The 72,089-nt window shown below is 44.0% G+C and overlaps 1 long non-coding RNA gene and 1 other non-coding gene across 2 annotated transcripts; one reads left to right on the forward strand and one right to left on the reverse strand.

Annotated features, from left to right (window-relative positions):
- Positions 1 to 6,192: 6,192 nt before the first annotated feature.
- Positions 6,193 to 6,311, forward strand: LOC114110878 (5S ribosomal RNA). The gene has a single exon (XR_003587051.1). It is a non-coding gene; the product is annotated as a 5S ribosomal RNA (ribosomal RNA).
- A 17,776-nt stretch (positions 6,312 to 24,087) lies between these two features.
- Positions 24,088 to 28,867, reverse strand: LOC121817978 (uncharacterized). Its single transcript, XR_006058075.2, has 3 exons — positions 28,638 to 28,867; positions 27,818 to 28,072; positions 24,088 to 27,045 (listed from the first exon to the last, which is right to left on the reverse strand). It is a non-coding gene; the product is annotated as an uncharacterized LOC121817978 (long non-coding RNA).
- Between the last annotated feature and the right edge of the window lie 43,222 nt (positions 28,868 to 72,089).

The raw sequence follows: 72,089 nt of genomic DNA on the forward strand, positions 1-72,089 counted from the left end.
GTACATATTCTAATTTTTTTTGCCACACCACATAGTAGCAGTGGGATCTGTTTCCCAACCAGGGATCGAACATATGCCCCTTGCAATGGAAGCATGAGTCTTAACCACTGGAACACAACATAACGCCCAACACATCCCTTTTAAAGATGCACAACACAGATGGCATTGGGAAGGTAGACATGTATACCTCTTTTATCCTCAACTGTGGCCCTCATAGCGTAGCCAAAGCTGATACCACAATTTTTCTTCAACAGACGATAAGGTCTCCTCTCAACTTCTCAATGGATGTTTCACCACCATTTTCCTTATAATGTGACAGTTGTCGAAGGGGCAGTGACCATAGTCACAAAAATCAGGGCCTGGTTTTATTACCCCATCATTATGACAACTATCCTTCCAGTTTTCCCGTTGCCCATGTACACACATTTTCAAAGCACATATTTTCATTACTGGACAGAGAAAGGCCAATAGGTCAGTCACACACACTCCAAGCTGATAAAGCAATGTCATTAACTTAGGATAAAAAGAAGCCAATTATAGCCCTTTATGCTTAGGCTGTGTTTTTCCTTTTAAGAACTCAAAGCTAAACCCAAGATGACCAATGCATTTGCGTGGGTGTGTATATATCTGTGTATGTATGTATGTAATATATATGCATACATTAGTAGTATAATACTGTATTATTATATATAATTATTATATAGTATTAGTATATTATTAAAATATATATTAAAAATAATGTTAGGTAGTATGTCACTAGTTTCAAATGAACTTTCCATCCAGCCTTTCCATCTGGGTCTGGGGAAAGGCTTTGAAGCCCCAGCATTTTCTAAATATCCAAAGAGTGAGAACAAAGTAATTTCTTCTCAAATATTGCTTTCCTTTTGGGGGGTCATTAGGAATGCAGGGGTGGGTATGGACTGGAGACTCGCTAAATGATTGTTGTTGATTTTTTTTTTTTTTGGACCATGCTGCATGGCATGTGGGATCTTAGTTCCTCAACCAGAGATCGAACCCTCACACCCTGCAGTAGAAGCAGAGTCTTAACCACTAGATCACCACCTGCTAAGTCGCTTCAGTCGTGTCTGACTCTGTGCAACCCCATAGATGGCAGCCCACCAGGCTCCAATGCATGAAAGTGAAAAGTGAAAGTGAAGACGCTCAGTTGTGTCTGACTCCTAGCGACCCCATGGACTGCAGCCTACCAGGCTCCTCCATCCATGGGATCACCAGGGAAGTCCATAAAAGTTTGTTCTTTCTAATGGATGCAGAGTCCCTGGATCATCTTGGCTATCTAGCTGTGTTTCACACAGTGCTAAAAGCTGGAAATCCCTGTATCCAGCCACTTTAAGTCCTGTGAGAGTAACTCATTCACTGATGGGTGCCTCTCCTGCCATCTTTCTATGTGAACACAGGCAAATTGCTCTCCTGTACCTCACTTGCTTCTGTAAGTGGACATGAAAACAACAGCAAGACCAAGTGACAAATGAATTGAGATTTACTGATATGTCCAGAGATATATCAGTATGGGTACATATCACCCAGCACCTAAGAGTACGGGACCTGGAGGAAGAGAACCAGGGCTCTCATTCCTGCTCTGAACTTTACCAGCTGTGTGATAGGCGAGTCACTTAAACTTTCTGTGCCTCAATTTCCTTACCCGTGAAATGGGTATAAAAACAGTACTTACTGCAGAGGTTGATGGAGGGATTCGATGACATGAAAAGTGTAAGACATACAGCCTGTCTCCATTAACACTGGCTTTTGTCATCTAAGCTATTTCCAGACTAGGCTGAAGCAGGTGCTTGCTCTAAAACCAACCAGTTCTTGTACCTCCTGTAGCCAGACTTCAAGATCTTACTTGAGGAACCACCCCTGCTACTTAGCACCCCTCCACACCCACCACTCCAGGAAGTAGTTATCACTCAAGCTGCCAATGACCTCATTCTGACCATCTCTATGAAACTCTTATCTTGAATCCTTTCTGAGTCATCCACCACTATCACTCCTTGAATTTTTTTTTCTCACTTTGGCTCATAAAGTAATATCCTGGACTTGCTGAACTTGAAGAACTTAAGAACTTAAGAAGTCCCTATGCATGTGTCTTATCTGTTCTCCACCCACACCACACTTTTCTCCAGGCTGGAGGTTTTAGTACTCAGCACACAGAAGATGCTCAGCAAACATAAGACTGCCTTGAACTGTGACGTTCAAGGACTTCCTCATCGCTGTCCTTTCATGTTGCTTTCCAGATATGGGAGCTGGTGCTGCTCTTCCTGGAATCTCTGCTACAGGGACATAAACTCTTTAAGATTGCCTGACTTGTCACCCATCCTTTTCTTCATCTGAGGCTTGAAATTTGAACTGTGGTGCTGGAGAAGACTCTTGAGAGTCCCTGGGACAGCAAGATCAAACCAGTCGGTCCTAAAGGAAATCAACCCTAAATATTCATTGGAAGGACTGATGTTGAAGCTGAAGCTCCAATACAGTCTGATGCGAAGAGCAGACTCATTGAAAAAGCCCCTGATGCTGGGCAAGATTGAAGGCAGGAGGAGAAGCGGGTAACAGAGGATGAAATGATTGGATGACATCATTGATTCAACGGACATGAGTTTGAGCAAACTCCGGGAGATAGTGAAAGACAGGGAAGCTACTGGTGTGCTGCAGTTCATGGGGTCGCAAAGAGTCAGATATGACTGAGTGACTGAACAATAACAATCGGTAAACCGAATCTCCCAAATCAATAAATAAATAGAACCTGTTTCAGGTTTCCAGCTTGTGGGTGTGTGGGCGGGGGGGCATTTTTAAAGTCTGAATTTCACTTTATTCGGAAGATAGACTTAAGATTAAGTCCTTTTTCTTATCCATTCGTCTGCTGATGGACATGCAGGTTGCTTCCATGTCCTGGCTATTATAAACAGTGCTACAGTGAACATTGGGGTACATGTGTCTCTTTCAATTCTGGTTTCCTCGGTGTGTATGCCCAGCAGTGGGATTGCTGGGTCATAAGGCAGTTCTATTTCCAGTTTTTTAAGGCATCTCCACACTCTTCTCCATAGTGGCTGTACTAGTTTGCATTCCCACCAACAGTGTAAGAGGGTTCCCTTTTCTTCACACCCTCTCCAGCATTTATTGCTTGTAGACACAATGGAGTATTACTAAGCCATTAAAAAGAATACATTTGAATCAGTTCTAATGAGGCGGATGAAACTGGAGCCAATTAAACAGAGTGAAGTAAGCCAGAAAGAAAAACACCAATACAGTATACTAATGCATATATATGGAATTTAGAAAGATGGTAATGATAACCCTGTATGCGAGACAGCAAAAGAGACACAGATGTATAGAACAGACTTTTGGACTTTGTGGGAGAGGGAGAGGGTGGGATGATTTGGGAGAATGGTATTGAAACATGTATACTATCATGTAAGAAACGAATTGCCAGCCTAGGTTCAATAAAGGATACAGTATGCTTGGGGCTGGTGCACTGGGATGACCCAGAGAGATGATATGGGGAGGGTGGTGGGAGGGGGGTTCAGGATTGGGAACTCATGTACACCCGTGGCGGATTCATGTCAATGTATGGCAAAACCAATACAGTATTGTAAAGTTAAAAAAAATAAAAGAAAATAAAAAATAAAGAGAGAAAAAATGAAAAGAGAAAAAAAATTAAACAGAATTAGGACATAAAAAAATAAAAATAAAATGTTTAAAGGCAAAATTAAAAAAAAAAGAATTAAGTCCCCCAAATATCAAAACCACACACAATTCATCTGAAAACAATTGCTTTTGGGATGCATAAGATGCCTTTTCACAAGTGAATCACATTATCTGAGAGGTAGAACCCCAGAAGATGTATTTAAAAAATAAATTTTCTCTCTCAAACACAGCAAAGTATGATAACTATTGGTTCAACCTCACTCTGAGTCTCCACAGCTGTGCAGGGCTACCTCAGTGGGGGAGATTAAAAAAAAAAAGGCTCTATACCTAGGAGTGCGTGTGTGCTAAGTCACCAGTTGTGTCCGACTCCTTGTGACGCAATGGACTGTAGCCTGCCAAGCTCCTCTATGCATGGGACTCTCCCGGCAAGAATACTGGAGTGGGTTGCCATGCCCTCCTCCAGGAGATCTTCCCGACCCAGGCATCTAACCTGTATCTCTTATGTCTCCTGCACTGGCAGGCGGGTTCTTACCACTAGCACCACCTGGGAAACCCGCATCTAGGAGAATCAAGGTTAGTTGAAATAATAGCTGATAACTTAAAAAGAGAGGTCAACTTCCCCTTAAATACACACATCCACACATTTTCTGAAGTCAACTGTGCATGATATTTTTTTAAAAATTACCCATTACTTTGGATTATTCACACCATGACGTATGGTTGTGAACATACCATTTTTGATAACATCATACCTTAGACTTAAATTCAAGTTTAGCTACTTAGCAACTATGGAAATTTCACCAAGTCACTCAATTTCTCTGAGTTTCAGTTTCCCCACCTGTAAAAAAAGGATGATAATATCAACCTCACAGAGGTAAGAGTGTACAAGTCCCTACTTATCACAGTAAGTGTCTGGGTCAGAGAACAGAAAGCACTGAAATATAGTGATTGCCCTGGAGGAGGGCGTGGCAACCCACTCCAGTATTCTTGCCTGGAGAATCCCATGGACAGAGGAGCCTGGCAGGCTACAGTCCATGGGGTTGCAGAGAGTCAGACTGGACTGAGGTGACTTAGCACAGCACAGTAATTGATAATTAGTGGGTCGGCACCCAAGCCCAGCCTTGCATTTGATGTCAGGTGTAGGTTGAGTTTTGCTTTCACAAAACTCAAGACAAATAGCACACGCAACTTAATCAGGAAATCCCCTGCCACATACATAACGAAGAGCTAAATTATGGGACTTGTCTACAGGCTCCCTGGGGCTTCAGACGAAAGAGACCAGTGATCATGTGTGGACCGGGGGCAAAGTGGATGGGAACTTCGCCTGAGCTTTAAGAGCTGTATAGAGCTGGGACAGGAGGTGAGGGACATCTAAGGTGGCCGTGCCTGGGACAGGATTGTCATCCCCCCGGCCCCCAAAGTACTGAATGAATGGAAGTGTGTGAACAAAAGGCAAAGACTGCAAACCTGGGGCTTCCCTGAAGGTCCAGTGGTTAAAACTCTGTGCTTCGAATGCAGGGGGTGAACTAAGAGTCCACATGCTGTGATGTCAAATCAACCAACCAACAGAAACAACAACAACAAAAAGCAAAGACCGCAGACCAGTTTGTGGGAGGTTGGGAGGAGTCCTTCATTGTTGCCTTTGATGGGTGTTGATGTCAGAATGGAGAAGTCCCCCTGAGCAGGAGCTTAAAACATAGGGAAGGACTTTGGGCTGAAGTGGTAGCTTACAAAGCAGGGCAGCAGACGGTGAAAGCAGTGGTAAGATCAATTCAGGTAGATTAGGAATCATTTAGTAGGAGGAAGCTGGGCTGCAGAGAAGTTGGCCAAGTGTCTGTGCCAGGAACTCTGATGAGAGGCCAAGAAAGCTGGGTTGGAGGCGTGGGCAGCCAGGCTCAAGCAGAGACAGCAGTGGGCATGGGACTTATGGCTCCACAAGATCTTTGGATAATGGTGTGAAAGAAGAGACGATCCCAAGCCTGGCTCTTAAATGTCTGCAAACTGGTAGTAACTCTACTACACAGGAAAACAGAGAGAGACCTGATGAGCAGGGAGGATGAGCTCAGGGGAAAATGTGTTGGTTAGTTTCCAGTCAGTGATGATACCGCAAGCAGAAAGGCCCAATGAGTATTTGGACATTCAAAGGTTCTGAAGTCATTTACAGTGAACAAAAGCAATGAAATGGATGAGGCCTGTGAGGGATCAGTGCAAATAGAAAAAACTGGAAAACTGAAGACTGTCTTGGGTAATGTATAAATTTAAAATATGAAAACACTCCAGGAATACATGAACCTAAACAAAATCAGTTGTCATTGCCAGGGCTGCATTATGACTTTCGTGGCTCCAGAAGTGCTGCGGGCATTTTTGCCTCTGTGGTCTCCTTCCTCCAATTAAAAAAAAAAAAAAATTAAATTCTGCAACTGTAATGGTCTAAAGACAAGTATAATCTAGACTGAATTATTTTACAGCTACTGTTGTATTATTTTTTTCTTTCTTCTGATTTTATTTTATTTTTTTTCTCTTCTGATTTTAGTCTACGGCCATACTACCCTGAATGTGCCCGATCTCATCTGATCTCGGAAGCTAAGCAGGGTCGGGTCTGGTTAGTACTTGGATGGGAGACCGCCTGGGAATACCAGGTGCTGTAGGCTTGGGCTTCCCTGGTGGCTCAGAGGTTTAAGTGTCTGCCTGGAATGCGGGAGACCCGGGTTTAATCCCTGGGTCAGGAAGGTCCCCTGTAGCACAGGGAACTCTGTTCAGTATTCTGTAATAAACTGTATGGGAAAAGAATCTGAAAAAGAATGGATTTATGTATATGCAAAACTGAATCACTTTGCTGTACACGTGAAACTAACACAACACTGTAAATCAACTAGTCTCTGACTTAAAATTAAAAAAAGAAATCAAGATTAAAATATATTCATGGGTCCCTAAAAGTGTCATGAACATAAGGTGAAATTAACACTACTTTTGGTTGATTTGTAAAGATCAAAATCTACTCAATCTTTTCCTAGTGTAAATTACATTTTTCTTTCTCCCTTTACATTTTTTAAAGATCCTTTCAGCTCTCTACATCTGTGTCAGAACCACTAAACCAGTCTAGACTCTCATTGTAAATGTCCACCAGGGATTGGTTATTTGGTGACATATGTATAATACGTATAAGCCTTGAGCTCACATGGGCATTCACTCATCTTTTCCTCTCTTGCAAAGCAGTATATTCTATAAATGGAATAAAACTCAATATTAAAAACGAAGAAATCAATAAATGTATAAGGAAAACAGAAATTTGGAACACAAGACTAGTATCTCAAAATGAACACATTGTATGTTCACAACCAGGAATTCTTCAGTTGGGTTTACAGTAATATTTAGTCATTGATAATATTTTTCTCTGTTGTTGTCTATATACCCCAACCTGGTTGAGTTTCTGAAAAGCCTTAACATCAGATTATGGAGCATGTGTAGATCATTAAAAAAAAAAGCCTTCTATAATATTAAGAAGATAAAGTAATAAAATTAAAACGCTTAATTCCAAAATAGTAAGTTTATTTATTTATTTATTTATTAATATTTATTTTTTATTTGGCTGCACTGGGTCTTAGTTGCAGTGTGTGGGATCTAGTTCCCTGACCAGGGATTGAACCTGGCCCCCTTGCATTGGGAGCACAGAATCTTAGCCACCGGACCACCAGAAAAGTCCCCCAAAATAGTAAGTTAATTTGAAGAACATTTTGGGGGCTGAAAACTTCTTGAGATGTTTGTGGTGAGGCATCCTGAAACCACATCTGTGGTAGGACTGTGTCAGCTTGGGGTTCTAGAGTATGCATCTCATTGCTGGAAGATGATTGGTATTTGCTTACTAGCCCTTCAATGCAACTGGTGTCCTGGGCCCTACTCTTGCGTGCAATGACAGAAACTGCTCCCTGCTTCCCAATGACCATCCTCCTATCTTTCTTGGTAATAGAGGCCTCATTTTCAGCTGGGCTCCTTGCCTTCGTCATTGATCACCAACCCATACCTTCTTCTCAGGCACCATGTTCCAGTCTCCCTGCCTGTTATTCATAAAGCCATGTGCTCGAGTTCTGGTCATTGGCGAGTAGAGATGGTACGTGTCACTTACGGCTCTGACCATCGGAAGCTTCCCTTGCCAGTTCTCCATGCTCTTCCCTGCTCCTAGAGCTTGATGAAAACAAGTAAGAAGAATGCGGAAGGTAAGTGTTAAAGATGGCAGAGGCACAAGCCAGAAGAGACTTGGGTCCCTCAATCACTGCCTGGGGGAGAACCACCTGCTAACAAGAGTGTCGTTTTGGACTTTCTTCTTTCTGAATGTTTGAGCCATTCATCATTTTGGAGTTGCAATAATATGTACAAGCACCTTACTGAAACAGACATCAGAAGCAGGAGACCCTATTTCCCAGCTCCACATGCTGAGTGTAGCCAGGTAACTAAGTTCTGACCAATGAAATATAAGCTGAATGACTTCTGTATGACTTTGCAGGAGGCTGCTTAAAGGAAGCTGATTTTAACAGGAAGGGGAACATTTTGTCTTCCTTCTGTTGCTGTCTAGAACTCAGACGTAATGGCAGGAATTCCATTGGCCATCTTGTCACCTTGCAAACAGAAATCATTCACCAAGAAAATGGAGCAGAGCGATTAGATTTCTGATGGACTTGGAGCTGCTCAGCCAGCTGTGGACCCCAACCCCTCTCACAACACTTTCATGTTAGAGAAATCTCTTTCTTGTTTAAACTACTCGTTTATTTGAGGTTCGATGTATTAAGTGTTTTTTTTTTTAATGGACCATGCTTTTGGTGTCAAATCTTTGCCTAACTTTAGCCCTCAAAATATTTTTCTATAAGTTTTAAGATTTATGTTTTATATTTGTTCACGATCCTTTTTGAGTCCATTTTTGCCTAAGGTGTTGAGGTTCAGGTTGAGGTTCTTTTTTTTTTTTTTTTTGGACAATTTTTTTTCTCAGTTGCTCCAGGACAATTTGTTGAAAAGTGTATCATCCCTTCATTGAATTGTTTTTACACCGTTGTTGAAAATCATTTGGACATTTTGTGTGGGTCCTCTCTGCTGGTTTACAGACCTAAGTGTCTATCTCTCCATTAATACCGCACTGATAAATAGTAGACGTCAGGTAAAGTGATGTTTCACCATTTATTCTTATTTTTCAAGATTGTTTTAGGTATTCAAGGTCCTGTGCCTTTCTGTAAGCATCTGAGGGTGCTTATTCTTAAGAATAAGCTTGTGTATGTCTACCAAAAAACCTTACTGCAATTTTGATAGAAACTGAATTAACCTTATAGATCAATTTAGGGAGAATTGAGGTCATTACTATGTTGAGTCTTTCAAACCATGAGCACAATATGTCTAAGTCTTCTTTGACTTATTAATCTCTTTTTGTAATCTTCAGCATATAGGTTCTGTACATATTTTGTTAAATTTATACCTAAGTATTTAATTTTCTTTGGAATGATTGTAAAGATGTATTATATTCTAATTTTAATTCCCAACTGTTTATTGTTAATATGTAGAAATGTGATTGATTTTTGTATCCTGCAAGTTTATGAAATTCTCTTATTAGTTCCAGGAGTTTTATTGAAATATTTCTTGGGATTTTCTACATCAACATTCATATCAACTTCAAATAACAGATTTATCTCTTCCTTTTCGATCTGCTCTCTATTCAAAATTAACTCAGCCGAATAGACTTTTTTCCGCTGAAACTATGATGTGAAAATAGAGAACTTTCACTATAAAACTTCCTGTCTTGTTTATTTTTAATCTACACCTGTTTCTCACCTTTCTCCCTGAAAGAAGGATTCAGGAGTTATAGGAACTGCTCCTGAACAGCTTTGTTTCATTTGTTGCTAAGTTGGTTACTAGTGGCAAAGCACTCAGAAATTCTACAAAAGAAACTGCAAGATGAACTCTTTTAAAGTTACTTTAAAAGCAGAGGTTAATTTTGTAGTTCTTGAGTCAGAATTTCACTGCAATTTACATTATTTTCACATAGTGTCATGGGCATCTGTTGCTTTTGCCTGCTCAACATCCATTTCTTCCTGCCATAGGAGAACCCAAGTATTCTTTTTGGAAACAACCTCCCTGACTCTCAGTCCTTGGTGGGGCTTATTCCCCTTCAGCCACAAGATGGGTGTGTGCTCCAAGTCTGACGGATGAGCATGTTAACCAGACTTTGTGCTTCAGGAATGAGGGTGTGTTGTAAGCTAAGCCTATGGAAGCCAAGCTTGTTGGCCCCTGGAGCTGTACTAGAAGGGTTGGGAAAGAGAAACTCTCTTCTTGGGTAGTTAAATCAAGATAAGTTTAGCCTAGAGCTTCTGGTGAGAAAGATGGGAATGTGAATGAAAGCAAGAGAGAGGGAGGCAAAGTTGAAGCCCCAAGACATATTCCTGAAGACTTTATGTGAAGGTCTAGGACTAGTTACACCTGAAAGTCTACTCCTGCATTTTTCTGTGGACATGAACTCTGCCCTTTATTTAAGTTGTATTCCAGTCGTTTGCAACTGAGAGTCTTGACCGTAGACTGAATTTCTTATTAAATTACTGGGATATAGAGTTTTTGTCCTGTCTTTGGCCACACGGTTGTGAGATCCCAGGTTTCTGATTGGGGGTTGCACCAGGGCCATGGCAGTGAAAACACCTAATCCTAACCTCTAGACCTCCAGGAAACTACCAGGATATAGAGATTTTTAAAAATTCCTTCATGAAACTTTTTCTAGTTGGTAGGAGGATGGCTATTCCTCCCCAAAGGCTCTCTTATGACCTATATTTGTTTACTTTCACCTGTATACAACCTAAAATTTTTTAAATGTACTTCTTGGGACTTCCCTGCTGGTCCAGTGGCTAAGACTTCCAAGCTTGCAATGCAGAGGGCCTGGGGTTTGATCCCTGGTCGGGGGAACTAGATTCACATGCCACAGCTAACGTTCTCATGCTGCAATTAGAGATCTTGCAGTGGCTTAACTAAGACCCAGTGTAGCCAAATAAACAAATAAAAATAAATAGAAAAAAAAAAAAAAAACAAACGTACTTCCTGAGTTGCCAGAAAGTTCTTACACACTTGTCCTTGCAACTCATCTTAAGTAGTAGGGACTGTGATGAACATGTTTTTATAACACCCAGCAAAGTGTCACTTGCTGTAAGAAACTTAGACACGATTTCCAATGGCAAGAAAAGATGGCCATTCTTCCTACAGTTTTCTGGAGAAACCTTCCTGCCTCTCCCCTCAGGGTAACCAGGAAAGCTTGTTTTGCAGAGCCATTCTTTTCCAGGAAGATTAGCTCCTTTGGGGACCAATACCTTCTGCCTGGGGGAAGAGAGGGCTTTTCTTTTCTTATCCTCTCTGAAGTACTTTTGTGCATGCAAGCTAAGTCGCTTCAGACGTTGTCTGACTCTGTGACCCTATGGACCGTAACCCACCAGGCTTCTCTGCCCATAGGATTCTCCAGCTTGCTGCTGCTGCTGCTGCTAAGTCGCTTCAGTTGTGTCCGACTCTGTGCGACCCCATAGACAGCAGCCCACCAGGCTCCGCTGTCCCTGGGATTCTCCAGGCAAGAACACTGGAGTGGGTTGCCATTTCCTTCTCCAATGTGTGAAAGTGAAGTCGCTCAGTAAGTGTCCAACTCTACGCGACCCCATGGACTGCAGCCTACCAGGCTCCTCCATCCATGGGATTTTCCAGGCAAGAGTACTGGAGTGGGGTGCCATTGCCTTCTCTGTCTCCAACTTGAGTCCGCCACAGTTTTCCATTTATGATGAATCCAGCAGAACATCACATAATATCAACAGGAAAACCGCTGTGAAAGAAAGAGCCCTGCTGGAGTGAAGGCGCTCCGTGTGTGTTACCGCCTCTGCAGAAGGGCTGCAGCGCAGATGCGAGCTACAGAGGGCTGGCTATATAGGGCTCTGCCAGCTGGGACTAGGATTTGCCAACCTGCCTACAGATGCCAGGGGGCACAGCACTACAAGCCAAGCTGGATTCTTTATGAGCGTGTGTTCATTAGGGGGAAACACTTCCTATGCCGGTGATTGAAATGAAACCTAGATGTGCAGTCTGCTGCCTAAATAAAAGCTTTCACAGGTAGGCCATTCAGACTCAATTAAGAGAAGCCAAACAGGATCCATCAGGGCCATGGCCACAACCTCATCGCCGAGGATGAGCAGTGAGTGGTCCAAATGGATGGGGGGGCGCCAAGTGACACCTAATTTACAGCAGGAGCTCAGCCCTTTTACGCTCTTTGCCGCTTCACCGGAACAAGGAGAAAAAGACATTAGGATGAAGGCTAATGCGCTGTGGACACATAAAGATGAAAGAGAGAGGGGCGCACGAAATGTCACTTACTTGAAGGTCAGCTTTAGGCTTTTCTGTCCTCTTACCCCCGAAAACACATTTCACAGTGTTTTAACCATCTGTGGTCCACTCCAGAGCTCAAGACACCTAGACTTTTCTGGTTTCTTGTCGACCCCAGACTTAGGAAACTGCAGCCGGCCATTCAAAGGGAAATGACAAGTGTCTTCTTACTGTCTCTGCTGAGAAAAGATATGGATGCAGCAAACTCCTGTGTTCTGGTAGAATGGGCCTTTTCAAAGGTGTGTTGGGGACTTCCCTGCGCTCCCATACAAGGGATCTGGGTTCCATCCCTGGCCAGGAGACTAGTTCCTGCATTCCACAACTAAGACCTGGGGCAGCCAAATAAATACATAAATATTTTAAAAATAAATAAATAAAAATAAATAAAATCCTTTAAAAAAATATGTTGAAGTCCCTAATCCCAGGACCTGTGAAAGTCCCAGGTTTCTGGAGACACAATCAGTTGAAGGTGAGATGAGATGGAAACTGGATGGGCCTGATCCGGTGTGGCTGGTGTCTGCACGAGAAGAGAAGAGACACGAGGAGAGCAACTTGTGATGTCAGAAACAGGGACTGGGGTGATGTGTCCACAAGGTAGACGAACATCAAATGTTGCCAGCAACACCAGAAGCTGAGAGAAAGGCGTGGGGCAGGTTCTCCCCTAGAGCCTTCAGAGAGAGCACAGCCCTGCTGACACCTTGATTTAGGACTTCAGGAATCCAGAACCATGAGAATAAATTTCTGCTGCTTTGAGCCACTCTGTTTGGTGGCAATCTGGTAATGGCAGCCCTAGGAACCTAATATACCTGACTAAAGAGCAAGTGCGTGAAAAGGTCACCGTAGATCTGTCCCAAGTAGTCATAATGAAAGATGCCACTTTCCCCAAAGGAGGTGCAGCTCACTAAGGACTTGAGAGGCTCCCTAGATGTGGCTGCACGTGTGAGGCCCCACCCCTGAGACTGGGGGTGCTTTAGGGCAGGAACCTTGCCTGTTCTCTTTTTCATCCCTCATTCTGTGCCTGAAACCAGAAGTGCTTGATACATGTTGAAAATATGACCAAATCAATGGGAGAATGTATGTCAGATGGGTGATTCACATTATTTCACACTACCACTTAAGTGTCATCATCTTCCATTAATACGTGGGCTTCCCTTTTGACTCAGATGGTGAAGAATCCACTGCAGTGCAGGAGCCCCGGATTCGATCTCTAGGTCAGGGAGATTCCCATCTAGAAGCAAATGGTCACCCACTCCAGTATTCTTACCTGGAGAATTCCATGGACTGAGGAGCCTGCTGGGCTCCACCATGAGGTCACAAAGAGTCATGACTGAGCGACTCACATTGACCGACTCCATTAATTGATAGGTAACTGGCAGGACTGAAGCTCCAATACTTTGGTCACCTGATGCAAAGAGCGGACTCATTAGAAAAGACCGTGATGCTAGGAAAGATTGAAAGCAGGAAGAGAAGGGATGACAGAGGATGAGATGGTTGGATGGCTTCACTCAATGGACACGAGCTTGAGCAAACTCCAGGAGGTAATGAAGGACAGGGAAGACCGGTGTGCTACAGTCCATGGGGTCTCAAAGAGTTGGACATGACTGGACAACTGAACAACAACAACAAAGTGGCTGGACTTCCCCAGTGGTTAAGACTTACCTGCTAATTCAGGGGGTGTGCATTCAGTCCTCGCTGGGGAGCTGTGATCCCGCATGCCTCAGGGTCAAAAAACCAAAACACAAAATAGATACAGTATAGTAACAGATTCAATAAAGTCTTAAAAACTGTCCGCATCAAAAAAAAATCTTTTAAAAAAATATGTAACTGGCAAAGAAATCAGGTCCAGTACTTGCACTGGGGGAATCCACTCTCTGACTCTGTAAGACATGACCTTGGGTTTCTAATTTGGTCCTTGGAGCCCCTCAGGGGCAAATGTGATCAGTCACATCTTTCTTTCAATCTGAAAATTCCCCTGATGTTGTTATTCTGCTACTCAGATGTGGCTACAGGTTTTAAATTTTCAGGGCAAAGTGTGTTATTCTCCATTTAAAATCAGCCCACTTAAAATGATAACTCTTTTGTGCATGAGTTCATCTTAAATACCTCCTGAGGCTCTAGGTAAAGGGTGCCCTCACCAGCAACAACCACTCAGTGAAATAATACCAGATGTAAAATCAGCCACATGGGTCTCTTGGCGGGAAATAGAAGCTGTGGGAGTTTTCATTTGCTGAAGCCCTGGAACTGAGGCATCTTTTAGTGCTGAGTGTGAAAATATTTTATAAACTGTATAGGGCTGTAAAGAAGTTAGTTATTATACTTACTATTTTTCCTATTCCACATTCTTGATTGAATAACAAACCCAAAGACTTAGTAACCAACTTTTTACTTCTTTGGACTGCAATTTCTTTATCCAAATGAGGGGTTTATTGTTACTATCCCAAGGCCCTAGCTAAATGCATTGTTCCCTTTGATTTTATGATTTATCAGCAGGGATATGTATATGCCTAAGTTCCTGAAATGTGTGGGAATATATTTGATGACTTGATTGGTATATAATATTAAATTGTTTTGCATATGTTTTTCAGAATAGATTTTGTGTAATATAGAAGACAAAGTTTTTATTTTATTTATTTATTTTTTCCTACCACAACCCACAGCATGTGGGATCTTAGTTCCCTGACCAAGGATTGAATTCATGCCCCCCACAGTGGAAGTGCCAAGTCTTAACCACTGGACTACCAGGGAAGTTTGACAAGGTTTTGGAAAAATGTAGAAAAGTAGGAAATAAAGAAGTATAATGAGAAGGACTTAAGAAAATATATCCATTATAATAATTAAATCTCAACTTACCTAAAAAGGAGAAGAGCATATTCATGATTAACATGGGTATATTTCATGCTATGGCAAAGATAATTTTTAGGAAAAAAGAAAAGCAAAAGCTGCCTTTAGATACAATTAGAAATCCTACATGCCTTTTAAATGGAAACAGCCAAACAATTTTTCACTGCATAAAAGAAAAAGCTGAAATAACCCTAACTTTTAAGTTACAATTGCACAAAACAAACACCATATTAAAAGATGACCATTATTGTGTTTCTTGGAATCAACAACTTTTCCTGTAACTACAATGTCCTTTGTTATTTCTGAAGACTGCTTGAAGGCTGGGATGAGCGGGTAGAAATACAGGGTCAGGAAGTAATCTACAATTTTTAATCTAATGTAATCAATGTTTCTTGCATATATTTATTTGCTTTTTTGAGACAATAGGCTTTTGATTTTAGTGTGTGTCAAGCCTTGAAATCCCCTCTCCACAGAGAAATTCCTGGTTCTACATACGGCGGATCAGAGTGCCCTTGAGCCATAGGTCACTGTTCCTCAAATGTGGGCCAGGCAACACAGACCCTAGATAACAGAAGAGTCTCTCAGATGAGGGCACCTGAGGAACAGGGGAAATATAAGCAGGATGGATTTTAGAATCCATGTCTAAAAGATAAATATGCTTTTCTACTTTTTAGGTAATTTGAGACTTAATTATTATAATGGATGTATTTTGTTAAGTCCTTCTCATTATATTTCCTTATTTCCCACTTTCCTGCCTTTCTAAATAGGCTCATCTGAGCTAAAGGAAATGAGGTAATCAGGCAAAAACAAACTAAAAACCAAAAACCTGTCATTTCTTTCCATAACTTCCTTTAGGTCTTAGTCCTATGTTTTAAAAAGAGTTTTTAAAAATATTTTAAGAAATATGTGACAAGAGCTGTAAAAGTGCTTATATCTCTTGCACTAGTAATTCTGCTTCTAGGTATTTATCTCAATAATCGTAACTGTGTAATCAGAAGTGATGGATGAATAAGCCTGTTTACTGAAGCCTTACTTATAGGAAAAGTGGGAAACAAGCTCAGTGTACAAAAATAAGAAAATGGTTAAATAAGTCATAGTCCATTCATATGATGGAATGATGCGTAGATGTTTAAAAGTCACATGTTTAGAAACGGTTGTTGAGAAAGGAAAATGCCCAGTCTGTTGAGTGAGATAGGCAGGTTCACAATCAAATTATTTCACAGTTATAATTTTAAATATATATATCTCTCTACACACACACACACACACACACACACACACACACACACATGCCTATACAGAAAAAAAAAAAAATCAGAAAAAACTACACCAAAGTGTTAACTCACTGTCTCTAAGCATCAGGATTGTAAGATTACAGGTGATTTTTTCCAGTTATTTATATTTGGCAGTATTTTAAGAATTTTCTGCAACAAGCATTAAGAATTTTAATGTCAGAAATATTAATTTTAAGGTTCTGTTATTCACGTATGTTCCTTTAAAATGACAAACGTCCTCCTGCCAAATAAAAAATGTGGACACCATGCTTGGCTTTTAAGTAGTGAGGTGCAGAGTTATGACTAAACACTCTATTTTCACACATTAATAACTCAGTCAACGAACAGATATTTACAGTAAGTCTCCTAAGTACCAACTTCCAAGTTGGGAATTTTCTAAGATGGGAACATGAGTCGTTATATCCAATCACATAAGTTAGTTCAAATTTCTGGCGTGCATTGTCACATGCATGCATCCTCCACAAGTGGTTGTGCTTGTGTGTACTCTTCTGTACAATTCTGTATAGAATACAGTAGTATCTTCATTTCAAGCCCAGGATGTGTGGTACTAAGTTGTTTCAGTTGTGTCCTACTCTTTGCAACCCTGTGGACAGTAGTTTGACAGGCTCCTCTGTCCATGGGATTCTCCAGGCAAGAACACTGGAGTGGGTAGCCTTCCCTTCTCCATTGGATCTTCCCAACCCAGGGATTGAACCCGAGTCTCCTGCATTGCAGGCAGATTCTTTACCATAGGAGCCACTAGGGAAGAACAAGATGTTCCTAAAGTTTGGGCAAATTTACCCAAGCAAACTGCAAGGAGACTAAGCCTTGCCCAAGCATCTAAGACCCAGGCTCAGCTTCTCAGCTCAGTCTCCACAAAGCGTGGAGGCAGATTTTCTGCAGTTTCCCATCCTGATCCCACAGATATCTTGCCTTCTGCTGTTCTGTCTCAGAAGGAAGTTGTGTTGGTCCATGAAGCTTGGCTTTTTATGTAGTTGTACAGCTCAGGACTTTCTTAGCATCCTGTTTCAACACTGACTGCTTGATAGGTTAATCAGTGGTTTCTGTATTTCTCCATATGTTAGCTTGACAGGCTGATAATTTCCAAAGTCAATCCCCTCTCCTTTCCCTGTCTCTCTCTCTCCTCATCTCTCTCCAATTTACACATTTCTATTTTCCAGTTGCATTTTCTAAGTACCTCAAAATAGAGGAAGCAGGGCCTCTGGGCTCCCTCAGTCCAATCCCTGCACAGTCAGCCCCTCAGGTCTTCCTCGCTCCTTACATTGTGGAGGATGGAGCTGGGGCTTGCTGCTGCATGAAGGGTGACCTGTGTTTGAGACCCACTGACAAGGGCACGTATAGTTTGTTTATAGAGTGACCCCACTGCAAAGGGTGGGCCTGACTGTAAACATTTTTTTTTTTAATTTTTGGTTGTTCCACGTTGCATGTGGGATCTTAGTTCCCTGGCCAAGGATTGAAACTATGCCCCCTTCCTTGGGAGCATAGAGTCTTAACCATTGGATTGCCAGGGAAATCCCCCGACTGTAAACCTTTTACTCCCTGCTGTAGAAAGCCTCTTGGTGAACAAAGAAGCATCTAAGCAGGTGGTTTTCTGACGCAGAAGCCTCCAGGCATGCATGTTCTTCCCACATCCTTTCCCAGGCCCTGATGTGTGGATTTCACCAGTCACTCAGGGAAAATGGGTACCAGTCAGCAAATAGCAACAGTGCGCCCTGGGATTCCACTGCACATCCCAGGTCTTGAGTCATTGACCAAGATAACCATTTAAACCTCACTGGGAGATAGCACAGCCCAGTGGTTATTAAGTGCCCTTGGTTCAAATCCCAACTCTGTTGTTTGCAAGATTCTTGCTTTTCAGAAAGTTTACTTAAATTCCTCAAGCCTCAGTTTCCTCATGGGGGTGTGGACAAGTGATAGCAAAGTGTTGCCCTTTGACCCATTGCCCTGCTTATAGAATGTGCTCAAGTAGAGGGCAGCTCTTACAGTTTTTATACATTCCATAGACGACAGTGTTCCTCATACAAGGTGTGTGCTTTTGTGAACATATCTATATTCTATGTGGAAGAAAGGAGGATGCAATTGATAAGGCTTGCTTTCAGAGTTGCTGTAGTTGAACTTTTTCCCTCAGGAAAATATGAATGTGTCAACAGTTCTTATATATCATATGAGGAGGAGACTTGGATTTTTCTTTCAGTTTTTCATCAGTTGAAAGAAAACTTTTCCTGGTCTGTCTGTGAGTGGGGTTAAAAGTAAAAATCAATGGGACAGAGAAATTTGGTTTATTTAACCCTCTTTTCTCCTCCTATTTCCCTGGCAATGTAATGTTCATTCTGATGTTTGCCCGATATCTGTATTTTTTAGTTGCTTGGGTTTGTTTCTTCTCCTTTTGAGTAGCAGTATCTTTAACAGTATTTCAACTGTCCAGAAATGGAAAAAACTATAACTCTTGAAGGATATGAACTAATACTAATCACATAATATGTAATAAAATCTGAGCTTTCTTTGAGAAAGTAGCCATTCTGGAGAATGGAGTTCTAGGCCATTTTTTTACTTTGAAGCAATGAAAAAAAAAAAAGAAAAAGAGAAGACAAAAGAAAGGGAGGGAGGGAGGAAAGAAGAAAAGACATTTTGGGTAAGAAAGTTCCTAAAGTGTAATTCAACCTCTCTTGTTTTCTGAAAAAGCCTGGGAGACTGTGTTTACCATCTTTTTTTTCTTTCTGTGGTCTTGATGTCATCAGGCACGTGAGCATGCTCAGTTGCTGTCGTGTCTGACTCTTCGAGACCCCATAGACTATAGCCCACGAGGCTCCTCTGCCCACGGGATTCTCCAGGCAAGAATACTGGAGTGGGTTGCCATACCCTCCTCCAGGGGAACTTCCTCACCCAGGGACTGAACCCCCATCTCCTGTGTTTCCTGTATTGCAGACGGATTCTTCACCCAGTGAGTCACCTGGAAAACCCCTTGATGTCATCACAATAAGAACCAATTCTAATGTTATTGTATAATAAAATCATGTGCTTAGGCAATTGAGAGAGATGGGGATATTTGTGGGCACACGACACGTCTCCATTTTCCTGGGCCTTTTTTAATTCTTCAGTCGGCTTTTTCACTTTTCTACTTCCCCCCTTTAGGGTGTCAGCAGTTTCTTCCCATTAGCACGTATGTCTATAGCAAGGCCTCTCCCTACTTCTAATTTTCTATTTCTAAAGTGAGCTGGGTATGAAAGTGAGAAGATCACAATTACAGCTGTGTGTACAATAAACTTTACTTTTTGAATCTGAGCCTAAGAATTATTTCTTCTATGAGCAAATATAAGAAAAATATTTTTCAAGTTTGTTCTAATTAAAAAAAAATTCCTTGTTTCTAAACTATTTTCTGCATAATTGAGGTGATGCAATGACTCAGTTCTATGTAAAGAAAAAACCTGTAAAGTATTATTGATCTTCCTACTTCCGCCCCTGTCAGTTGTATGAGACTGAAGTGAAGTGAAAGTTGCTCAGTTGTGTCCAAATCTCTGCAACTCTCTCTACAGTCCATGGAATTCTCCAGGCCAGAATACTGGAGTGGGTGGCCTTTCCCTTCTCCAGAGGATCTTCCCAACCCAGGGATCGAACCCAGGTCTCCCCCATTGCAGGCAGATTCTTTACCAGCTGAGCCACCAGGGAAGCCCAGGAGTATTGGAGTGGGTAGCCTATCCCTTCTCCAGCAGATCTTTCCAACCCAGGAATCCAATGAGGGTCTCCTGCATTGCAGGCTGATTCTTTACCAACTGAGCTATCAGGGAAGCCCTGTATGAGACTAGTTAGCAGTTATTCAAATGCTTCTCTTCAGATAATATATTTCTTCAATGCCCTGAAATCGTGAAAATTTTAATAGCTCTGTGGATTGAATTGACATGAGAGGAAAATATTTCAAGATTCCTTCAGTGATCTTTATGCTCATAAAACTCAACATATCAAAGGTGGTGTTTGATCACAGATAATTAATATCGTCAAAAATCTGTCTCAGGTGCCATTGCCTGATTGGAAACACTTTCTTTTTTTCTCGGTTGGTTTATAAGATGTGTGTCCATGACCAGCTGTTTCTGTTTACGTTCTATTGGTTCAAAAGTGTAATCAAGACAATTGCCAGCTCTTCAAGATTTCCTGGAAGAAGCTGGAATGAATATGAAAAGTCCCAAAAGTGGGTTGGGAGCAGTTGGTCACCAAACACTGTCACATTCAACTGTGAGATGCTTCTGATTTTCCACTTTGGCCTGTTTCCTCCAGTGCAATTTGAGACCTAGAGCAGATGGTGAATGACTGGCTTTCCAGAAAGATCCACACTGGTCCCTGGACCCTGGAAGGCCTCCGCTGCCCCCACTGTTTATATTAGCTATCACGCACAGCACAGTCTTGTGATACCCTTTGCAGTCAGCAAGTTTATCTTGAGTTAAAGTTTTACCAGTAGAAATGAAGTCATGTTTACAGCAGCATTGTGGCAAATCATGTGCAAATAGCACCTGCGAACATTTTCAGCACACATGTTCGACTCTCTCTTTCGTAGTTCCCATTGCAATGAATGTTGGTGGGAAAGCCAGACATTTTCCAATCTTTGGCAAATGTTAAAATGTTAAAATACCGGAAATGATTCACAACCACTGCTGTTAAGATGACTGGGAGTTACTCCTGTCATCCTCAGAGCATGTTCATTGATGTTAGATGTTCATCCTAACATAAACCCAACTCAGCACGCAGTTGAAAACTCAGAATGCTGCTAACAGCTATTTCCTCCCTGTATCAAGGTTCTGTAGGAACTTCCCGGGTGGTCCAGTGGCTAAGACTCTGTGCTCCCAATGCAGGGGGCCCAGGTTTGACCACTGGTCGGGGAACTAGATCCCACATGCTGTAACTAAGACCAAGTAGAGCCAAAACAAACAAATAAATATATTTTTTAAAAAAATCCTCTATAGTTAGAATTTTTTAAAATATGTTAAAATTTAAAAGGATTTAATAAACTTGATTTCATCATGCTCTCCAACCTCTTTATTTCATGTTATGTATCCGATGCAATGTGTTCAGTGCTTTTCAAAGTGCTTAAAACACAAGTTCATTTAATTTTCATAGCAATTTTGTGACGTTGCTGTTGTTTAGTCGCTAAGTCATGTCCGGCTCTTTGGGACTCCATGGACTGCAGCATGTCAGGATTCCCTGTCCTTCACTGTCTCCCTGAGTTTGCTCAAATTCATGTCCATTGAGTTGGTGATGCCATCCAACCATCTCATCCTCTGTTATCACCTTCTCCTCCTGCTCTCAATCTTTCCCAGCATCAGGATCTTTTCCTATGAGTCAGCTCTTCGCTTCAGGTAGCCAAAGTATTGGAGCTTTCAGCATCAGTCCTTCCAGTGAATATTCAGGGTTGATTTCCTTTAGAATTGACTGATTTGATCTTCCTGTCCAAGGGACTCTCAAGAGTCTTGTCCAGGACCACAATTTGAAAGCATCAATTCTTCGGTGCTCAGCCTTTTCTATGGTCTAAGTCTCACATCTGTACATGACTACTGGAAAAGCCATGGCTTTGACTATACGGATCTTTGTCAGCAAAGTGATATCTCTGCTTTTTAATATGCTGTCTAGGTTTGTCATAGGTTTTCTTCCAAGGAGCAAGCATCTTTTAATTTCATGGTTACAGTCACCATCTACAGTGATTTTGGAGCCCAAGAAAATCAAATCTGCCACTGTTTGCACTTTTTCCCCATCTATTTGTCATGAAGTGATGGGACCGCATACCATGAGATTAGCTTTTTTAATGCTGAGTTTTAAGTCACCTTTTCCGCTCTCTTCTTTCATCCTCATAAAGAGGCTCCTTAGTTCCTCTTCGTTTTCTGTCATTAGAGTGGTATCATCTGCATATCTGAGGCTGTTGATATTTCTCCCAGCAATCTTGAGTCCAGCTTGTGCTTCCTCCAGCCTGGCACTTCGTATGATGTACTCTGCATATAACTTATTAACTTGTTATTATATTAGCTTACGTGTATGTGAATGAGGCACACAAAGATTAGGTCATTTGTCCAAGGCCACACTGCTGCTAAATGATGGACGAATTGAACCCAGGCCTAGACCAGGTAAGTGTAAAATACTACACCGTGTTACCTACGTGAATGTAAATATTGCTGACTCTGTCCCTGTTTTTAGACAAACTGAACCAAAGTTTATTAAAAAAAAAATCTACTGTATTAGCTTGTTAGGGCTGTCATAAAAAAATACCACAGACTAAGCAGTTTAAACAGAAGAAATTTACTCACAATTCTAGAGGCTAGAAGTTTAAGATCAAGGTGTCAGTAGAGTTGGCTCCTCCTGAAGCCTCTCTTCCTGGTTTGTAGACAGCCATCTCCACTCTGTGTCCACACGGTTTCCTCTGTATAGGTCTGGGTCTTAATTTCTTCTTCTAGTCATATTGGATTAGGGCCCACCCAGATGAATTCTAAATTACCTCTTGTAAAACTTCATCTCCAAATACAGTCACATTCCAAGGTTAGGACTTTATAAATTTGAGGAGGGGTGGGGGGACACAATTTAGCCTATAACATCTCCTACATAGCCATAGGATGCTAGCCATTATGTAAAATGTCCAAATGAGTTCTAAGCTCTTTAAAAAGAGACAATACTCAAAACGGACATTTATTTGAATGACAAGCTTGAGATAGTTCTTGTTTTCTTCTGGATGATTGGTTTGACAAGTCTCTCCAGTTTGAAGTGAATACTATGACAATCAGACATAGTGCTGAACCACTATTTTATCCTGACTACTTCTCTTCCTCCTCTTATATCGAGTGTGAGTGTGGAGGAAGTATTCATCTGTCACTTATCTATCCATCCACCCATCATCCTTTCATCCATCCATCAATCCAGCCAGCCAGCCAGCCACCTGTCTATCATCTCAATGGACCACAGATTGAAGAGTGAATAGTCATCTTGTTAGTTAACTATATTTTGGGCAGGTATTTAGGAAGACTTCATTTTAGCTTTCTCATAATAAAACATTAATCTATGCTTACTGTAGACCATATGAAGTCTTATAAAGAGAAAGAGATATATGGCAAGAAATCTAAGGTAAGCCATCTTTTATGACTAGAAGTAAACCCCTGGTTACAGTAAAAAATCAGAGAGATGTGGAAATAATAGGTGTATACATTAAATGTGAGGTACTCATCTTACAGAGTCTGGCATGTAGCAGGGGGTTAAAAATATTAAGAGAAGGTAGGAAGAAGAGATAGAAAGAAGGGAGGAAAAAAGGAAAGAGAGGGAGGGGAAAAGGGAGGAGAGCTGGGGAAAGAAGACATCAGGTCCCAGTTTTTCTGACAAACGGCATGAATGGATACTGACAATGATGGAAGTCCATACAGTGATTAATCACATGGAACACTATGATTTTACTCCTTGTACAAGAGCAAATATTATCCAGCCTTTCCTGGTTCTAATTCAAATTCTCCAAGTACAGCATGTCTGTCTGTGCTGTGTTCATCACTTCTGCAGCTACTATTCATAGCAGCGGAAGTGCTGTCTAAACAAAGTCTGAACCTCCCACAAGTATCAACATCAGTGTTGGCCATTCCTTTCCCTTTTCTTGGTTTTGCATCCCAGAAAACTAAAACCAAACCAGTCACTAGTGTTTTATCATCTAAACTCAGAATTCAATATTGTCATTTCTGCCATACCCTGGTGGCCAAAACAAAGGCGAAGGTCTGCCCCATTTGAAGGGAACAGGGCATAGATCACACAAACCAATGGAAGGTGTTAAAGAATTTGCAGATAAATTTTAAAATTGCCAAGTGACGAACTGATGTCACTCACGTGGCATAAGTGCATACGTGTAAGGTGGAAAGGTCCTTAAAACAATTCAGCGTAGCCGAAAAAATTTTAGATCTTATGCTTTGCTTGAATTCACTTTTTTATGCTATTTTTGGATCAGTTCACATATGTATAAATCAATCAACAAATACGTTAGTGAATGTGTTCAAAAGTTTTGGCTAGTCAGGTACACAATTTGAAAACAGATATTCCTAAATACCTTGCCCAGAGCCTTGCTTTCCTTTCCTACTCATTAAAAAACCAAAGGTTCTCTATATCTAGCTCCACCAATCGCCTTTCAACCTTTTTAAAAATTGCTTCTTGCACTTCTCTGGTGGTCCAGTGGTTCAGACTCTGCCCTACTAATTCGGGGGACATGGGTTTGATCCTTGGTCAGGGAACTAAGATCCCACCTGCTGTGCAGACAAAATTGAAAAATAAACTCATATATCCTTGGTCTCATGATCTGAAGACCCTGTTAATATTTTTTTTTTTTTTAAGACACAAAAACTGCTTCTTAGAGTTCCATTTTCTAGCCAGTCTCACTGATAGACCTTTAAGTGGATTCCGGCTTTCTGCTGTTCCAAACAACATTGCCATGGGCATCCTTGTCCTATATACCTTGGCATAATTTTGCCAATGTAACTGTAGGCTAAATTCAGGCAGTGAAGTTCTTGGAGCAAAGGTTATAGATATTAAAAATCATGATTGATATTACTCAATTGCCCTTAGAAGGATCTTAATATTGGGCAAATGAACACCAGTTGACAGTTCTTACATTTATATTCGCAAATGCCTACTTGTCCACATATCTTCTTCCCAGGCACTAATTATAATAAAACTTTACAATTTCTGACAATTAGGTGAAAAATGGTATCTTGTAGTTTCCAGTGAAATTTCTTATCAGACATTTGCCTCACTTTTTAACTGTCCATTCATATCCGTTGCCTTATTTTCTATTGTGTTATTCTGCTTTTTCTTTATTGATTTGTGTGAGCTCTTTGTAATTTAAATTAATTAAATTATGTTTCTCATATACAAATATTGCAAATATTTTCTGTTTTGTCATTTTTAAGGTACTTTTTGTCACACAAAATTATGTTTTCTTTTATGGTATGAAATTTATGATTTTTTAACCTATGGCTTCCTTGCTAAAAAGGACTTCTCCAAACAGAGATGAGCAATAAATGCACCCACAGTTTTTAAATTTGTGGTTTCAAATTTTATCTTTGAAGTTTTTATCCACATATAATTTACTGGGAGTGACGAGTAAGGTAAGAATCAGTTTAAGTTTATATTTATTTATTTATTTAATTTCCTGGCTACACGAGTGGCATGTAGGATCTTAGTTCCTCGACCAGGAGTCAAACCTGTACTCCCTGCACTGGGAGCTCCAACTCTTAACCACTGGACCACCAGGGAAGTTCTAAACTTTTTTTTCCAAATGGCTAGCCAATGGTTCCAACACCATTGATGAAATAATTCCTCTTTTCACTTTCAAGCAAATCTTAAACTGATCCATACCCGTTGAGTATCTAGTGCCGACCACGCTGGTAGCTAATGACTGTGACCTGGATTTAAGGTAGAAGCTACTATTTAGCTGTGGGCAAGGAAAGATAGTTGGGAAGATTCTTCATGCAAGAACCTTCTCGATACAAGCAGCTATGTGCCCCCCCAAATCCTGGTCCCTAACCCCACTAACTGCACTTCTTGCCTCGTTGATAACATGCCTCTTCTGTCTGTTTGGCAGTTCTTAGCTACATGATCCTTCCTTCAGTGTGCGGAAGGAACTGGTCAGCCACTCTGTAAATCGCTTTTGCAGAGAGCTTTTGGAGACCATTCAGGAAAATCTATCAACGAATAGACTAGAACTTGAAATAAACCACTGGTCTCTGTGAAGGTAAATAACGGAAGGACTTTATACGGACTTGACCCTGGTCTTTAAGAAGCTGCAAGGCTTCTTTTAAGCTGAAGTGGCCTGGTTTCTGTGTCTTGCCTGTGCAGTTAGAGGTCCTGGGGGTGAGATTTAAGAGAAGCTGCCCGATGTCATTGGTCCATTTGGCTTGGTGGTGTAGGGTAGGTGGGAGGGATCCTCTGCTGGGATAGTCACATGTTAAGTCACTTTAGTTGCATTTGACTGTTTGACCCCATGAACTGTAGGTCTCCTCCATCCATAGGATTCTCCAGGCAAGAATACTGGAGTGGGTTGCCACGCCCTCCTCTATTCAGAAGACAGAAGCTAGGATTGAGCGGAAGTTCTCTTTATCTCTCTGGTTTTTCTAATTATCTCATCTAGGCTTCGAGGAAAAAGCACGCTGGTGGGTGCTGGGATTCAGCCTTCACCCAGCAGAGAGGCTGGACATCCGCGCCAGGACTGGCCAAGCCAGGATCCAAATCTGGGTGTCTCCTCCCCACACTTGATTCGAGCCCTGTAGGCAGCCTTGTGTGAGATAGCAAAGCCCTCCCACTGAGGATGGAACCCATCCCTACCATGCACAGCCAGCAGGGCAGGGGGTGTGCGGGGGGATGTGCCACCCACCCTGTGGCACCTTGCAAGTCCCAGAGAAGGGTGCTTGACATCACCCGGCACCCCCTCGCCTGTGCCAGCCTCCCAGTTCCTAAACTCTGGACCCAGGTTTCCACGGGAGGTTCTGATGCTCAGTCTCCAACCAGGGAGTGGAAGAGAGGGGTCCGGGGAGAGCCCCAGATAAAATCTCACCCCCGGGGCCTCTAACTGCACAGGTTAGACACAGAAACCAGGCCACTTCAATTTAAAAACAATCTAGGATATCATACTAATTACAGGGGTTTGCAAGCACAAGACCCGACAAGATTTAGATTCAGTGGTTAACAAAAATTGCACAGTAGAGAGCAAGAATTTCACATCAGTAAAAATATGACCCCACAATGTGCAATGGAGCTGTTGCAGTAAATTTTCTCCCAGGCTGCAGGTATTTTCCATCATAGATGCTTCATTCCTGACAGAGGAGGGTGTGGGTGAGGCTGCTTTCTGTATTCACTTAAAAATCACTTCAATCTGCTGAAAAAGGTTGAAAAAAAAAAAAATGAAGAGGCAGCTTTGAAATGAATGGCTTCATTGAATCAAATCACCCAAGAATTCATCTCAGCAAGGCCATCTAGGTCCCCAGCAGCATTTTTTCTCCTGTTCTGTTTTGAAGGCAGAGTTCAGCCTTGTCATTCTGGGATCCCTATGTTCCTTTAATGATGGTGAAGTGAAGTTGCTCAGTTGTGTCTAACTCTTTGCGAACCCACGGACTGTAGCCCACCAGGCTCCTCCATCCATGAGAATCTCCAGGCAAGAATATTGGAGTGGGTTGCCATTTCCTTCTCCAGGGGATCTTCCCGACCCAGGGATCGAACCCGGGTGTCCTGCATTGTAGGCAGACGCTTTACCATCTGAGCTACCAGGGAAGCCAGCTCTGTATTCCCAGAGTGTGCCTTCTAAGTCACTTCACTTGTGTCTGACTCTTTGCGACCCCATGGACTGTAGCCTGCCAGGCTCCTCTGTCCATGGGAGTCTCCAGGCAAGAGTACTGGAGTGGGTTGCCATTTCCTTCTCCAGGGCATCTTCCCGACCGAGGGATCAAACCCGTGTCTCTTATGTCTCCTGTATTGCAGGCAGGTTCTTTACCATTAGTGTCACCCAAGAAGCCCTGTCATCCCAGGGAAGTCACCTTTCAGGCCACACAGCAGCCCCCACCCCAAAGGCACTGAATACAAGGGCATCAGTGCCATCCCTGGGTCTCGGGAAGAGTCCATCCCTGGGCAGGTGAGGCTGGAAAGGCACTCACCTGGACTGCCAAGGCCACAATCGGTGCTACTACAAAGGACGCAAGTGTATCACAGGACAAAAGCATTTTGCCAAAAGGGAACCATAACTCTTAGATCTTGAAAAGTCAAAGTGTCCCTTCTCTCCCCTGGCCGCTCTGAGCATCTGAGGTCGGCGCCTGCGGGCAGGCGGGTCATGGCCGAATCAGGCCCCCATGGTACCACGCTGCATTTCCCAATCCAACTTTGTTTAGTTTGTGGAGAACATTTTTTCGATCCTGAAAAAAACAAAGAAAGAGATCACTGTGGTTTCTCTCCTACCCCCACCCTCTATAATGGCCACTTTTAAGAAAGAGTTTCACCATGCTTCCCATAAAACCAAAAAATAATGAGGATGCTGGCCAGACATTCTTTGTCTCTTTTCTTCCATGTCTGTTGGTAACCCCGACCCCAACCTCTTTGCCCCAGGCCTGCCTGTCTGCCCGCTGTCCCCACACACCCCTCATTCATGCTGGGCCCCAGCCAGGCCAAGTCCCGCCTTTCTCCTGGACAGACTTCCTCTTCCAGAACCTAACTCAGCACTTTCTAGCTAAGTCACCCCAGGTTAGGGCTGGAGGAGACCCAGTGACTCCCCAAGTCACCTGGCTTGTCCTGCCATCACTCCTTCTCCCTCCCCTCATCCTCCCGGGTGCTCATAACCCATCATCACCATCAACCACGGGTGCCCAGCTCCGTGTGGCCTGCAGCATCAGACAATATTATTCTGCACCCTCCCCTTTGTAACTCTTCTGAAGGCACTTCACATGTGTGGACATGCGGGCGCCCTCTTCTCAACCCACATACTTTCAGGGATTCCTTGTGTCATCTAGACATTTTCTGTCGCTGGTCTCCTCCCCACAGTGTGTTCACGACTTGGCACCTGAGTGCTGTTGACTGACCAATTCCCGTCCTTTCTACTTCCTTCAACAGGGCAGGGTCATGGCTGAGTAGCTGGTTAGTCAAACCTCCTGGATTCTCTTAAATTGTCCTGCTACTGAGTCACCAAGAGAGCGTAGACAAGCCACTTCCCTTCCTCATCCCCCACGTCTGCAATCTTGCCAGGCTCTGTGCACATCCTCAAACAACATGGCTAGAAGGAACCTAATATGCTACTCGTTGTGGTAAGTTTGTCCCTGGCTGGTTCTAGAATCCCAGGTAAACCCTGGGGCTAGCACAGGTTTTCCTTAGCTTCTCACTTCCTAGCCCACGAGAGAACCACAGCAGCTCGCTGCAGCCTCTGCCATTGATTGTGCTTAGAGAAGGAGGCGAGAAATTCAGACTCTCTTTCATACATTTCTAACTCATGTGCAAAAGTAACTGGGTCCAACTCTCAGGGAGTGATCTGAGAAATGAGGGGTGAAGCTAAGCAAAGCTATCACCATGACAAAGAAGGCTCTTGTCTGCTCATGAGAGGTTCTGGCCTCAAACCTTAAGCCATGCCTTGGCCCACTGACACTTAGACTACCGTGATGTCAAGCACTGGCCGTTTTCATTGTTCAGTTGCTAAGTGGTGTCCGACTCTTAGCGACCTCATGGACTGCAGCATGCCAGGCTTCCCCATCCATCCTTCACTATCTCCCGGAGTTTGCTCAAATTCATGTCCATCGAGTCGGTGATTCTATCTAACCATCTCATCCTCTGCTGCTCTCTTCTCCTTTTCCTTTCAGTCTTTCCCAACATCTGAGTCTTTTCCAATGTCATCTCTTTGCATCAGGTGGCCAAAGTATTGGCGCCTCAGCTTCAGCATCAGTTTCCAATGAATATTCAGGACTGATTTCCTTTAAGAGTGACTGGTTTGATCTTCCTGTCCAAGGGACTCTCAAGAGTCTTCTCCAACACCACAATTTGAAAGTATCAGTTCTTTGGCATTCAGCTTTCTTTATGGTCCAACTCACATCTGTACATGACTACTGGAAAAACCGTAGCTTTGACTATACGGACCTTTGTCAGCAAAGTGACATCTCTGCTCTATAATACACTGTCTAGGTTTGTTATAGCTTTCCTTCCAAGGAGCAAACGTCTTTTAATCTCATGGCTGCAGTCACCATCCACAGCGATCTGGGAGCTCATGAAAATAAAATCTGTCACTGCTTCCACGTTTGCCCCTTCTATTTGACATGAAGTCATGCCATGTCATGGGACTGGATACCATGATCTTAGTTTTTTTCAATGTTGAATTTCAAGCCAGCTTTTTCACTCTCTTCTTTCACCGACCTCAAGAGGTTAGCATGCCACCATCTGCATATCTGATGTTGTTGATATTTCTCCCAGCAATCTTGATTCCAGCACTTGCCCATTTGAGGCATTAAACAAGCCCTGGCCAAAACGACTAAGCTGGGTCCAGAGGAAATGCTAACAGGACTCTGGCTTGGCTCTAAAAGGCCTTACTATCTTCTGAGAGTTGGAGTATTTGCATATGAGACCTATGTCTGGGCCGGTAACTCTCAGGCCCCTTGACTGTCCTCCCTCTTCTGGGAAGGAATATACAGGTAAGCCAAGAGAAGCAGTGAGCAGCGTGCAGTCACTCTCAGAGATCAGCAGAAACAGAGCCGCCCATGTTTGGCTCAGAACCCAGATACCAGGCACTGGACAGGAATTTGCCCTTGGGAAGATGTTGCTTAACCTTCTGGTTCCTCAGGCTCCCTGCCTCCTTGACAGAGGCCAAGCCCAACCAGGAGGCTGGATGAGGCCAGGCTGGTCAGCCAAGGCCAGCTCACCTAGGGTTAGGCCAGGCTGGGAGGGGTCTAGCCTAACCTGCAGGAGGCCAGACACTGGGCAGGATCCTAGTGGACAGGCAGGTCTGTGCAGCTTCTGTTTCCCAGTGGGAAAGGACAGGTTTCCCCAAAGCTGTTTAGGGAAAGACTCAGCTTGTCTTCAGCCTGGATCTGATGGAGCTGGAAGCACCAAGGACCCAGGAAGAAGCTAGAGCCCATTACATGCCTTGCCTGAAAGTGAAGAGGGGTCTGTCTGCGATGGGATCTCCACTTGACACAGTTTCAAGGACAAGCCCTGCCCCATGGGATAGACTTGGGGTCTGTGCCCTTGTCCCCAAGTGGCCCCGCCGACATCTTCCATTATCAGAGAGAAAGGAAGAGAACAGAAGACAGTTGTCTGCGGATATGTATTTCCCCTTATGATGTAACCTGAGTTAGAAATGTCCCTAGGGACACCTAAGGCTGTTTTGACTCTAAGGCCTTTGGGTGGACAATACATCCAGTCTCCAGTCTGCCTTGCAAGCTGTTGGTGCTAGACAGATGGGTGACAGCACCATCGCTGTGGGGCTTCCTTAGTGGCTCAGAGGGTAAAGCGTCTGCCTACAGTGTAGGAGACTCAGGTTCGATCCCTGGGCCAGGAAGATCCCCTGGAGAAGGAAATGGCAACCCATCCCAGTATTCTTGCCTGGGGAATCCCATGGACAGAGCAGCCTGGTAGGCTATAGTTCACGAGGTGGCAAAGAGTCAGACATGACTGAGTGACTTCACTTTTTCACCATCGCTGTGGTCACCTTCACAGGAGTATCTGGGTGGCACTCAGGGCCTCATGGGATTCATTGGAGCTTCCTGCTCATTCAAATGGTGGTGGTGGTTTAGTTGCTAAGTCATATCCAACTCTTGCATTGTTACCCCATGGACTGTAGCCTATGAGGCTCCTCTGTCCATGGAATCTCCCAGGCAAGAACACTGGAGTGGGTTGCCAATTCCTCCTCCAGGGCAGCAGAATTCTGGAAGGATACCACATAGATTAAGTTGCAAACATTTCTTCCTTCTCTGGGAACCCAAACACAATACAGATCTTGGGGGATGTGGAGGAGAGAGTGGGCTGAAGGTCAGGGCAGAGAGGGCTGGCCCCAGATTAGGTGTCTCTGATGAAAGATATCCCAGCTGGGGCATTTCCTCCTGGAGTGATTCTGCTCTTATCAATTATGATAAATAACTGATTCTGCGCATCCCATTCATACACATATGTAGACATTGTGTCTCTGTGCAGGGAAGTAAGATTAGGAATCTGGCCCTTTTAATCTCTCTGATTTCCTATCATTTAGCCCCTAGTCCAGGAGCTCTGTGGATAAGGTTTTCCCAGGGGATGACAAATAGCTTGGACATTTCAGGAAGATTACAGTTGGTGATTGTGGGTGTGAGAGGTCAGTGGGGGAGGAAGAGCCTGTTCTGAGGAGGCTCATTTTCACCACTGTCCAGTTGTTGTTTTTTCAATATTTATTTCTTTGTTTATCTATTTGGCTATGCAGGTCTTAGTCGTGGCACGTGGGATCTTTTCTTAGTTGTGGCATGTGGGATCTAGTTCCCTGATCAGGGATTGAACCCAGGCCCCCCTGAGCTGGGCTCACGGAGTCTTAGCTACGGGACGATCAGGAAAGTCCTCACTGTTGAGTTTTAAAATCTCAAGTTTGCTCTCTTAGCTCCCTTGGCTTTAAGGCTGTCCCAATAGATACAGGAAGGCCCAGCACCTGGGAGACAGGCAGCCTGGGATGGAGCAAAAGAGCTGCAGCTTCTCAGATGAGTTAGACTGAGTCACAGTCCAGGCTTCTGTTTGGTTAAGCAAAGGCCATGCCCCAGTTTTGTAATACCCAAAGGTGGAGGGTGAGGAGCACTCCCTGATCTGTATACAATGGGGATGATTTCAGGCCCAGGTTCGAGAACTGAGAACCCACTGCCTTCCAAGTAGCCCCAAGGCCCTGGGGTCCTCGCCCTACAAGCCCACCCTGCTTCCTTCTCCTCTAAGCTATGCAAGCCCAGCCTCCCTCAATTCACTCCAAGAAGTCTTACTTACCTGTCCTCAGTTTACCTTACCTTACCTTACCCTTCCACGCAACCAGTCCTGTCTTCCAGGCTGGGAAGGGCCACTGTTGACATCACCTCCATGGGGGGAGGAGAAACACCAAGAAGGGGTCAGTCAGTGACGTCACTGTGTGTCTGGAGGCCAGAGGAGGTTTGTTCTCTTGCCAAGCTCTCCGCGTTCCTCGGTAGTGGCTCAAGCCAGCCCCTCCCCCGCCCCCGGGGACACCAATCAGGATGCGGTAAAGTCGCTCTGGGGTGCCCAGCACCTTACTGACTAGTAAATCCATAGAACACATAAGATGAAATGTACAACCATCACAAGTGGATGAATTAATTTATTTATGTATTTGGTGAGGAATTTCTCATTGCTTTCTAAATGAGTGAAAGGTACAGGCTGGCTTTGGATGGTACCTGATTAATGAGAGGCAGATTTGGATAAAAACATAGCAAAGGTTGCAAATGCCTTGGATGGTATTCCAAGTGGAGTGGCCTGGAAGTTTACAGCAAAAAGGAAAACAAACACAATCTTCTCATTTTGGACGCTTTCTGGTGGATGTTAAGAGTTTGCCTACAGTTTCAGCAGATGCTGGAGTTTCTCGACACGTGTGGTGAGTGGTTCTGAGGAGCAGGATGCTGGATGAAGGATGTGGGGGGGGCTTTGATCCTGGTTGAGATGTGGCAGGACCTCTGGCCATCCCCTCATCTGTGTCCTGTGGCAGGAAGTAAGGACGCAGGACAGGGCATCTGGGAGAGGCCTCGGCTGACCTAACCTCTCCCTGGTAGGTCCAGGGGACTCGTTCAAAGCAGCCTGTGAGAGATTTGGATCCACAGCTCAGTACCCCAAAAGGGGCACCCAGCATACTCACCTCTCCCCAGCCAGCATCCTTACTCAGCAGCTTCCACCGAGAGGGTCCATCTGTGTCTAAGACACTGGGAGGGGGCTGAGGGCCTGCGATCCAGGGCTTGGGGCTGGTGTTTAAGGTGAATTGGAGAATTAAGAAAAGTGCACAGGAGAAGTTCCAGAAACATTGAAAGACTGTGGCCCTGACCGAGTGTTGTGGTGGACGGGCTTTGAAAGCAACTGGGGCTGGAGCTGGGACTTGAAAGGGAATCAGAATTACCTTAGGACACTGGATACGGGAGGGTACCTTGGGCATGGCCAGAAAAGGAGTGGGTAAACCATGAGTCAAGTACGCTTAAGTACTCAGCACAGCAGCCCTGGGCCCGGTGCGGGGCAGTGACCAAGGCAGGTTCTAATCAGCCTTTGCAGATTCTTGAAACTCAGGCGATGGGGCTGGACTGATTTGGATGGACCCACAACAAAGTGTTGTAAGGAAGGAATGGTTCAGTGAGGCAGTATTGATGGAGAGCTGACCCTTTTTGGCGGACTGTGATAGATCCCAGAGGTCAAATCATGAATAAGACACGGTTGTTACTCCTAGAGATTTTCTAGTTTGGGAGACAGATGGATAAGAAACAGATACTTCCTGTAGAATGTGATGAGTGCTTTCGGAGGTTAAGGATGAGGCTGGACACCTGGTGGTCTGGAGGTAGGGAAGTCACGGATGGACTTGTGGGTAGCAGGAGAGTTTGAACTTTGTCCCGAGGGCAGCGGAGGGAGGCATGGGAAAGATCGACCTGGGACAAGGGAGGGGCAGGCAGGACGTGAGAAATGGAGGCGGTAGATGAACAGGTGAGGGCGGAGGCCGGGAAGAGCTCATTAATTGAGGCGGATGAGGCCAGAGGCACTGGGGAAGGTTAGGGTAGGAGATGCTTGGAGGTCAAAGCATCCACCGGAAGCTCTTGAACTTGGCTTTGTAAGAGGGGATAGAAGCTGGAGCTGCAAAGGAGAGACTTGTAGGCACATCCCAGCTCTTGGATGGTGGAACTTCATCCTGAGCGCAGGACATGGATCTTCCAGGTGGAAGGCAATTGTGGAGCCAGTTATCTCTTTGAGATCAGTCTGTTAATTCTTTATGTTCTCTAAAAAGAATGGAATTCCCCGCATCCTCCCAAAGATGACCTCTGCTGACTCTTGGGAAATAATTTCTGCCAAGCCATTTTCTTCCTGCCTCAGTTTTCGTTTGGTTTGCCCATTGTTGTAATGATACCAGGTTTGCAACGTGCTGTCTTACTGCATTGAGTATCCTTGTATGTCTCTTTGTCTGCTATTAAAATTATCCTGGCTCTTATGAATGTTCGTATTTTTACATCTGTTTTGTGAAAAGTCTCACTTGCCTGCTTTTTCTCCTTCCTTAGCAGCAAACTTTGAAAATGTATCTTCTCTTTCCACTTGTATTTCCCTCTCTCCCCCCAACTTTTTTCCTTCCTTCCCTTGCTTCCTTGAATTGAATTGGCCAAAAAATTTGTTTGGATTCTCCATAGGATGTGACAGAAAACCCTGAATTTTTGGCCAATACTTTCTCCCTCCCTCCCGCCTACCTTCATCTCAAGCCTCTCTTTCCTAAGACAGAGAGGGACATCTTTTTCAACTCTGCGAAGTATCGTTGTAAGATGCACACCAGAGTGTTTCACAAACACCCAACATCCGAGAAATTTCAAGGCCACTGCTGGGCAGAAGACAGATTTCTGGTACTAGCAAGTCTTACTGGAAGGGGCTGGGGCTGGCGACTTGTTTATTCTAAGCCTGGGACAGTGGTCAAGATGGAGAGGAAGAGGAAGGCAAGACAACCGAGGCATGGAGAGGTGTTTCCTGGAATTTTCAGGACCTGTAGAGTCTTCCCCTATGGTTCAGCGGGTGAAGAATCTGCCTGCAATGCAGGAGACACAGAAGACATGGGTTTGATCCATGGGTTGAAAAGATCCCCTGGAGGAGGAAAATGGCAACCCACTCCTGTATTCTTGCCTGGAGAACCCCTGGACAGAGGAACCTGGTGGGCTACAGTCCAAAGGGTTGCAAAGAGTCAGACATGATTGAGCAACTAAGCAAGCACAGAGTCTCAGAGTAAGGGAAGTTTTGAGTTGGCCAAAAGTTTCAGTGTGGGTATTTCAGAGCATCTTATGCAGAAATCTGAACGAATTTTTGGCCAACCAAATAGAATATATTCTTTTTAGAGAGGAAAACAACGTGCTATCTGTCAACTACGCCACAAGCCCACACTTGGAAAGAGATGTTTAATATCATATAGTGTTTACAGCAATGTTTCATCAGAACCGGTTTGCCTGTCCATTGCTAGATACCATTTCAAAGTAGGTGTAAACAGCTTTGCTGTCTCTCCCTCTCTCTCTCTCTCCCCTGCCTCTTCCTCTCCCCTCACCCAGTGAAGTTTCCAAAAGAACCTTTGTTTAGCCATCATACTCACAAGCTCTCTTTGTCCCAAGTGGCTGTCACTGTCCCAGGCCCTTGTGTGAGTGTTTCTCACGACATGGCCAGGAGGGAGCCAGTCTCATCACCCACAGACAGGTTACCTCACTCGTCCAGGGTCACCAGAGGGTGTCACAGCCTGGGTTTAAACCCAGATCAGACGACCCTAATCCATTCTCTCAGCGACGGCACCATTCTATGATTTGTCTCTTACATCCTTTTTACTTCACAGTTTTTCTTTCTTTCTTTTCTTTTTAAAAATATTTATTTGGCTGTGCCAAATCTTAGTTATGGCACTTGGGACCTTCAATCTTCGTTGCAGCGTGTAGGACCTTTAGTTGAGGCATGTGGGATCTAGCTCCCCAGTCAGGAATTGAACTCTAACCCCTTGTGTTGAGAGTGCAGAGGAAGTCCCCAGATTTTCAAATAGAGAACAGGATTCCAGTAGGATTTTATTACAGGGATACATGTGATGTTAAACGCTGTTTTAACTTAATGATCTTGAGTCTCTATGTCTCCTGCATTGGCAGGTACGTTCTTTACCACTAGCATCACCTGGAAGGCCAAGTGAAAGTAAAAGTGTAGTCACTCAGTTGTGTCCAACTCTTTGTGACCCCATGGACTGTATGTAGCCTGCCAGGTTCTTCTGTCCATGGGATTCTCCAGGCAAGAATACTGGAGTTGGTAGACATTCCCTTCTCCAGGGCATCTTCCCGACCTGGGGATTGAACCTGGGTCTCCTTGATGGCGGGCAGATTCTTAACCGTCTGAGCCAGCTGGCCTGAAGGGAGATTAAGTACCAAAATTTCTAAATTTTCTGCATTCAAGTTGTGGGTGACTGCTTATTCGGGCCAGATATGGAACAACTTGGGAAAGTTCCTTGCCTTTTCCTAAAGCATCAGAGTTGCTAAGAGCATTGCCTGAGCAGGTCAGCCTGGCCTCAGAGATGCCAAGGCCTTGGGTCCATCTGACATCACAAGCCAGGGCTTCAGAACAAGGACAGATTGCTTTGCTCTACAAGAAGCCTGCCCTAGCCACTGGTATTTGTCTCCACAGAGTCTATTCCACACTCCCTGAGCCTCTGTTCCTGTCTCTTTATTAACTAGCAGAGGAGGATATTTATGGAGGAGGGAACTCTATGGGGAAGAGAAAGTCACCGGATTGATTTCTGAAGACCCCTCTGTGTGCCTCCTTCTTGTGCGACCCTGGAAGTCTTTAACTCGGTGTCACAGTCCTGCCTGGAGTCCATCTACCCCCGCTCACCACATGCTTCCTGCTCCAAATGTCAAGGTTTTCATTTGACCATGATATCATGAGCCGACTAAAATTGAAAACAGAAAAATACCACTTTATTTACAGTCATTTCTTTCCCCCTAATTTCTGAAGTCACAAAGAAAACCTCTCTTTAACAATGCCAACCTCCAGATCATACCAGTCGCCAAGGAGAAGCTCCATCAGTGCAGGCACCAACCACAATGTATATCAACTCACAGCCGAGGGAGCTTGCTCACCCTGAGGCTGTCCCTGGCACAGGTGGGGTTTTCCATCACATGCTTTTTGGGCAACAGGGATCCTGGGGCAGAGGGAGCTCTCAGTTCCTTTTGCCCAAACTGGAGACACTTAAAAAACATTTCCAAGTAAGCCACCAGGGTTCAGAGGAATACTTAATTACACTTACAGGAGCTGGACCCTGAAATGCCCTCCCGAGTGCCCTTGATCCTAAGCTTGGGCTGTGGCCAAGCCCCAGCATGTAAATATCACTAGCTGATCCTTGCTGCCCCACTGCTGGATCTTCATCTGGGTGGACAGTTTTGCTGCAGCCCTGACTTCGTCAGTCCATCTATTATGGGCTGGTTCATGCACACATCCCCATTCAAATGTTGACGTTCTAAAGCCCAGTACTTTGTTTGGGAATGGACCTTTAAGGAGATGATTAAAAAGCAGAGACATTACTTTGCCAGCAAAGGTCTGTCTAGTCAAAGCTATGGTTTTCCCAGTAGTCATGTATGGATGTGAGAGTTGGACCATAAAGAAAACCGAGCGCTGAAGAATTGATGTTTTGGAACTATGGTGTTGGAGAAGACTCTTGAGAGTCCCTTAGACTGCAGGGAGATCAAACCAGTCAATCCTAAAGGAAGTGAGTCCTGACTATTCTTTGGAAGGACTGATGCTGAAGCTGAAGCTCCAAAGCTTTGGCCACCTGATGCAAAAGAACTGACTCATTGGAAAAGACCCTGATGCTGGGAAAGATTGAAGGCAGGAGGAAAAGGGGATGACAGATGATGAGATGGTTGGATGGCATCACTGACTCAATGGACATGAGTTTGAGCAGTCTCCAGGTGTTGGTGATGGACAGGGAAGTCTGCAGTGCTACAGTCCATGCGTTTGCAAAGAGTGGGATATGACTGAGCAGCTGAACTGACTGAATGTCAAATAAGGTCATAAGAGTGAGGCCCTGATCCTATAGGCCTGTCCTTAAAGGAAGGAGAGAGGGGCAGCAGCAATACCCATGTACTGGAGGAAGGGCCAGGTGAAGACCCAATAAGAAGGCAGTCATCTGCAAGCCAAGGAGACAGGCTCTGGGAGCAGTCCAACCTGCTGACACCTTGACCTTGGACCTCCAGCCTGTATTTTGAAAATACAATTCATTTCATCATTTGGGTACTTACTGGATTTTGCTTTTTTCTTTCTCAAGTGTATAATGTAATCCCATATCTCAATAGACCATGGCTATCAAACTTTAGTATGATTTCTAGACATGTTTAAGTCTGTTTTTTTTTTCCTTCTAAATTGTCTATGCCTACAGTCATTCTTTTATACTTGTTGAGTATAGATTTAATTATTGTCATATGCAGCAAGTCTCTGCTTTTTATCCAGTTTCATTCCTGGAAAATTTATGACAAAGTGAATTGCCTTAAAGTAGATTCTATTTTACCATAGGCACAACGATATAATTCAAAGTTTTATTGTTGATTTAACATCAAATGAATTTTAGATATGACCATAATATGTCACAAAAGCAAAAACACAGCTGTTTGAAATCTCTGTAATCTATTACAAGTCAAATGAATGCCCAAGCCATTTAAGAGGATTAAATGAATTGTATATATTTGGTAATAAAAAGGGCTGTATGTGTGGATAAAATAGAAAAATTCCTTGTTTTTTTTTTTTTTTTTATGCTTCCTGGACATTTCATTCTATGCACCAGCACCAGATTAATTTTTATAAATGAGACAGTTAATAAACATTTGCTAGTTCCCCTTCTCTTGTGAGATCAAGTAAAAAATCTTTGAATGTGGAAGTTGCTCACATGGGAGCCCCTGCCACCTCTCCTCCCCAAACTTAGCTCACTGTTCAGCGAACTGGTTAGCAGCTCCAGATCCTTCACACATGGCCCCCATCTTCCGGCTTCGATGCCTTTACTCTCTGCTTGCTCAACTTTGCCCACCTCTCCAGCCATGTAAATCCCTTTCCTCCTTGGAGGTTCTGTCCCAGTCCTTGCACTTGCAGACCTACACAGCCCCTCCCCACCGAGCCTAGGGACTCATCCTGGACCTCAGAGCGTGGTCCAAGGTTGGCGGATCATCTTGCATCGCCCTGGAGCATCCCTCTGTGCTACGTCTGCTTGTTGTGCCATCCAGGGTGGACAGCCAGCTCCATCCACCACTGTGCATCAGGAAAGAGAAGGGAGAAACACCAACTTTTCCTGAGGACCTACTATGTACCAGACATCACATCTGGCATTCTTATATACAATCTCTCACTGAATCCCTACATCTGTCTTAGGTGGTAGGGATTAGTTTTTCCATTCACTACTGACAATACAGAGGCTAAATAATTTCTTCAGCTAACTTCGCTAAGAAGTGATGTGACCAGGATTTAAACCCCGACAGTACACAGCAAGGTTCTCAAGCTAGAAATCAGGAGATCTCCAATTCAATTAACCTGTCTGAATCTCATTTTTGCCTATGAACGAAGAGGGCTAACAGCATCCACTGCTTGAAAATATGTGAATTAATGGAAGACATACTTTTTGAAACCCTTCATCAGCTATTGTGGTACCACTGTTCCTGGTTCCTATCACACTCTGATGCTCAGTAATTGTGTGTTGCAAAAAACAAACAAACAAACAAAAATGTGTGTTGCTAGACTGGTTTGCATTTCTTCTCGCGGGAGTTGCAGTATCTGTTGGTCTCATCAGCCCAGCCTCTCTCTTCCTGCTCTGATCTAGTGACAGTAATATCCATATTTTCACCTTTGAAAAAGAAATCATGCCGCCATCTGCTGAGAAGCATTTCCTGCTCCAGAGCAATCAGACTGGCAACACTTACCTGCACACGTTTACTAGCATTGCCCAATGTCTTCAGGAGAATTCTTCCAAGTATTCTGTAATCTGTGTTGGAGAATGCTAATGAATTCTAATACAGGACAACAGTTTGCTTCTTCTTGAAAGATAACAATGGTCAATAATCCTGGCTGTGTCTCCTACTTGAGGGGCTCACTTAAATGGGCTGAAAATTCTTGACATGAGGTTAACTATCAGCCTTTTCTCTGCAGACCAAGCTACCTAAGAAAAGCAGTATTATGTGTGATGTCATTTATTTATTTTAAAATTTATTCTTGAAGTACAGTTGATCGACAGTGCTAATTTCTGCTGTACAGCAAAGTGATTCATTTTTTTTCATATTTATTTCCATTATGATTTATCATAGGATATCGACAGGATATTGTGCTATACAGTGGGTCTTTGTTGTTTATCCATCATGTGTATAATAGTTTGCACCTACTAATCCCAAAATCCCAGTCCATCTCTCTCCCACCCACCTTCTCTCTTGGCAACCACCTGTCTGTTCTCTCTATGAGTTTCTTTCTGCAAAGCCATGCATTTTTGTTCTTGCGTTTTGTTCATGCATTTCAGTTCTATTGTTCTTTTGCGTGATAATGCTGAATTTTGGCTTCTAACTTATGTTTCCGCATCATCTGAGTATTTGCGTACTATGTTCAGCATCTTTTACTGGCTGAGTTCTTTTATTTACTGGGGTCTTCAGGTTCCCTTCTTTGTCCTTGTTCTTTCCTTCGTGATTACCCAGCTTAGCTCCTTGCAAACCCATCTTCTCTATTTATTCTCATCACAGTATGAATTTGACCTTCGGATTTCCTAGTTAACCTTTTAGGAATTTCCCGAAGCGGACTCATCTTACCCTGCTGTAATTAGAGTTCTTGTCTCAGGACTTGCTCCTTCTGTATTTCTCTCCTGCTTGTAACTTTCCTTTCACTGAAAGGAGTAAAATCTATGACTCTTCACATGTCTTAACTGTAGTTTCAGTAGTTTGGGTTTTTTGGTAGGAAATTTGCTCACCCTTCAGAGTTCCTTTTCTACCACAACTGGCTGTACAAAATCATACTTATTTTTAAGATGGAATAGTTCACAAAAATAGGCGCCAACACTTTTTTGCATAAAGTTAGCATCTTCTAGATATAAATTTTATTTCTCTATCCTACATTCCTGTTCTATAAGATTGCCAAAAACAGTGATCAAAACAGGAGCCTTACCCAAACAAATCCATTCCGCAGTATCTATAGTACATAACCCTTTCCCCTTATTGCATTTTCCCCTCTGCCTAATTCAACTGGTCATAAATATTAATCAGCCCCATGGTTTCAACTTTCCATTTTATATCTGTTAATAGACACCTCTCTGGATAGACATCAGACAGGTAATCCATTTTAACCAGTCTCAGCTATTCTGTTTTCTGAAGAACGTTTGCTTTGGAGACCTCAAAGGAAATGCATTTTTCTTTCCGCTTTCTTTGGCAGGCCTCCCAAGGAAGAGATGATGGTGAGAAGAGGTTCAGCCCACCAGCCTTTCCTATCTTCCTTCCTGTCCTTTGCTCCAGAAGACTCCCTCCTGTCTGCCCATGGAGCTCATCACCACACCACCTGTCACCCCGCTTCCAGGGGGCCCGAGCGGCTGTCCCTCTTGGTCTGTGTGTCCTACAAGAACCCTGCTAAATGGAGGTGTGATGGGACTGTGGTCACTGGCAGGGGTGCTCATGGATTGCTGATGGAATGCGTGGATGGGAGGCCAGTCTGATCCACTCTTGCTATGAGTCGTAGCTGGTCTCCCCTGGTCAAGCAGACCCACTATCCTCATGTGGGGGCTCTCTGCCAGGTGGCTGAGTTTCATCAACATGAAGGTTCATCTGCCTTCTTCATCTGCTGACTCTGATAGACAGTTCTCTTGTATAGAAGGATCCTCCCCTTCTGTAGGGCAGAGAGACTGTTTCTGGACTGCTTGACAATGATCCCTTTGGGAAATGGTTTGCTCAGTGGTTAGTAGAGGTGAGCCTTGTGTGACCTGCAAGGTAACTGGGTCACAGGTGTCCAGCAGACCCATTTGTGCTCGCTGTTCTGGAATGAGAAGCAGACAGGTAGACAGAAGGAAGAGGTGCAGACACGGTTACAGAACAGAGATTAGCGGAGAAGGTAAGGACTGACATTCAGATTTCACACAGCTAGAGTTCTCCCCTTCTCCCCCAGCCAGAGGGATAATGAATAATAGAGAGTAGTAGTTATAATAATAATAATAGAGTCGCACAGGGTGGAGGAGAGAGCTGTTACCTCCACTTCCAAGGGGGTCTGGGTGCTTGAGGAAGGATCTGCATGTTCTTTGCTGGGGATGCAGTCCGTGGCCATCAGCAATGGGGTGGGGGTGGGGGAGTCAGTGGAACAAGGACAAGACTGTTAGCACCTGTAAGACACAGATCCTTCGAAACAGGAGAGGGAGACTGAGAACCTATGCTCAGTATGCTGGAGGGGGGATCAGAGCCTGTGAAATCTGGTCGCTACTATTAAGGGGACTCATAATGTGTGAAAAGTGTTAGTCGCTCAGTCGTGTCCAACTCTTTCTGACCCCATGGACTGTATCCTGCCAGGCTCCTCGGTCCATGGGATTCTCCAGGCAAGAATACTGGAGTGGGTTGCCATTTTCTTCTCCAGGGGATCTTCCCCACCTAGGGGTTGAACCTGGGTCTCCCACATTGCAGGTAGATTCATTACCATCTGGGACTCATTAGTATCCACCAATCACTGGAGCCTGGGCTTTATAAGAACAACACCCAACGAGTAGGGTGGTCTGTGAAAACAGGTATGGTGGATCTCCACCACCAGCTAGCCTTCAGAAAGGAGGTAGTTTCACATTCATGCTTGGGAACACACACAATCATGTGCTAGAGGAATATAGAAATATATATACATATTTCTCTTATAAAAGATCATCTTAGGGCCATCAGTTCCAGAATCATGGATATGACCCAAATTATAGGAGCTCTGAGAACAGACACCTGTACCTAGCTGACTCAGAGAAATAAAAGCTCACCTAGTAAGTTCTGGGAGTAGCGAGGGTCCTGGGAAAGCCAATCCACCTGGAGGCTGAGACAGGTGGGAGGAGGAAGTGGCACATTCACTGTGGCAGGTGTGATGCATCACTGATCCCAGGAAGCTCCCATGTTGCCTGGGCATCCAGGGTAGTTTCATAGGCACCAAATATAGCCACATGTCAAGGACATGGGGTTCAGTCTCCAGGAGCTTAGTCTTTCCAGCTCAACTAACATTGTCCCCCAAACTCCCAAGCAGATATTAGAGCCAGACCTCCATGCAAGCTGGGGTGGGATTCTCCCAAACCTTCACTAGTTTGAGGCAGACCACCAGCAGTGCTGGGCACGGCACACATATCTGCTAAGTCTTTCATTGTAATAGTGATACTTTAATGAAAGGACTCAGAAAGCCCAATTCCTAAAGGAGATGTATGGCCAGGCCCTTATGTAACACCTGGAAATGGAAATAACAACCCACTCAAGTACTCTTGCCTGGAGAATCCCATGGACAGAGAAGCCTGGTAGGCTATAGTCCATGGGGTCTCAAAGAGCTGGACATGACTGAATGACTTTCACTTCACTTATGTAACACACCTACTTACTGTAAATAAGAAAATCTGAGAAAGATCTCCTACTGGATTGAAATTATTCCCCAACTTTCCTGCATTTTGGACCACAGCCTTGAAATAGTCACCTGGAAGGATGATACCATCCTGTGTTAATTATTGTACTCATATGCTTTCTCCCTTTCTGTTCTTTCCCTTCTTACTCCACCTTGAACTCCTCATCTTGGAAGGGAGTAGAGATTTTTTTCTCAGCATAATCCTCCATAGCAGAACGCTTGGCTATTCCAATATTGGCAGCCTTGGCCACTGCTGAAGCTTTTGCGAATCCAGTAAGAGGCCTTGAGGGCTTACCTAGTCGCTCAGATGGTAAAGAATCTGACTGTAATGCAGGAGACCTAGCTGCGATCCCTGGGTTGAGAAGATCCCTTGGTGAAGGGAATGACAATCCATTCCAGTATTCTTGCCTGAAGGATCCTATGGACAGAGGAGCCTGGTAGGCTATAATCATGGTGTCATAAAGAGTCCGGATGTGACTGAGCAACTAATACTTTCACTTTCAAGAGGCCTTGATGGTGGGAAGGGAGAAGGTTCCTGACCACCCTTCCGGTCTTTCTACTGCTTTCCCCAAGCCCTCATTAACTTAGTTGGAGGGGAAACAATCTTGTAGGTTTCAGTCACCATCTTCATCTTCTGTTGGGGAAATTAGGAGGGATTTCTATTGAAAATGAGATAAAATTGATTTAAAAAGAAGAGTTACCCTGTCTCATGTTCTGACACTGAGTCCAATGACTTCCAGATAAGGTAGGATGATGGTTACTTTGTCTCATGCCCCCACTTCACACGCTGGGTCAGTAACCCCAAAACCCTACCAATTGGAAAAAGGAGCCTCTGGTTCCCTATGAGTGGGTTTTGCTTCTTTCAGGAAGTCTGCAAACTGCCCTTCCAACTCTTGCCTTCCTAGCTCTCTCCCTATAATGTTGAGAGATTTCCGTTCCCAGAGAAAAGGCTGGAAATTGCTTCGGGAAGAGGGGAGGCTGATGGTGATGAGAACTCTGGGTGGGGCTCAAGGAGGAAACCATCTGTTAGCAGGACTGGGGATGAAGTCCTCATGTACTCCATGGGGTCAACAAGTTAGGCAAGCAGGCAGAGGAGCCCAGATTGGTACATGTGAGCTGTGTGAGGTGCATGCTTGCTGGGCCCTAGGAGACAGGGCAGCCCAGTCAGTCTACTCCCTAACTCTAAGGCTAACCTTAACCCTAATCGAAGACATGGGAAACATATTCAACCTCCTTACCCTCATTTATGTTTTGCCACTTGATTTTTTAAGAAATGAGTAAAATGTGTGAGGCTGAAACTGAAGCTCTAACATCTTTGCCACTTGATGCGAAGAGCCAACTCATTGGAAAAGACTCTCATGCTGGGAAAGATTGAAGGCAAAAGAAGAAGAGGGTCCTGGGAAAGCCAATCCAGAGGATGAAATGGTTAGATAGCATCACCGACTCAATAAACATGTATCTGAGCAAACTCCAGGAAATAGTGAAGGACAAGGAAGCCTGGCATGCTACAATCCAGGGGGTTGCAAAGAGTCAGACACGATTTAGCGACTGAACTAACAAGATGTCTTAAAATTTCCTATCACTTTTTTCTGTCAATTAATACTTAGACTTGGAATGAGTTCTGTATTCCATATGCCATGGCTATGTTACTTAGGACTTAAAATGTGTGCCTGTTAGCTATTTCATTCCAGAAGGTGATGTTCTTCATCAACAAAATATTACCTCCCATGGCCCATGAATTCTCCCACCTTTGAATTTTAATTTGATATTAATTTTGTGATATTTCTTTTCTTTTTGTTTTGTGTTGACCTAAAGATTTGGCCGGAGAAGCCGATGGCACCCCACTCCAGTACTCTTGCCTGGAGAATCCCATGGATGGAGGAGCCTGGTGGGCTGCAGTCCATGGGGTCGCGGAGAGTCCGACGCCGCTGAGCGGCTTCCCTTTCACTTTTCACTTTCATGCATTGGAGAAGGAAATGGCAACCCACTCCAGTGTTCTTGCCTGGAGAATCCCAGGGACAGCGGAGCCTGGTGGGCTGCTGTCTATGGGGTCGCACAGGGTCGGACACGACTGAAGCAACTTAGCAGCAGCAGCAATGATTTGGCCAATCTTTTAATTTTTATGAGTTAGTGTGCCTCTTATAGGCAGCATGTAGATGAACTTTTTTGAGAAAATATAAATTAAATCAATAGAAAGAAAATATCCTAGTAAATCAGTAGCTATAGATGGTATGAAACAAGTTGTTGATGAACAATCTTCAACAAAATCAAAAGGCTCAAATGGGTATATAGTTTATGGGTGGCTTTTTTCAAACTTACAAAAAGAAATAATTCCCATACTAAATAAATCATTGCAGAAAACAGCAAAATAGATAAAGTTTTCCAAGTCAATTTATAAATTTGTGTAATCTTATTACCAAACCTGGGGAACCCAGAACAAAAACAGCAGCTACACACCAATATTATTTATAAACAGAGATAAAAAGCTTTAAAATGTTTTAGCAAATCAAATCCAGAAATATATTAGAAGAATAATATATCATACCAAGGAGATTTTATTCCAGGAGTGCTTCCATGTGAAGAAAATAATAATACAATTTATCACACAAAAAGGTTTGAGAAAAAACATCTCAACAGATACTAAAAAAGCATTTGTTAAAATTCAACATTTACTCCCAGTAAAAGCAATTAATAAACATATACCTAATATCATGGTTAAGAATAAAATAATAAAGATGTGACTGTTTAAAAATGAATAAGGATGTTTATTACTATAACTGCTATTAAAATTTTTCTAGAAGTTTCCATTAGAAGGCATACAGAAAAAATAATATGATAAAAATATTTGAAAAAGAGGAAAAATATTGCAAATTATTTGATTGTCTAGAATGAGTTGAGCATAAACTACAAAATAAATTATCTATCAAATATATATCTGAGAAGCAGTAAAGCTTGACTGCAGCCTTGAAATTAAAAAATGCTTGCTCCTTGGAAGGAAAGCTATGACAAACCTAGACAGCCTATTAAAAAGGAGAGACGTCATTTGCCGACAAAGGCCCATACAACCAAAACTATGGCTTTTCCAAGGCCAAGCACTGAAGAACTGATGCTTTTAAATTGTGGTGCTGGAGAGGACTCGAGAGTCCCCTGGACTGCAAGGGATCAAACTAATCAATCCTAAAGGAAGTCAACCCTGAATATTCATTGGAAGGGCTTGGCTGAAGCTGAAGCTCCAGTATTTTGGCCACCTGATGCTAAGAGCCAACCCACTAGAAAAGACCCTGATGCTGAGAAAGATTGAAGGCAAAAGGAGAAGGGTGGCAGAAGATGAGATGGTTAGGTACCATCACTGACTTAATTGACGTGAATTTGAGCAGACTCTGGGAGACATTGGAGGACAGAGGAGCCTGATGTGCTGTAGTCCATGGGCTTGCAATGAGCCAGACATGACTTAGTGACTGAACAACAACAAAAACTTGGTAACCAAGTGCATAAACTCAGGGCTGCCGTTTGAAGTCTGACTCTGCTGCTTGCCAGCTATGTGACTACGGACAAAGAAATTAAGTCTGTTAATTCAAAAGAAATCAATAAACTTTGGCTTTTATTCTGAATGAAAATTCATTTGAGGGTTTTGAACAGAGATGAGACACCTTAAATTTAATAAATTGTTTTTTTTTGGTATCGTGTGATGTGAATAGTTTTGTTTCTTTATATTAGTTGACAATAGCTGTATTTTACTTCCTAAAGATAAAACTAAAGACTTTTTGAAATATTGGCTGAGAATTATTTAAATAAGTGTGCTAAAAAATTAAATTGCAAATTAAAAAAATCACACAATTATTCTACTATATCAAGACTACCCTGGAATTTAAATCAGAGCGTCTAAAAGCAAAGAATAACAGTGGTGAACTACAAGAAAAATGTCTCAAATTATTTGCAAGTCAGAAGTCAGTGTTCCCTCTGCCCTCTGATTTGGGAACAGTGCCCAAAGTTTTTAGGGAAGACAGCATTTCATGCCTTGTCCTCTCCCCTTCCCCACCCTGAATAACTTTTTTTCCCAAAAAAAGAATAAAGAATACTCAATGAAAACTATTAAAATGCTTGGCAAAACTACACAGACAGACACAGAGGCCAATTAAGTATAAATAGTTCATACCAAAACTGTCTTTTTGACCCAGCCACTAATATCTACCCAGCCCCAGATTTAACTGTTTGGATAAAAATGGCAAAACAGGCGAATGACAGGCCAGCCAGCCGCAGAGGAGCTCCCGTTAGGACCGCTCCTATTTGTCTGAAGGATGTGCCGTATGTGTCCTAAGAGCACAGGAGGCGATGCAGATGTCTGACTACCTCCCTAGGCCTAGAGAAGACGACCTTTTTCCCTTTCAGATTTAATCTTCCCACCAACTACCACTTTTTTTTTGGTCTAAAACAGAGTCCACTCCCTTCTTTGGATTTTGAAGCTATTGATACCTTCTTTTTTTTCTTTGAAGGCTTAGCTGCTTTATACCTTGAAAGTGAATATGCTAATGACCATTATGAGAAGACAGCCTCATCTTTGGGAGGACAAATGCTACGGGATGGTGTAACCCCAAGGGTTCAAATTCTGGTCCTGGCATTTAGTGCGTAAGGTTTACTACGTTCCTTCACCCTCTTGGGCGTCAGTCTTGCCATCTGTAAATGCAAGATGGCAGTTCCTGCTCTGTTGTGAGGTTGCTGTGAGGGTTCCATGTGGTAATGCTTTGTAACCTCCTATAGTCTATACTTTAAGATGATACTGTCCTCCTGAATTAGCTAAGTGATATTCACTCATGGTTCTTGAGGTAAAATTGGAGCAAAGTATTTTGTAATACCTAAGAAAAAAACCCAAACAAAACTGTTAGCTTGTTTATGCAAAAATTATTAAAATAGGAAATTTACTTTGAATTATCTTTTTTTTCTTGTAAGAGTGAGGATAGGGGTTGCTATCATTCATTTAAATTGTTTGAGCACCAATCACGTGTGAACTAATATTTGATAAGGAGATAGTCACTTTATAGACTGTATATTAGTCTATAGTCCTGTATATTAAATATAGCCCTGTATATTAAAATTCAATTAAAACTATTTCAAAAGAATAGCTGAAAACTTCCATTTCCAAAAGTAGGGTGGATTGGATTACCTGAAATCTCTCTTCCTAAGAAACACCTAGAAATACTGAAAACGTATAACACCTTTTAAAGTTATCATTTGAATTCCAAGAATGTAAGAGAGATCCCTGGGGTGCAAAATGAAGGTGATGGACTTCCCAGGAGATCCAGTGGTTAAAACTGAACTTCCGCTCCAGGGGTTGTAGGGTGGATTCTCTGCTCAGGAAACTAAGATCCCACAAGTCACGTGGTGTGGCCAAATAAATGAATAAAATAAACTATTCAACACTAAGAAATACACCAACTAATGAAGGATTAATAAACAACATATGAAAAAAAATTAAGATGAATGTGAATAGCAAAGTGGTAAGCATTGCTACTGTTAGCAACTGCCTGGAGAAAGAAAGAGCAGTTAGAGAATGGGAGGGTGCCAATCTTATTAGGTAAAAGGAATTTCTTTCTCTCAAAATTTCACACACACTCATGTGGCATACTGAATGTGCCCCATATACCTATGGGGCCTCCCACGTGGCATTAGTGGTAAAGAACCAGCCTGCCAATGTGAGTTGTGGGTTGGAGATGTGGGTTGGATCACTGAGTCAGGAAGATCCCTTGGAAGAGGGCATGGCAACCACTCTAGTATTCTGGCCAGGAGAATCCCATGGACAGAGGAGCCTGGCCGGCTACATTCCATAGGGTCACAAAGAGTCTGACACTACTGAAGTGACTTAACATATATGCACACATATACCTATCACCCAAATTCAACAGGTTCAATCAAGATTTTGCAACATTATACTTATTTTCCTTTTTTTATTAACTCAAAGGAAGATTTTATTATGCATTTGTTTCTTTTGCTGCACTGAGTCTTGGGTGTGGAATGTGAGATCTTCCTTCTTCATAGAGGCATGAGGGATCTTCCCTGACAAGGGATGCAATCTGGGCCCCCTGCATTGGGACCTCAGAGTCTTAGCCACTAGACCACCACGAAAGTCCCTAAGATTTTATTATTTAAAAAGTGGAAGATTCAGAGAAGAAAGCAGGGGACTTGACTTTGGAGTTGGGCAGAGGTCTTGATCTTTTTTGTTTTGTTTCTGTTGTTGTTTAGTCACTAAATCATGTGCAGCTCTTTTGTACTCCATGGACTGTAGCCCGCCAGGCTTCTCTGGCCACGGAATTTTCCAGGCAAGAATACTGGAATGGGTTGCCATTTCCTTCGACAGGGATCCTCCTGACCCAGGGATTGAACCCACATCTCCTGCAGAGATCTCCTGCATTTCAGGCAGATTCTTTACTTCTTAGCCACCAGGGAAGCCCTTTATCTTTAAATACCTTTTTCAAAAACAGCTTTTCCTAGGGGAAGATTCAGCCATCTTTATTTTCTATGAAATGTGTGTGACATTCCTTTCCATACATAGGTATGTCTCTTAATTTATTTAAAGGAACGGAAATCTGTGGGATTTTCATATTATTTTTCTAAACTTGATCTCTCATAAAGTACTGCAGATTGTGTTCCTTCTGATACTAATTTACATCTTCATCTGTGATAAAATAATCTGATAGGAAAAATTTCCAGTAAGGAGAGAGCTTCTGTAATACTATGAAAAATTGAGTTCTCTTATTTCTGTCTGACACAAGTAATGAGTCTTAATAGCTATAGCTGATTCTAAGTAATAGTTCACTGAAAATTACACATTCTTTGTGGAAAAAATAAACAATATGTTCAATTAGAGCTATTTTCTTTGGTAAGAGCATTCCAGAAGTGAAATACATATTATTCTTCTGATGTTAGAATTTCAGTCATTAAACAATGCTAAAAATCAAAAACATTTTAAAAATTTTATTGAAGTATAGTTGATTTACATTATGCTAATTTCTGCTATACAGCAAAGTGATTCATATATATATGTAATGATACAATTATATCTTCCCAATATGGTTTATCATAGAATATTGAACGTAGTTCCCTGTGCTGTACAGAAGGACCTTGTTGTTTATCCATGGAGCTCCATCTTTATTCTGCATGTTAATTGGACTCAGCATAATAAATTGCAGAAGACATCAAGTTCTACAGTTCAGTGATTCAGAGAGATAGGGATTCTCAGTGCTGAATGGAGATGTTGGATTCTCCTTAGCACCACATTGAATGAGTTGAATCTGGTTCCTTTTATAATGAGATTAGTTAAAATCCACAGAGCTCTGAGATAATAGGAATTACCTTAAATTATATTTATTTGCTTAAGGGTGTGTGTCTTGGTTTCCCCGATAGACTGCAAGCTGCCTGAGGATATAAAACATGATCATATCTCTTGTTTCTAGTCGACAGCTATGCTCACAATTAAGCTCTCAATAATTATGTGTTACCTGTACTAATGAGTGAGTGAGTTAGAAAGAGTTCCCCGGTGGCTCAATGGTAAAGAATCTGCCCGCAATGCAGGAGATGCAAGAGATGTAGGTTTGATCTTTCTTAGGCCAGGAACTAGACATGGAACAACAGACTGGTTCCAGACAGGAAAAGGAGTACGTCAAGGCTGTGTATTGTCACCCTGCTTATTTAACTTATATGCAGAGTACATCATGAGAAACTCTGGGCTGGAAGAAGCACAAGCTGGAATCAAGATTGCCGGGAGAAATATCAATCACCTCAGATATGCAGATGACACCACCTTTATGGCAGAAAGTGAAGAGGAACTCAAAAGCCTCTTGATGAAAGTGAAAGAGGAGAGTGAAAAAGTTGGCTTAAAGCTCAACATTCAGAAAACAAAGATCATGGCATCTGGTCCCATCACTTCATGGGAAATAGATGGGGAAACAGTAGAAACAGTGGCAGACTTTAATTTTTTGGGCTCCAAAATCACTGCAGATGGTGATTGCAGCTATGAAATTAAAAGACGCTTACTCCTTGGAAGGAAAGTTATGACCAATCTAGATAGCATATTGAAAAGCAGAGACATTACTTTGCCAACAAAGGTCCATCTAGTGAAGGCTATGGTTTTTCCAGTGGTCATGTATGAATATGAGAGTTGGACTGTGAAGAAAGCTGAGCACCAAAGAATTGATGCTTTTGAACTGTGGTGTTGGAGAAGACTCTTGAGAGTCCCTTGGACTGCAAGGAGATCCAACCAGTCCATCCTAAAGGAGACCAGTCCTGGGTGTTCATTGGAAGGATTGATGCTGAGGCTGAAACTCCAATACTTTGGCCACCTCATGCAAAGGGTTGACTCACTGGAAAAGACTCTGATGCTGGGAGGGATTGGGGGCAGGAGGAGAAGTGGATGACAGAGGATGAGATGGCTGGATGGCACCACTGACTCAATGCACATGAGTTTGGATGAACTCCAGGAGGTGGTGATGGACAGGGAGGCCTGGCGTGCTGTGATTCATGGGGTCGCAAAGAGTCAGATACGACTGAGCAACTGAACTGAACTGAACTGATGTCAGGAAGCTTCCCTGGAGGAGGAAATGGCAACCCACTCCTGAATTCTTGCCTGGAAAATTCCACGGACAGAGGAGACTTGTGGGCTATGGTCCATGGCGTCACAGCCAGACATGACTGAGAGACTGAGCAAGCACACAAATCAAACCTGGATATTCAGTGAAAGAAAGTGAAGTGGCTCAGTCTTGTCTGACTCTTTGATACCCCATGGACTGCAGCCTGCCAGGCTGCTCCATCCATGGGATTTTCCAGGCAAGAATACTGGAGTGGGTTACCATTTCCTTCTCCAGGGGATCGTCTCAACCCAGGGATAGAACCTGGGTCTCCCACACTGCAGGCAGACTGTCTGAGCCACCAGGGAAGCCCAAGACAGAGTTGTGTCCAGTTCTTTGCAACTGGCTACGTGGACTATAGCCCAGCAGGCTCCTCTGTCCATCGAATTCTTCAGGCCAGAATACTGAGAGGGTATGCATTCCCTTCTCCAGGGATCTTCCCAACCCAGGGGTTGAATCCACTTTGCAGGCGGATTCTTTATTGTTTACCAACTGAGCTACCAGGGAAACCCAGATATTCAATATCCTTGTCTAAATTTTTGGAACAGGCACCTGTCCTACCAGGTCTACTGATCTTGTTTTCGGGGGATTGTTGATTCAGTGGAGAGCAATATAAGTGTGTGGAGATGCGGAGAAAAGGACAGTGGGGACAGAAGGAAAGACTAAACTATAAACCTCTGCATATGTGCTCAATCATGTCTGACTCTTTGAGCCTTATGAACTATAGCGCACAGACTTTTCTGCCCATGGAATCTTCCAGGCAAGAATACTGGGGTGGGTTGCCATTTCCTCCTCCAGGGGATCTCCCCAACCCAGGATCAAACCTGTGTCTCCTGCAGGTCTTCTGCTTTGCAGGCAGATTCTTTACCACGGTGTCACCTGGGAAGCTCCTATAAAAGTATCAACAACCCACACTTCATGAGAACTGGTTGAATGCATATCGTGCTGGGATCCTTAGGACCCTTGGTCACCTCTGTATTGGATGACTTGGTTCACTTTCCCAAGCCCAATTTCTCTTTCCAGTTTAACTTGCTCTTAGTGCAGCTCCTAGATAATTAGGCCCTACCAACTGCACTTTACTAGTCTGATGATGGCTAGAAGATTCAACTAGATAATATATCAGCTGGTCAGCAGTCAGAGGCCTCTGAAGCATCTTGAGTGAGGAGTCACCAGGGACAGATTGTCCTATTGTCTGTAAGTCCTGCCCCTCCTTGCTCGTGCTGTTCAGCTTTCCCTGAGTTTCTTCAAAACCTCCTCATATCCTTAAAATGCATCCCTTGATACATTTATCTTATTCTTTGTTAAATCTGAGCTACCTTGAAAGGGCTACTGATCTTTACAACCAAATAGTTCAGTTCAGTTCACTCAGTCTTTGCAACCCCACGGACTGCAGCACGCCAGGCCTCCCTGTCCATCACCAACTTCTGGAGCTTACTCAAACTCATGTCCATTGAGTCGGTGATGCCATCCAACCATCTCATCCTCTGTCGTCCCCTTCTTCTCCTGCCTTCAATCTTTCCCAGCATTAGGGTCTTTTCAAATGAGTCAGCTCTTCGCATCATGTGTCCAAAATATTGGCCAAGTATTCAGCATCAGTCCTTTCAGTGAATAAGCTTGCAACTAGATAAGCTATGTCTAAAGAACCTTATCAAGGTGGATTTCATATCTTGGGTATTCAACCCCATCCTGCTGGCTATTCCTGCAGATGGTAGGGAGATTTTAATGATCCAGAGCATCTTAACTGAAGGAGCCTTGTCACAGCCAGACCTGAGAAGGTCCAGGCTAGAAGAAATCCAGTGTGAGATTAGGGCAGCCTGCTGATGTTTCAGAGGGAGCCACGCGGCATCTGCTGATATCATTAATCCAACAGACCACACACAGTGGCCTTCACTCTTATGGCAGCAGTCAACCTAGCCAACCAGATGTACCTGCGGCAGGGTTATGGAATTCCATGATTGGAATAGACTTTAGAACTCTCTTAACTCATATATTACTTCTACAGCTTTCCTTTTTGTTTGTTTGTTCTTTAATAAGTCATATTTGGCTCTTTGCGACCCCATGGACTGTAACCCACCAGGCTCCACTGTCCTTGGGATTTTCCAGGCAATAATACTAGAGTGGGTTGCTATTTCCTCCTCCAGAAGATATTCCCGACCCGGGGATCTAACCCATGTTTCCTATATTGGCAAGCAGATTCTTTACCATTGAGCCACCTGGAAAGATCTAGACTCTAAATAGTCAGTTCTTAAAAAACAAAAATAAATGTACTTGTCCTTACAAGTGATCATACCATCACTTCTTGAACATGATAGGGCAATCAATTTTTAGATAATTCTATTAGAAAGAATGTTGGCCCCAATTTTAAGCCAAAGTCTGACTGAGTGACTGAGCATACACACACATATTACCTCCTTCTAGTTTTTTCCCTTCGGTACTACTTCTGAACCTCTGCAGATGTATGCAAACATAGAATTCTTTAAAGACCGAAACCAGCCCTTCAAACATTTGGACAAAAAGAATTACATCTCTTTTAAGCCTTTTTTTCCAGGCTAATATGCTGAATCCTCCAATCATGTCTTTGATAACATAATACTGAATCTCTTTACCATCAATGTCACCCTTGTCTGGCAGTGCTCTAAACTGTCTCTGGATTATTCTTAAAATGCATCAGCCATGCACTTTTGGGTGTTACCTGGCCAGGGAAGAATAGAGCAAGGTTCTCATCTTCATTTTGGCTTATGATTGCCTTCACCCTCGGAAGACACCTCACTTTTCCCTGCAGTTGTGTTTGAGTTCACCCAAGCCTTCCAGTCTTCGATGGAAGGCTGGCCTGAAGTCAGACAGTCAGGTTCTGACTTGCTTGTGCCATCCGGGTGTCACTAGAGTGGCTGGTCTCATGCTCTCAACATTGCCTTCCTCTTAGAGAATCAGCCTCTGCCAGCTCCACAAGGGAGAGCTCCACTCACTGCCCCAGCAGTGGGCCGCAAATGGGCCTTGGTCTTAACTAGACCTAGGAGAGCCTACCCAGGTCACTTAGCTGTGAGGAGCCTTTAAAAGGTCATGGAGACTTGAAAGTGACTCTGTCTTTCCAGATGGCTATAAGCGAGCAGGGAAACCAGGCTGCAGAGGGCATAAAGGAGGTCCTAGAAGCAGGGTGTATGTGAGTGCTCAGACATGTCGAACTCTTCGCAACCCTGTGGACAGTAGCCCATCAGGCTCCTCTGTGCATGGGGTTTCCCGAGGGAGAGTACTGGAGCTGGTTGCCATTTCCTCCTCCAGAGGATCTTCCGGATCCAGGGATTGGACTCGCATCTCTTGCGTTTCCTGCATTGGCAGGAAGATTCTTTATCAACTGCGCCACTTGGGAAGTCCAGAAAGGAGTCCATAAGGGCCCCATGGAAACAGACTGAGAAACTAAACCAGTGACATCACTTTTCACAAGTTCCCACTAAACCTCTTCTGACTCGTTTCCACGAGGTTTTTCTGTTTGTGAAGTTAAGTTCATCTTTTAAAAAATAACTTTTAAGTCTTCAGTTTATCTGTTACAAGATTACTTGTGTTTTATGTTTTGATTTTTTGGTCTCGAGGTAGGTGGAATCTTTGTTCCCCCCACCAGGGATTGAGCCCATACCCCCTACGTGAAGTCCCAACCACTGGACTGCCAGGGAAACCTCAGGTTAAATACATTTAAATGTAAGATTCTTCAAATGGAATTTGGTTCTGAACAATCTTTGCCAAGACTTTAGGCAAGTCTTGAAATCTCACTGTGCTTAATTCTCCTTATGGATAGATTGCATGATTATCTGATGGTATGTTTTCACTCTGATTCTACATCTTATTATTTCCATTTTACACTTCTGTACTCAGGAGTGTGTTAAAAATAAAAACCAAGGTGGCTAACTTTGTATATGATCCCTGGTAAATTTCATCTTGGTTTCGGTTAATCTTCCAAAACATCTCACATGTTGGAATATGTTTACGTCTGTGATGATCAAACAGCAAATAGGAAAAAAACTTGAGAGTAATAAGAGCATACTTCTTCACAGAAATCTGTATAATAGTTGTCTCTAATATGGTTGAACTATCCAGAAATTTAATTTATGTTGCTTAGAAATTCATTCATTCATTAATCTGTTTATCTATTCAGTAATTTCACCAGAAGTTAGTTCATTGTCGACTGTGGCTGTGTTTTCCAAAATCGGCAGAAAGATATACGAGAGGTAGAAGCAAAGCTTTGATTTACTGGGATCTGTTAGGATGGCCACCCAAGCATGAAATGTCTGCATCTCAAAGGACCCTACAACTGGGCTCTGATGCATTGGACCAACTGGAACGCCCGGTCACCACCAGTTATGCAAGGTCAGACACATTGCATAAAAAATCAAATTCAGACTAGTCAATTTGCTATTGGCTGGCAACACTGCCATAAATATTTGGTAGGAAAAGATATAGGAATTTTGGCTACAGTGAGCTTTTGGCTTATCTTCAGATTCCAGTTATGCAAGGCTGTCCCCCATCCCTCGGTACCTCAGATAAATTCAACAGCAGCTTGGAGTTCAACTTGGTAACTGAGAGCAAACAGAGAATAAATCTTTGAGGCAAAATGTGGGCTGCATCTATTTGTGGTTCATAGAGGCTTCAAAAAGACAGGCTGGCAGAAAGCAAGACTGACTTTCAACCACAGTGGGATGGGCGGGAACACACACACCTCTGAATATGCGAGGAGAAGAGGAGGCGCAGAGACAGAAGGGGCAGACACCTGCCTCCCTGTCCCCTCGGCCAAAGCCCCCTCCGAAGGCTGCTTGTAGCCGGCTCATCTCGGGTAACCATCACGAATTCTGTGAACCACTGAGCCCCTGGTCCTTGTGTCTGGTCTTTGTCTTCAGCCAGAACTGCTCCAAATCCCAAGTTTAAAATTTTGGCCTTCCTCAGCACCTCAAGCGTCTCCCCAACCCCATCCAACTACCTCCCTTATATCTCATTTTATTCCCATCCCAACCACTTCATTTTTCTGCATCAACTGCTCAATGAACCCCCATTTCTGGTAGAATCAATTAGTTGGGCTTTGTTGTTTTTTTTAATTAAAAAAAATTTTTAAGTTGAAGTATACTTGATTTACAATGTTGTGGCAATCTCTGCTATACAGCAAAGTGATTCAGTTATACACATATACACATCCTTTTTTTTTTTACGATGTATGCATTTTTATTTAGAGCTTATTGTGCAGCAATAGTATTAAATTGTTTTACTCCTTTTAAAAGTGAAATTATATATGACATTTTTTTAAAAATATTCTTTTCCATTATGGTTGATCACAGGATATTGAACAGAGTTCCCTGTGCTATACAGAACCTACCTGCCAATGAAGGAGATGCGGGTTTGATCCCTGGGTCAGGAAGATCCCCTGGAGGAGGAAACGGCTGCCCACTCCCGTGTTTTTGCCTGGAGAATCCCATGGAGAGAGGAGCATGACAGGCTACCAGTCCACAGGATCACAAAGAGTCGGATACAACTGATCGACAGAACAGAAGCTCGCTCTGTACAGTACAACCTTGTAGCTCATTCATTCTGTATATCATAGTTTGCATCTGCTAACCCCAAACTCCCAATCCACCTGTCCCCTCGCTCTCCCCGTTGGCAATTACAAGTCTGTTCCCGAAGTCTGTGAGTCTATTTCTGTTTTGTAGCTAGGTTCATTTGTACCATATTTTAGGTTTCACATATCAGTGATATCACGTGGCATTTGTGTCTCTCTTTCTGACTTACTTCACGTAGTATGATAACCTCTAGTTGCATCCATGTTGCTGCAGATGGCTTTCCTTTTTTATGCTGAATAATGTTCCACTGTATGTATGTTCCACATCTGCTTTATCCATTCACCTGTCAATGAAAATTGAGGTTCTTTCCATGTCTTGGCTATTGTGAACAGTGCTACTTTGAACATAGGAGTGCATATATCTTTTTGAATTAGAGTTTCTCTGCATATATGCCCAGAGTAGGATTGTTGGCTACTTGGCAGCTCTATTTTTAGTTTTCTGAGGAAACTTCATACTGTTTTTCATAGTGGCTGCACCAATAGTTGGGCTGATTCTTCATCTGGAAAATGGGTATAATTACTCCTACCTCATGAGACTGGAAACACACCAGGTGTCTTCGTTGTGTGGGGCAGGCTTGCTCATAGCAACGCCCCCACCTTCCCTGCAAGTAAGGGGTGGCTCCTTCCCTGTGTCTCCCCCTCTTCTCACAAACGTGGTCTTTTCTGCACTTTAGAGAAGACCCCCAGCACTGCCAGTGTCTCCCTCCTCCCCCTCCTCCTCCACAGACTTCACAAAGGGCTCATCCAGCCCACTGCCTCCGTGCCATTAGTCACCGCATTCACAGGGATCTTATAGTCTGTTTCTACCCCATCATTCCCAACTCTGTCCTCATTTTTCCTCACCTTCAGAGTCTAGTCCAGTTCAGAATCTCAGTGTGATTCTCAATGTTTCCCTCACTTTCTCTCTAGTCCACTCGTGACTAGACTTGGTTGATTCAGTCCCATAAATGTCACCTTTCTACCCATGGCCCCAGAGCCAACCTCCCCACCGTCTTCAACCAAGACCATCACAACTTGTCTCCCTGCCCTTGTTTAATCCACGCTTCACACCCAACTCTGCTTAGAGACCATCCGTGACTCTTGTCATCTCCAGGACAATGTCTGACTTCCTTCGCACACACATGGGGACCTACCAGTGGCCTCAGACATCCTCACCACAGGCCAGGCCTGTCACACAGGACCTGGACGCAGGGCTCCTCACCCCACGCCTCGCCAATGCCAGAGCCCCCAGGGCCCCCTCAGGGGCTCCTGAACACTTCCTTCTGGCTGGATTGCCACTGCCCTTTCAGTGTTAAACTCCTCATCCTGCTTTAAGTGAAAGTGAAAATTATGTTGCTCTGTCGTGTCCGACTCTTTGTGACCCCATGGACTGTAGCCTACCAGGATCCTCCGTCCATGGGATTTTCCAAGCAAGAGTACTGGAGTGGGGTGCCATTCCCTTCTCCAGGGGATCCTCCCTACCCAGGAAACCAAACCGGGTTTCCTGCCTTGTAGGCAGACGCTTTACCATCTGAGCCACCAGGGAAGTCCTGCTTTAAGCCCACCTCAAACGCCTTCCAGCCTCCTCTGCAGGACCTCCCTGCACTTCACCCACACCCCACAGCCTCCCCTCAGGTATAGCAGGCGCCAACCTTAGCCATGGTGGGAGCCTCAGCACCTGGCCTGGGCCAGCCTTACACTGGGAGACCAAACACTCTGTGGTGCACAAGGAATAAAATGAGAGAAGAAACCCTCTGGAGACCTCTGAACCCAGAGGCTGAGGAACCATGTGAGACGCGAGCGGCACTCCAGAAAGGCAGACGCAAGCCCTGCCCCATTTATGTTTCAAGAAGGACTTGAGATCTAGAGCGAGTGCAGAAGCTGTGCCGTGAAACTACACTCTGGAGTGGAGTGGTGGTTCTGACCTCCCTGCAGACGAGGTCTAGGTTTGGCTTGGCTGGTGCTCAGCTCACTGAGATGACAGGTCTCATAGAGGAGAAGATCTGACCACCATTTCGAGATGAGCTGCTGGGGTGGTATGTTTGTGGCTGTTCAGGGCAAGGCCATGGAGCAAGGAGAATGTCACCATAAGCCCTGAGAGCTGAGCTAAGCAAGAACATGGGCAGATTGGAAGAGAGAGGCCCATTCAACTCTGCAGACACTCCCAGGGTGGGCTGAGCCCCAGGGCCCTGGCAGGCAGAGGTTTCCCAAGACAAACCCAACCCAGAGCTTTTAGAAATCCAAGCACTGATTTCTGACCTGAAGGCAAGTTAGCAACGTGGTGCATCGCCAGACAGCCTACATCGTCCTGGTTTGCAGCAAAGATCAGAGGGAGGCAGAGGACATCGAAACTTTCATGGCCACGGTCACGAGAATAAGCTCGACGGGGCTCAGAGTGAGATCCGAGAGAAACAGGCCTGGCTTCAGGGAACAGGAGAACTGGGCCATGAGGGAGGCGTGGCCATCAGCACTGCGATGGGGGAGGGAACGTGGGAAAGCTGGCATGGCCCCGGCGGGAATTCTAGGTGACACTATTCACATGTGACAGCTGACATGGAGGCGGTGGTGACAGCAGTTAATGGATGACTCAGAGGCATTATTTATTATTGTTATTTTTGCCCTCCCTCACGTGGTTTACAGAAAATGCTTTGTCAAGATTGGTGGGCCCAGCCATGTGAGAATGACCTAATGGTTCTCAGGGGAACCCCTCTCTGACGCGGCTAGAAGGAAGCATGGAAGTGAGAGGGTGTGAAATGTGGGCTGAGCAGCACAGAACCAGGAGGAGGAATGATACTCTGGCCCCTCCAGACAAGGTGGGCAGCTCAAAGCTCAGGGCCTGTAGAGGGTGGATAAAGATCATCGCTATGGCCTGACTACTGAAAAGGAGCAGGCATTCTGCAAGGTGACCCAGCCTGGACTGAGTTTAAAAATCAATCGGATGGGAAGTTGCTGGAGGTCCAGTGGTTAGGACCCCACACTTCCACTGCAGTGGGCCCAGTTTTGATTCCTGGTCAGGGAAATAGGGTCCTGCAAACTGTACAGTTCAGAAAAAAAAAAAAATCAGCAAGGCTAACGCCACATTAATTACGTTATACCTGGAAACATTTGCCAGGGGATTGTGTAGCCCATGATTGACACAAGGTGATTGTATCAACAGAGATGGTACAAAGTCCAAGGCTTTCCTTAGCGAGTTCAACATGTGTGGAAAAGCTAGCTCTTCTCCGCAACATGATGAACTTCTCTAAAGAGAATGATACTGGATGTTTTTTCCCCTTGGATCTCTCTCTTTACCCATCATCTGTCTGTAGCCAGAGGCAAGGTTGGATCAGGCAAGAGGAGAAGGCATTTATTAACACACGGATGTGCATTGAGAGAGTGACAGAGAAGTTTTTGAAAATCTTAGGGTGCTTTCCTTTATTTATGTATTCATTTCATCGTTTTCTTTCTTTCTTTAGGAAGGGTCTTCTTTCAGGTTTAGAAACCCAAAAGGGTGAGTGAACCTATTGTGACTTGGATGTGGGGTTCTGAACATGTGCGTTCATATGCTACAAAATGATCAAATTTCTGTTGCACAGAGTTCATCCATGCTTTTCAGGAACTGAGGAAACTGGAAGAGAGATTGTGTGATGACTTACACGTGGACCATGAATAAGACCATTGAGCAACTTGCTTGGGCTATAAATACCTCTGCGACAAGCTTAAGAAGTCAGCAAAATCCAGGGGATACACGCATCTTAGAAGGGACAATCCATGCAGAATAGGCCCAGGGGTCAAGGCTTATCTGCCCTCAGACACCATTTTGTTAGGCCACTCGTGGTGTGGTTGGCCAAGTGTCCACCCACACAACCTCACCATGAACAGCAAGCCATCTCTAGCAACTTCTCTGGAAAATCTGGGGCCTGCTGCAGCCAGGAGGACAATGAGGTTAGGGTAAGTGGCCAAAAGGGAGGAACCAGAGAGGGAAGAATAAGAAGGGCCTGGCTGCCAAAACTCAACTGGGAAGGTGGTTTGATTCAACTACTTCTTAGGGACTGATGTTCCCTTCAGTATAAGCCAGATCCAAGCAGTGCCCTTTGCTGAACTGTGATGAAAAGCCTAGAGGAGGATCTTAGGAAAAAACACAGTCCAGGCCGATGCCGCAGTGCAGTTCAGAAGTCTCTCAGCCAAGGGCCAGTCGGTGAGGCCAGGAGGAAAGGGAGCAGAACTTGAGCTCATGGTACCAAGGGGGCACAGCCTTAAGGACAGCAGTATTCCAATCACATGAGAGCTTGACAGGAAACAATAAATGGAGAAACCAACAGGAAGGCCAGGATACTTCTTTGAAAAAAATCTAAGGCCATGAGCATCTGCCAGGATTATCCAAGGGCTGTCACATTTGGCTGGAGAGTCAACTCTAGGGAAGGCTCGTGATCAAAAACTCTCTGGATGTTCATCTGGAATGATGAAGAGTACTTTGTCCCTTTGGTCCAAGTAAACAGAGACAAAGGCCTCCCAAACTCCTGGCCCTAACACATCAGGGAGGCTGTTGGCCCATGGCTTCTTGGTGGCTAGACCATGCCTCTGTGACACCATGGGCAGCTCTTCTTGGTGTTACCAGCAGTAGTCATCCCAGCTGGGTTAAGAAAAGGTAATAGAGTAAGAGGAGAATTCTGGGCACTGGGAGGAGTTAAAAGATAGACTTCATCAGAGTAACCAGCACTTTCCTGTTTTTAGGGCATATCATAATTACAATGTCTGTATTCAGCTTGGGATCCAGCTTCCTGTACTGACTCAGTTCGCAGCAGCCCCCTCCCTCTCTCTGTATTTCTACAGGACATGTATTGCCTTGAATCATTCTTAAATGCTTCCTGTGTGCACCACAGTCTTTCCATTTTATTGGGTTGGCCAATTAGTTTGTTAGGGTTTATCTGTTAATATGTTATGGAAAAACACAAACAAAACATTTTGGCTAACCCGATAATAATCTTTCGCATGCATACGTGCATGCTCAGTCGTATCTGACTCTTTGTGACCCCATGGACTGTAATCCACCAGGGTCTTCTGCCCATGGGATTTTCCAGGCAAGAATACTGGAGTGGGTTGCCATTTCCTCCTCCAAGGGATCTTTCCGACCCAGGGATTGTTTGCATTGGCAGGCAGATTCTTTAGTGCTGAGCCACACCTGGGAAGCCATACTGTGCCTCTAATGAAATTCAAAGGCAAGATAATAATGGCCAGTTCTTACCCTCGAGGAACTTCAAGTTCAGTGAAAGAAACAGGCAGACAAAGAAAAAGATGACTATGGAAGCACTGAGGTAATAACCTTGAGGCTGGCTTGGCCAGTAGGGCTCACAGGAGTAGGACTGGACCATGATGTTTCTCTAAGGGACAATGGGTGTGATTTTATATCTGAAAGCAGAAGTACAAGACAGATGGAGATCCGCTGTGGAAAATCACATGGAAATCTATAATCCATGAAGCCAGAGTGGCCAGAAATGGGAAATCAGATTTGGGGGTACAAAATAGAAGTCAAGAAGCAGAGAGCTGAGAACAATGAGGAGGGACCTGGGGCTCTTACCTAAAATGTCTATTGCTCGCTGATTTTGTAGGGAGGGGAAGCCAGGAGAAAGGATGTAGATGAGTCCCTTGTACTGAGGTGATCGGGATAGAATGTCAAGTGGGAATAACTTGAAGAGATGGTTAGGAAGCAGATGATGAAGAAGGAGGCCTCTAAAATAACCCTGAAGTTCTAGCTTAGGGCTGCCTGGTAGATGCTTGATGATGATATAAAATACCATTCCAATTAGAGGAGGAGTAGGCTTAAGGAGGGCTTCCCAGGTGGTGTTAGTGGTAAAGAACCTGCCTGCCAATGCAAGAGATGTAAGAGACATGGATTTGATCCCTGGGTCGGGAAGATCCCTTGGAGGAGGGCGTGGCAACCTACTCCAGTATTCTTGCCTGGAGATTCCCATGGACAGAAGAGCTTGGTGGGCGCACAGAGTCAGACACCACTGAAGTGACTTGGCACACGTGTGTGCACACAGGCTTGAGGGAAAAAGGGTGGAGTCCATCTGGGGCATGTAGAGTTTCACAGTTTTCAAGGGTGGCCACGTAGACCGCATGCTTAGTGGGTCACTGGAAATTAGTGGGTCATTGGAAATACTGTCTCTGTATCTCAGAATTGAGACTGGAAAGTGCAGCTTGGGACAGTAGGCCCAAGACCCAAACAGGGGGGTCATGTACATCTCAAGAGCAGTCATGAGAATGAGAGAGCCATTCAGTGGGGTGGCCAGAGCTAAAGCTGAAGTATAAAAAAGTTGAGGAACAGGTAGAAGTTGGGGCTATGGAGATGGCTTGGGTAGCCTTATTAAAAAATGAAATGGAAGAATTTCCTGGTGGTCCAGTGGTTAAGCCTCTGCGCTTCCAATGCAGGGGGAGAGGTGGGTTTGATCCCTGTCCAGGAACTTAGATCCCATATGCCACGCAGTGAAGCCAAAAGAAAAAAAAAATGAAATTTTTATGGTGAAGGGAAGACATGACATAGAGCAGTCATTTGAGAAGGATTTTTGGAGCAGGGTATCACTGGCATATTCGAAGGACATGGAAAAGAAGCCAAGGAGAAGACAGGATTGAAGATTCAAAATAGAGACGTGATCGCAGATGGAGATTTCAGGGGTGGTACAGGTATGAGTTAAGTGACAGGGCAGCCTTTAAAGAGCAATGATCCTTCATTTTCTGAGGCAGAAGAAAAGCTTTCAGGATGGATGAGAAGCTGAGTGAAGTTGTAAGGCCACAAAACATACCCTTGTTCCCAGAACTCTGTGCGTGTGTGTGTGTGTGTGTGTGTGTGTGTGTGATGCAAACCATGCTATCTTGCATGTAGGAGTCAGTTTTCTCTAAGTATTTCAAGCATGGATATAGTCTCTTCCTTAGATAGTCATCTCTTTAAAGGTAAGGACTGTGGCTTCCACTACTTTTGCCATCCCAACAGCACCAGGGATAAGAATTGTGTGATTTGTGAATGAACCTGGTCTTGCTCATTGCTGATGGTTTTCTTTCAGATTATCCAGGCAAATCTTTACAAAGCACCAAGTGCCAGGCACTCTTCACCTCTTGAGAGCTGGGCCATGCCTTTAAAAATTATTTGTATTGACCTAGTACACTTGGCAAGTGTGGATTTAGTTGGAATAAGATGAGGGGGGAAACTCAACTTACAGTTGAAAATAAGAATTACTTGGTGGAAAGAGAAGATATTAAAAGAAACAAAGACAGTTTCTCTTCCTCTTTTTAAATGAGCTTTGTTGTTTAAAAGTCAGGCTAAGCTGGATGGTTCCAAGGTGGTGATTTGGTACATTTGCTCTGCTCTTTCAACTTCCCTCCTTGTCTCTTTAGTAGTCGTGTCAGGACACACAATACGTTCCTCATAAACATGGGGCTAAATCACATCTTCACCAACCAAGCAACGAGCAGGGCATTGTGTGATTTCATCCTCCAACTTCGGCTACATGTTTGACACAGATCTACTAGGAAATTTCCTCTATGGTGCCACCTGGCCTCAGCTCTTCCCTTCCTGGTCACTCACAGCATTTGAAGTCCATCTTATTCATTTTTTGATGTATAGTTGATTTACAATGTGTTATTTGCTTAGTTCAATGGCAACCCACTCTAATACTCTTGCCTGGAGAATCCCATGGACGGACGAGCCTGGTAGGCTGCAGTCCATGGGGTTGCACACAGTCAGAAATGACTGAGCGACTTCACTTTCACTTTTTACTTTCATGCATTGGAGAAGGAAATGGCAACCCACTCCAGTGTTCTTGCCTGGAGAATCCCAGGGATGGAAGAACATGGTGGGCTGCCATCTATGGGGTCGCACAGAGTCGGACACGACTGAAGCGACTTAGCAGCAGCAGCAGCAGTTGCTCAGTTCAGTTCAGTTGCTCAATCGTGTCCGACTCTTTGCTGCCCCATGAACTGCAGCACGCCAGGCCTCTCTGTCCATCACCAACTCCCGGAATTTACCAAAACCTATGTCTATTGAGTCGGTGATGTCATCTAACCATCTCATCCTCTGTCGTTCCCTTCTCCTCCTGCCTTCAATCTTTCCCAGCATCAGGGTCTTTTCCAATGAGTCAGCTATTCATATCAGGTGGCCAAAGTATTGGAGTTTCAGCTTCAACATTAGTCTTTCCAATGAACCCCCAGGACTGATTTCCTTTAGGATGGACTGGTTGGATCTCCTTGCAGTCCAAGGGACTCTCAGGAGTCTTCTCCAACACCACAGTTCAAAAGCATCAATGCTTTGGTGCTCAGCTTTCTTCACAGTCCAACTCCCACATTCATACACTGGAAAAACTATAGCCTTAACTAGACGGACCTTTGTTGGCAAAGTACTGTCTCTGCTTTTGAATGCAATCTAGGTTGGTCATAACTTTCCTTCCAAGGAGCAAGCGTCTTTTAATTTCATGGCTGCAATCACCATCTGCAGTGATTTTGGAGCCCCCACAAAAAAAAAAAGTCTCTCACTGTTTCCACTGTTTCCCCATCTATTTGTCATAAAGTGGTGGGACTGATGGGACTGGATGCCATGATCTTAGTTTTCTGAATGTTGAGCTTTAAGCCAACTTCTTCACTCTCCTCTTTCACTTTCATCAAGAGGCTTTTAGTTCTTCTTCACTTTCTGCCATAAAGGTGGTGTCATCTGCATATCTGAGGTGATTGATATTTCTCCCGGCAATCTTGATTCCAGCTTGTGCTTCTTCCAGCCCAGCGTTTCTCATGATGCACTCTGCATATAAGTTAAATAAGCAGGGTGACAATGTACAGCCTTGACAGACTCCTTTTCCTATTTGGAACCAGTTTGTTGTTCCATGTCCAGTTCTAACTGTTGCCTCCTGACCTGCATACAGATTTCTCAGGAGGCAGATAAGCTGGTCTGGTATTCCCATCTTTTCAGAATTTTCCACAGTTTATTGTGATCCACACAGTCAAAGGCTTTGGCATAGTTAGTTGCTGCTGTACAGCAAAGAGATTCAGTTATATGTGTGTGTATATGTATGTGTGTGTATATATATACATATATAATTTGAACTCCTTCCCTTTGTGGTTTATCGCAGGATATTGAATATGTTCTCTGCGTTATACAGCAGGACCTTGTTGTTCATCCATTCTATATATAATAGTCTGTTGTCTATGTCTGTGAGTAGTTTCTGTTTTGTAAGTTCACTTGTGTTGTATTTTATATCCCATATATAAGTGATATCATATGATATTTGTCCTTGTCTGGCTTATTTCACTTGGCATAATAATCTTTAGGCCCATCCATGTTGTTGCAAATTGCATTATTTCATTCTCTTTTATGGCTGCATAGTATTCCATTGTATATACGTACTCATCTTCTTTATCCATCTGCCAGTGGATAGACAGGTTTCTTCCATGTCTTGGCTATTGTGAATAGTGCTGCTATGAACATATGGATGCATGTATCTTTTTGAATTAGAGTGTTGTTTGGATATATGCCTAGGAATGGGATTGCCGGATCACCTCTCTTCATTTTTGGTGCCTGGTTACAGTCCATTTAGCACCTTAATAGTACCTACAGCTTCCTTTCACATAGAGTAGTTATTGATGTTCATTCATATCTTATCTCCCTCACACATCAAACATGAAGTTCCTAGAGAACAAGGTTTATGACTGAATCATCTTTATATTTCTACTACAGCAACTGGATTAAACACTGAATAAATATTTATTCTTGGATGAATAAATGATTCACTGTCTGAAGTGTTCATGCTTTTCTGAACTCAGATTTCTCAACTATAGGATGAGGCAACTTATGAGTCTGTTTTCCTTTCTGACTTCATGTATATTAGAGAGTTATTTCTGTGAGTGAACCAATGTTTTAATCCTGTGCTAGGACATAGCAGATTTAGAATTTAAAATCTAGATGGAGAGACAGAAATAACACATATGAAAAGAGTCCACAATATGAAAAGCTGCTTATGCTGAAGTCTGAATTGTGTGCCAGACCCTAGAGATGAAAAGACAAACAAAATATCAATGCCAGAGGCCCAGACACGGGCAATGTCACTTTAGGGATTCTGTTATCATTCAGAGCACCCAGGACAGGGTGGCACTTTTGGTTGTGTTGGACCTTCACTGATTATATTGTGGAGAAAAGAATAGAGAGTGGATGATCAAACTTATTTCTCAGCAGTGAGTGGACTGTTATGTCATGATGGGGGGATGTAAAAGGGTTGAATTGGGAAAGGTGTTGGACACACAGGTGGGTTTCAGTGAGGGGGGGCATGAAGAGCCTGAACTGTAAAAGAACACTGGGATCTTGAGGAAGGGAGCACACAGAATCAGGTGCAGGGAGAGAAAGGAAGAGGATGCTATGGAGGGCCAGCATCATTTGTTGCACACCTGTGTCTAGGACTGACTGGCCCCACTAAGGAGAAGAGCATCAACATGGCTGGAACAGAACAGCGGACTCATCTTAGGATGGGGGGCCCAGGAGTGGGCTAGTGACCCTGTCACACTGTATAAGTATTTCCTATGCCACTGGTTAATGAGGTGGATATACTGGGGCAGCGAAGGTGGTTCCACCTCTGTCCACTAACATAATCAGAGCCATCCCTCTCCTTCCTCCCACATGCCCCTCCCAAGAGTGGGCTCGAGTGAACCCCCAGGAAATCATTTTGGGATAGTGTGATGCCATTGCTGGTCCCATGGCTTCTGGGTCCCAGGACACGCAGAGCACCCCCTTCCCTGCCAGTGTGACAGCATAATATTTCACCCAGTCTCCTTCTGGGCTTTGGAACAGACTGAACTGTTGAAAACGTCCAAGAGGAAGCCCTGTGAGGGTGCACAAGAGGCCAGGGGGCTTTCAGTTCCCAGGAAGACCTTCTTTGGGGGGCTTTAGCTCTTTACAATCAGCAGGTACGCATTTCAACATCTATAAATCTTGGAGACTGTGTGCAAAATGCATGAGGCTGTTCTCCAAGTTTTGCAGAGCTTAAATGTGGTGCTTGTTATGCCTGGTCATGTGAAAGGGGTCCAGGGGCCAGCTGCCAGTACCGCGAGACCACAGAGGCTGAGCTGAGCCCATGACCCCAACCTCCAGCACACCATCTCAGCTCTGGGGAACATTTCTGCTTGTGTGCTTTTGTTTGTTTGACTGTTTTAATCACCCACTTGGAGTGTCCATCTCATTTCCAGCTACCCTCCCTTTGCTGGTGAGGATTCACTGGAAGCAAGGCAGGAGGAGAGAGCAGACTCCATGGGACGATGACTTTCCACCAAGCCAGGCTGGAGGTCCACCAAGGCGAAGAAGCCCTGTTCCAGCCCCACAGGCTGCCCTGGCCATGGGGAAGAAGCATCAGAGACAGGGAACCCCACAGGTGAGGCAGGAGCTGCCCTGGGGCCCAGTCTGTTCTTTCCGACTCAGCCTGGGGCAGTTACAGTTGCCTTAAGTCACTTGTAACATCAAGGAAGTGCCTTTGAATCTTGGCCTAGGGCTTGTTTGGAGTTCACGCCAGAGGTTCAGTTTGAAATGCTCAAATTAAGGGCTTCCTCTTTGCAGTTAATTCCAACAAGGAGTCAAGTTTTCTTCAATTTGGCAAATATTTGGCAAATATTAGGATGCCAAGGCAGGAGGGCAAGTGGAGGCTTGGAGGCCACCCCCAGGGGCGAGCCAAGGAGCGGGGGCTGATTCTGTGGGCGGTGAGGACCATGGGGCACTGTCCAGCTACTCCTGACTGGCCTCTTTGTCATCCATGGGGCTAGCTCTGCTGAGGTTGGTATCCTGGGGCCTGAGGGCACAGGGCTGCTGGGTAGGATCACCTGAAGTTCTGATCCCAGTGCCTTTTGCCACTTGAGCCCTGAAGTGCTCCAGGCTCCCCGCACTGTGGCCAGAGAGCACCCATCCGAGAAGGGTCAGGAGGGGTGAAAGGCTCTGCGCCAGGCTGCAGGGATCAAGGGCCTCCCACCCACCTCTCCTCTGCAGTATGACTGCGCATGTGGACCCAGGGTCACAGTCACAAGAGTTCCTTCTTGGTATCATCGCCATCCTGCAGCACACATTGTCCTCCTGTAGCGGGGCCAGCTGAAGCCTTAGCTGGCACATCAGAGCTTATTTGCATCAGATGATTGTGTGCTGATCACCGTTGGCCCCAGAAAGGCTCCCCACGGCCTAAGGACGTGCAGGGACCAATTTCTCCAATGGCACCCCAATCCATTGAACCTGGGACTCTGTTAGGAGTTTTGGTGACTTCATTATACAGATATATCATGGCCTGGCCTCAAGTCCTAATATTTGCCAAACTGAAGAAAACTCGACTCCTTGTTGAAATTAACTGAAAAGAGCAAGCCCTTAATTTGAGCACTTCAAACTAGACCTCTGGAGTGGATCCTAAGCAAGCCCTAGGCCAAGATTCACAGGTATTTATTTGATGTTACAAGTGACTTAAGGCAACTGTAACTGCCCCAAGCTGAGTCGGAAAGAACAGACTGGGCCCCAGGGCAGCTCCTGCCTCACCTGTGGGGTTCCCTGTTTCTGATGCTTCTTCCCCATGGCCAGGGCAGCCTGTGGGGCTGGAACAGGGCTTCTTTTTCCTCAAAGATGTCTGCCATACCCTCTTGTCTTTCTTCTGTGGTCACTTGTAGTATAGTGTCTTGCACAGAGGAGGCAAATAATGATCTCCTGAGTGATCGATTAAGTGACTTGTAGAAATAACTTTGAGATGAACACTTGAAGCCTTTGATTGTATTTTATTTTGCTTTCTTTTTTGTTTGTTTGTTTGTTTTATTTTGCTTTCTTTCTTTTATTTTTTATTTATTTTTGTTTTTGGTTGCACTGGGTCTTTGCTGACTCGAGAAGGCTTACTTTAGTCGCAGGAAGTGAGTGGGGGCTACTCTCCATTACGGTGCATGGGCTTCTCGTTGTGGTGGCTTCTCTTGTTGTGGAGCGTGGGTTCTAGGAGCGCCAGGTCAGTTAGCTGCAGAAGGTGGGTTCAGTAGCTATGGCACTCAGGCTTAGTTGCTCCTTAGCACATGGAATCTTCCTGGACCCGGGATCAAAACCGTGTTCCCTGCACTGGCAAGCAAATTCCTATCCACCATACCACCAGCGAAGTCCTATTTTACTTTACAGGCTTTTATTTTAAGAGTAACTTTTGGTTGCATTAGGTTCACAGTCACACCGCGGCCTCAGGTCAGCTGTGGGGTGGGAGCAGCCCTTGACAAAGGATGAGAGAGATACTGCTGTTGACCTGGAAACTTAGTGATCACAAAGCTGTCTCGGAAGCTGGTCCCTGGAGCCAGCATGCAGCACATCCAGTACCCTAGGCCTGCGTAAAGCACATGCCCAATTTCATAAGATTTTTCTCCTTGTGTTTCCAAGGCTGATTAAAAGACTGACTCTAATGAGTCAGGGTCACGGTGAAGGACTTGGAAAAGAGTGTAAAGAGAATCCATTTTTCACCGTCAGTGTCAAAGGTTTATCTCTTTGGCTGAGTCTGATTTAATCGATAGTTAGTAGTTTGGTTAATTACTGATGAATGATTTAGAAGTTGTTGTCGGAAATGTAGTACAAGAGAAATATGAATAGTAAGAATAAATATGAAAGGTTAAAGACCATAAAGTTACTAATAAGGCTTTAAGTTCTTCCCTTGCATCCCCAGCTCCCTTAATATTTCCTCATAGTCTGAAGCAGAATCTGTGAGTCATCCTAAACCATCCACTTCCTCCTTCCTCCATCTAGTGTTTCATCAAAATTTGACACCTATTTCCCTGATCTCTCTCCTCCTTTCTGTAAGACTGGGAAAGTAACAGTACCTATCTCATTGGGTGGAGATGAGGATGTGTGCTTGCATCCTAAGTTGCTTCAATCATGTCTGACTCTTTGTGATCCTATACACCATAGCCCAGGCTCCTCTGTCCTTGAGATTCGCTAGACAAGAATAC

This window comes from Ovis aries, chromosome 25 (assembly GCF_016772045.2).
Source record: "Ovis aries strain OAR_USU_Benz2616 breed Rambouillet chromosome 25, ARS-UI_Ramb_v3.0, whole genome shotgun sequence".
NCBI classification, from domain to species: domain Eukaryota; kingdom Metazoa; phylum Chordata; class Mammalia; order Artiodactyla; family Bovidae; genus Ovis; species Ovis aries.